At 55.4% G+C, this 66,054-nt stretch overlaps 5 protein-coding genes across 13 annotated transcripts; 3 read left to right on the forward strand and 2 right to left on the reverse strand.

Annotated features, from left to right (window-relative positions):
• Positions 1 to 245: 245 nt before the first annotated feature.
• On the reverse strand, positions 246 to 4,720 carry KCNA7 (potassium voltage-gated channel subfamily A member 7). Its single transcript, XM_047712017.1, has 2 exons — positions 4,059 to 4,720; positions 246 to 3,121 (listed from the first exon to the last, which is right to left on the reverse strand). The coding sequence occupies exons 1-2, from the start codon at positions 4,611 to 4,613 to the stop codon at positions 2,306 to 2,308; spliced, it is 1,371 nt and encodes a 456-aa protein (XP_047567973.1). The 5' UTR covers positions 4,614 to 4,720; the 3' UTR covers positions 246 to 2,305.
• Positions 4,721 to 12,943: 8,223 nt separating this feature from the next.
• SNRNP70 (small nuclear ribonucleoprotein U1 subunit 70) lies at positions 12,944 to 30,106 on the forward strand. 3 transcript variants are annotated; one of them, XM_047711026.1, is made up of 10 exons: positions 12,944 to 13,102; positions 13,848 to 14,004; positions 15,328 to 15,390; positions 15,504 to 15,558; positions 22,174 to 22,238; positions 22,402 to 22,464; positions 23,119 to 23,200; positions 26,421 to 26,522; positions 29,117 to 29,204; positions 29,287 to 30,106. In XM_047711026.1, exons 2-10 carry the CDS (start codon positions 13,858 to 13,860, stop codon positions 29,936 to 29,938), a joined length of 1,317 nt encoding a protein of 438 aa, XP_047566982.1. In that variant the 5' UTR covers positions 12,944 to 13,102; positions 13,848 to 13,857; the 3' UTR covers positions 29,939 to 30,106. The 3 variants fall into 3 exon arrangements, with proteins under 3 accessions (XP_047566982.1, XP_047566983.1, XP_047566984.1); XM_047711027.1 differs by having other exon boundaries at positions 29,314 to 30,106; XM_047711028.1 differs by lacking the exon at positions 12,944 to 13,102 and having other exon boundaries at positions 13,826 to 14,004.
• A 3,825-nt stretch (positions 30,107 to 33,931) lies between these two features.
• Positions 33,932 to 37,859, forward strand: LIN7B (lin-7 homolog B, crumbs cell polarity complex component). The gene is made up of 6 exons (XM_047709978.1): positions 33,932 to 34,039; positions 34,440 to 34,558; positions 34,834 to 34,905; positions 35,969 to 36,178; positions 37,242 to 37,405; positions 37,750 to 37,859. Exons 1-6 carry the CDS (start codon positions 34,003 to 34,005, stop codon positions 37,769 to 37,771), a joined length of 624 nt encoding a protein of 207 aa, XP_047565934.1. The 5' UTR covers positions 33,932 to 34,002; the 3' UTR covers positions 37,772 to 37,859.
• Positions 37,860 to 38,498: 639 nt separating this feature from the next.
• Positions 38,499 to 61,396, forward strand: PPFIA3 (PTPRF interacting protein alpha 3). 6 transcript variants are annotated; one of them, XM_047709972.1, is made up of 30 exons: positions 38,499 to 39,111; positions 43,297 to 43,551; positions 43,821 to 43,922; positions 44,298 to 44,462; positions 44,824 to 44,898; positions 45,232 to 45,306; positions 45,638 to 45,859; positions 47,910 to 48,056; positions 48,164 to 48,298; positions 48,706 to 48,789; positions 48,935 to 49,066; positions 49,699 to 49,761; positions 49,927 to 50,006; positions 50,264 to 50,408; positions 50,949 to 51,142; positions 52,415 to 52,637; positions 53,290 to 53,453; positions 53,585 to 53,712; positions 54,442 to 54,532; positions 54,867 to 54,948; positions 55,645 to 55,845; positions 57,067 to 57,129; positions 57,293 to 57,319; positions 58,400 to 58,575; positions 58,976 to 59,073; positions 59,273 to 59,448; positions 59,539 to 59,607; positions 59,840 to 60,011; positions 60,443 to 60,514; positions 60,603 to 61,396. In XM_047709972.1, the coding sequence occupies exons 2-29, from the start codon at positions 43,312 to 43,314 to the stop codon at positions 60,499 to 60,501; spliced, it is 3,588 nt and encodes a 1,195-aa protein (XP_047565928.1). In that variant the 5' UTR covers positions 38,499 to 39,111; positions 43,297 to 43,311; the 3' UTR covers positions 60,502 to 60,514; positions 60,603 to 61,396. The 6 variants fall into 6 exon arrangements, with proteins under 6 accessions (XP_047565928.1, XP_047565927.1, XP_047565931.1 ...); XM_047709971.1 differs by having other exon boundaries at positions 38,500 to 39,115; positions 54,439 to 54,532; XM_047709970.1 differs by having other exon boundaries at positions 38,501 to 39,111; positions 54,439 to 54,532.
• Positions 61,397 to 61,559: 163 nt separating this feature from the next.
• Positions 61,560 to 65,225, reverse strand: HRC (histidine rich calcium binding protein). 2 transcript variants are annotated; one of them, XR_007123753.1, is made up of 6 exons: positions 63,345 to 65,225; positions 63,199 to 63,269; positions 62,650 to 62,718; positions 62,352 to 62,406; positions 61,789 to 61,920; positions 61,560 to 61,699 (listed from the first exon to the last, which is right to left on the reverse strand). XR_007123753.1 is itself a non-coding variant. In XM_047709976.1 (6 exons), exons 1-6 carry the CDS (start codon positions 65,008 to 65,010, stop codon positions 61,663 to 61,665), a joined length of 1,935 nt encoding a protein of 644 aa, XP_047565932.1. In that variant the 5' UTR covers positions 65,011 to 65,224; the 3' UTR covers positions 61,560 to 61,662. The 2 variants fall into 2 exon arrangements, 1 of the variants encoding a protein (XP_047565932.1); XM_047709976.1 differs by having other exon boundaries at positions 61,884 to 61,920; positions 63,345 to 65,224.
• Between the last annotated feature and the right edge of the window lie 829 nt (positions 65,226 to 66,054).

Below are 66,054 nucleotides of genomic sequence, written 5' to 3' on the forward strand. Positions count from 1 at the left end.
CCTTGATCAAACTCTTCCCACCATCTGTCCCTTCTACCGTCACTCCGTATAAAAAAGGGAGTTGGATTAAATCACGGGTTTCCAGAATGAATTCCGTAGTTGCATTCTGAGTCACCAAGAAGGACTCCATGGACATGTGTGTCCCTCAGACCAGGTCCCCTCTGAGGAGCCACACCGCATCAAAGTAAGATTTCACTGGACCCAAAAAGGGAGGGGCCAATAGCTGAAAATAACAACACCACCACTCTGTAAACCACTGGTTTTAATAAATTAATACAAGTAAAGGACTTCAGATGATGTTTTGGCACATAGGAAGCCCTCTATGTGTTCGTGATTGAGGCATCCTCCTCTCCTCCTCCAAATGCCCTTTTGGTACTGAAAGCCCTCTGAAAACGTTTGGCTTCCTGCCTTGGATCCCACCCTCCCCTCTGAGCCTCAGTTTCTTGGTTCCAGAGAAACTTGGCTGGAGGACACCTGCAGGCTGATGGGACAGGGGGAGTCGGACAGCCTGCCATAAACCCCAGCTCCTGGGAAGTGCCATGGGACCCCAGGAAGCTACTCCCGTGCCCTAAGACTCTAGTTTCTCCCCTGGAAAATAGAGCTCCCAAGTTTACCTGACATTCTTCCAGAGCTGTGGGAGGATAGGGTGGGGTTCCCTGATTTGGGATCCCTTTGTGATTCTGTGGAAGAGAGACTCTGCGTCTCTCTTGGGTTCAGAGGCACTGATTTTTTTCTCTCTATTCCTTTTTTGGTTCTCTTTCTCGGGGGCGCCCTGGTTTGGCTCCAGCTCTGGTGCCTGTCCTTCTCCAGGTGTCTGACACACACCCCCATCTCCATGTCCCACTCTTGGTCTCTATCTCTCTTTCTCCTTGGAGTTTCTGACCCCCCTCCTCTGGGTCTCCATCTCCCTATCTCTTTGGGTCTTTGTCCTTGGTTCCTTCTCCCTAAATCTCTCTTCCTCCCTCTTTGGGTCTTTGCTCCCTCTCCTCTGGGTTTCTATCTCTCTTTCTCTGAGTCTTTATCACTTCCAGGTCTCTGTCCCCTCATTTGGGTTTCTGTCCCCTTCTCTCCCATCACGCCTGTACAAAGTACAGATTCTTCCCATTTCCCCTTCCCTTGTGGCTCTGATCTCCATGGTTAGAAGCAAAACTGTAGGGGAGGACAGATAGAGAGGGTATGAATGGCAAAATGAAGCAGGTGTAGAGTAAATGGAAGGACTGTCTACATCTTCCTAGCTCACCCGGAGGCCCTCTGCACAAACAACTGAATCTAGGGGTTCAGCACTCAGCCCCACCCCTTACAGTAAATGACACTGGGCAAGTCAGTTGTTTGTCTCGCAGAGTCCCTAATGCCACACTTTCTCCCTGATACATGATTCCTCCCCAGTGTTGTTATTCTTGGGTCCTGGTGCTACCACTAAATGCAAAACAAACTAACATGGCCCTATGGAGCCCATACGCACAGTCCAACTCAACCTAACATTCCTACAGGACTCACAATGACACAACCTGGGGTAATTCAACTCAGCATACCCCTACGAGGCTCACATGGTTATACAGTTTGATATGATTCATCTCAGTGTAGCCCCCCAAAACTTCCAGCTACATTACTCTACACAATTCAACCCAACAGAACCCTGAAAGACTCAGACCGTCATACATTCCAGCCCAGCTTAACCTAACATGACCTAGAAAGCTCACATTCAATCACTTGACTCTTTGTATTTCTATGTGACTCACAAGTTCACAGAACCTAAAATAACATAGCCCTAGAAGAATCACGAAGCCACACAATTTCCAACATGTCTCAACTCAACTCCACAACACCATGCATGAACACGCACTCAGTCCCAACAATGCCGTGGGTGACCACCTAACTTGATCCAAAATGGCCCTAGGGGACTCATAAAACTACAGAATCCTGCACAATGCAATTGGACAAGACTCACCCGACTCAACAACACAGCCCAACCCAATGAGGACCTAAAAAACAAAACTATGTGACCAAATCTGTCTCAACACTTACCACGAAAGGCTCCGTAAGTCTTGCACAACCCAATGTAGTACAAACCAAAGGAGCCTCCCCATCAACTCATTATAACTCATGGCCATTCACTGTCAACTAAGGAAGTACCCACGGGAGCTACCAAACCACAACTCAAGACCCAATAAGACTCAGTGTTCCCCAACTCATTACCACTTAACCTAGTTCTTCCTAAACCCAAACCCTTCCCCCTAACCTTCCCTTCTACCCCTCCCTCCCTCCCTCCAAGGAAACGTGAGGTCCTGCAGACCTCAACTGTCCCTCACACTTCGGTGACCAAGTGTTTCCCAGGGGGGGCCCAGAGTGGAGATGGTAGCTCAGGCATCTCTCCATCCATCAACCCCCCATTGACCTTGCCGTCCAGTGGGCCACACGGCTGCGTGTCCACATGGCTGTACATCCCAGCCTCTTCACCGTCTGTCTCCCGGTGGTAAAAGTAGCTGAAGTTGGAGACAATGACCGGCACGGGAAGGGAAATGGTCAACACTCCAGCGATGGCGCACAGGGAGCCCACTATTTTGCCGCCCACAGTGACGGGTGCCATGTCTCCATAGCCAACTGTGGTCATGGTGACCACCGCCCACCAAAAGGACTCGGGGATGCTGGTGAAATGGGAGTCTTCCCGGTCGACCTCAGCGAAGTAGACTGCGCTGGAGAAGAGGACCACACCGATGAAGAGGAAGAAGATGAGGAGACCCAGCTCACGCATGGAGGCCCGTAGTGTCTGGCCCAAGATCTGCAGGCCCTTTGAGTGCCGGGACAACTTGAAGATTCGGAAGACACGTACTAGACGGATGACTCGTAGGATCGCCAGGGACATGGCCGGCTGGCCTACACCCCGCTGCCTGGCTAGCTCGGTGCCTAGCGCCACAAAGTAGGGTAGGATGGCCACAAAATCGATGAGGTTCATCACGTTCTTGAAAAAGGCTGCCTTGCTCGGGCAGGCCACCAGGCGCACCAGTAGCTCAAAGGAGAACCAACAGATACACAACGTCTCCACCACAAAGAACGGGTCATCGAAGGGCATGCGAGACAGGGGTCCGGGCACTGGGCTGGAGCCATTCAGCCAAGCGGGCAACTGCAGGGAGGAAGGGGTTCAGAGAGGACCACACCAGGGCTGGGACACACAGGAACAGCCACATTTGTGATTTAAATGTGCAACTACTTCCGTACAAATTGGTCAGCAGTCATTGCCCCCCAGGCCTCCAGTGACCCAGCTGTCCTAGATCCCTTTCCAGAGCTCTAGGGATCATGCCTGTGCGGCTGACCTTATTATGGTCCCTGATCCTTCACTGGGGGGGGGGGGGGAGGTGCTCCTGAAAGTGAGGTCTCCTGAGTGAAGCTCCATCCAAAGCCCCACCCCCAGCTTTGATTTTCCAGATGGGGAGGGTCACCACCCAGGTCAGGCTTCCTTGTGCTCTGCCCTCCCTAACCAGCCCCTAGAAGCCCAGACTACAATGGCTAAACACCTTGTTTGCATACCAAGCCCTGGGGCCCTGGCTCTCAGGGCCCTCTCAGCCTGACTTTGTGACTGATTCCTCCCACCTCGGTCCTCTGTCTCCAGCTCCCTCAAGCTCCACTCTCACCACCTCCAGCCCATCTTTCAATGGGTTACTGTCAGCCCCACAGACCCCTGATTTTCGGTCTCTCAGCCCTCAGCTTCATTTCTTAACGTAGGGGTCTTCCTGCCCTCCCGCCCTTGTCTCAACCCTGCCCTGTGATTGGCAGGTTCGCCTGCTTAGATCCTCGGGCCCCGCCCCCATGAGTCTATCCCTTCCCGCCTCCAGCCCGCCTTTAAAAGGTAGATTGCCCTGGTCGGGCCCCGTCCCTGGGTTGCCCACCTCTCGAGCCCCTCGCCCCACCCATCACAGGCAGGTATCTTGACAAGCCCCTCGGTGCCCCGCCCCCCCAGAGCGGGGCCCCTCCTTCCCGAGAGGCCCCGCCTCCCCGTACCCTCACCCCGGCTCGGCTCCTCCCGAGCCCCGCCTCTCTCCACCCAGGCCCCGCCCCCTCACCGGGCCGGCAGCCGCTACCGCAGCGAGCCCCGGGTTGTAGCGGTCGTCGCGGAAGTCGGGCAGCGTCTCGAGGCAGAAGACGACGATGGAGACGAGAATGACGAGCACGGACACGACGGCGAGCACGCGCGCGGCCTGCGAACTCTCGGGGAACTCGAAGAGCAGCCAGAGCTGGCGCGCGAAGGCGCGGCGGGGCAGGGGGCGCTCTGGCGGCATAGGGCACCCCTCGTCCTCACGCAGGCGCGCCAGCGCCGCCGTGCCCAGCCCGTAAAAGGCCACCTCCTCCAGGAAGACGTCGAGCGGCACGTGCGCCGGCCGCCGCAGCCGCCCGCCCGACTGGTAATAGTAGAGCACGGCGTCGAAGCTGGGCCGGTGCCGGTCAAAGAAGTACTCGCGGCGCGCGCCGTCGTAGAAGCGGCCGCGGCGCGCCGGGTCCCCTAGCAGCGTGTCCGGGAAGCGGCTCAGGGTGCGTGCCCGCGTCTCGAAACGCATCCCGGCCACGTTGAGCACCACCCGCTCGCAGCAGCCGCACGGCGGCGGGCACCGCGGCTCCATGGCGCGCGCAGCCCCGGCGACCCGCGGACGGACGTGTGGCCCCGACGCCCGACCCGGCCCGGCCCGGCCCCGCCTCGGCCGCCGCCGCCGCCGCCCCAGTCTGGTGTCCGGTGTCCACGCGTAAAAATAGCCCGGCCGTCCGGCCAGGGCGCGGGGGAGGGGGCGCCTGACCCCGGCGGGGCAGAGGGCGGCCGCGCGCCCTCTGTCGGGGTGCCCTCCCCTTCCCCCCAGCCGCAGTTCCCCGCGCCCATCCGGCTCTCCAGTCCCCTTTCCTCGGCCCCGCGTCTCTCCGGGTTTCCCATGTGTCTCTCGTGTCTTTTTTTGTTTGTTTGTTTTTTAATTTTAAAAAAAAATTTTTTAAGATTTTTATTTATTTATTTTACAGAGAGAGATCACAAGTAGGCAGAGAGGCAGGCAGAGAGAGAGGAAGGGAAGCAGGCTCCCTGCTGAGCAGAGACCCCCCCCCCCCAACCATGCGGGGCTCGATCCCAGGACCCCGGGATCATGACCTGAGCCGAAGGCAGAGGCTTAACCCACTGAGCCACCCATGCGCCCCTCTCGTGTCTTTTTTACGAATATCTGAGCCCCTCTGTTGGAGTCACAAACTTCCACGTCTTTCTAGTCATCTTGTATGTCTCTGCGGCTGCCTGTGTCTTCATTTTGAGTCTCTGTCAAGGGCTGTTTCGCTGGGTATCTCTATGGGTCAGTTATCTCTGAGTTTTGCCATTCTAGAGGATTCTGTATTGGGGGGGGGGGGTCTCTATCAGTTGTCTGTGCCTTGGTCCCTGGATCTCCGCTTTTGACTCTTAGGGGCTTGTCTCAGTTTATCTGTCTCCCTTGGTCTCTATCTCTCCCCTCTGCCAGGATCTCTTCTCATTATCCCTTAGCACTCTGTGTCTCTGTCCCTGAGGGTCCCTGGGGCTCCCCTTGGGTCTCTTTCCCTGTATTCCTGAAGTATTGCGAGTTTCTGTCTCAGGGCGCTGGAAGACTCAGGGTCTCTCGAGTCGTATCTCTGGATCTCTTTCTGACTGTAACTGTAGGTTGGCTCTGCCACTGCCCTGGTGGTTGCCCCGTCCTGGAGACCCCCCCCCCCCAGCAGCTGCAAGCCATGATCATGTGTGCCCCACACCCCGTTTCCTCGCCAAGGTCCTGTCCACCTGTATTCTCGGTAAGAATTCGGAGACCCAGTGAAGCCTGAGCTAGAGCCCTGGGTAGCGGAGGAGGAGGCCGGGCCTGCCAGGAACAGGTGGGGGTGGGGTGGGCTGGGGAGATGACGCAGGGTCACTCGAAGGGACCAAAGGACAGACAGACGATGGCCTTCCAGCCACCGGTGTCCTATGACACCGCGCAAAAATAGCCCCATCTGATGGGCTTGGGGGGAAGTGGTGGGGATTAACGGTTACCGGGACTCGTAGGAATAGGGGGGAATCCCGAGCGCCCTCTGCTGGGCAAGTGCAGAGACACACGAAGGTTATGACTCCCTGTGAATGCTGGCACGTTCTCTTCTGTCTGCAATTTCTGGGAAGCTGTGTCACCATCCCTCTGGATTTCTGAGTCCCTTTCTCTGGGTCTCGCTCCTCCCTTTGTCAATGTCTATGTTTCTTTCATTCTCAGAGACCACAGAGAGACCCCTCTCCTTGTGGGTCTCTGAACTCTGTGTGAACTGGTCCCTCCTTCTTGCCGCCTTGTCTTACACCCTCCTATCTGCAATGGGTGCTCCTCCTTGCCATTTCCAGACCATCCATTCTTCCTCCCTTAGCAACTCTGATTTTTTTTTTTTTTTAAGTAAGCTCTACGCCCAAAGTTGCACGCTCTACGGAGCCAGCCAGGCGCCCCCTCCCTCAGCTCTTTTGAAGCTCAAGCTACCCATGCACACTTCCCATCCTTCCCTACTGAACTTAACCCTTTCCCTCTGGCCACTCCTGCTTTTTCATGGAAGATTTTTTAGATCCTGGCTCCCTATCCTTCATTCTAAAACTACTGTCCTAATCCCTAGTAATTTCTTTTTTCTTTTTTAAAATATTTTATTTATTCACCTGACAGAGATCACAAGCAGGCAGAGAGGTAGGCAGAGAGAGGAAGGGAAGCAGGCTCCCCGCCGAGCAGAGAGCCTGATGCGGGGCTCGATTCCAGGACCCCGAGACCATGACCCGAGCGGAAGGCAGAGGCTTTAACCCACTGAGCCACCCAGGTGCCCCAATCCCTAGTAATTTCAATATCCCCACAATTGATCCTACAAAAACCTAACTTGTAACTAGATTGTCTTTTCCAAAAACGCACCCCTTTCTTGTCCTACAAGATAAATCCTGAATCTTGCCACTCCCTAGCTCATGGAGACCATGTCCCCAGGTTTTGGTGACTCCCCCAACCAACTGACCACCTTGGGAGGAACACCACGTACTACTCTCAGCCCCACTCTTTTCCTTGGGACACTGGCACAGTGGGGCTCCCTGCTCAGCTGGGAGACTGCTTCTCCCTCTCCCAATGGTAGACCACTGGGTACCAGAACAGAATGAGAATACATATGCTTGGTTTCAAGCTACTAAATTTGTAGTAATTTTTTTTTAAGATTTTATCTATTCATTTGACAGACAGAGATCACAAGTAAGCAGAGAGGCAGGTGGGAGGTGGGCGGGAAGCAGGCTCCCCGCTGAGCAGGGAGCCTGATGTGGGACTCGATCCCAGGACCCTGGGATCATGACCCGAGCAGAAGGCAGAGGCTTTAACCCACTGAGCCACCCAGGCTCCCCTAAATTTGTAGTAATTTGTTACAGCAGCAACTGGAAACAGTTTCTCCCATTCCTCTGTATCATTCCCTTCATTCCCATGTTGTAACAGCATCTTCATTTGTTACTTTTTTAAAAAAAGTTCTTGGTGCACGCCTGTGTTGGGGCAAGGAGGGGCAGAGGGAAGGGAGAAGCTGACTCCGCACTGAGCAGGGAGACCAATGCGGGGCTCGATCCTAGGACCCCAGGATCATAACCTGAGCCAAAGGTACACGCTTAACTGTCTGAACCCCTCAGGCGCCTCACAACCTCAGCATTTTTGAAGAATACTGGTCATTTATGTTGTAGACCGCACCTCTGTTTATCTGGTGTTTTATCTTGACTACATAGAGATTATAGAGGGTTTTTTTGGAGTGGAGGATACCACAGAGGTGAAATTCCCTTCTCATCCTGTCATATCAGAGGCATGTGATATGTCTCACTGCAGGCGATGGAAACTTGGATCACTTGGTTAGGGTAGTGTCTGCTGGGTTTCTCCACTGTAGAGTTATTGTCTGCCTATAATTAATGAACATTTGGGGGAGCCGACTTTTTTGTTCTGTCATGTTTATTGAGCTTGAGTTGACACACAATAAAATTTACCCTTCATGGGGTACACTTCTGAGTTCTGGCCAACATCTACCTGGTCAAATCACTGGGAGTGCAAATCAAAACATAGGAAAGTTCTAGCAGTCCTTGAAAGTTGCCTCCTGCCCTTCGTAGTCAACTGCTTCCCTTCTTCCAGCTCCTGGAAACCACTGCTCTGTTTTCTACTCCCACCCCCGTCCCTGCAGTTTTGCTTTTCCTAAAATGTCAAATAAATGAAATCACCCAGTCCGGAGTCTGGGGAATCTGGCTTCTGTCACTTAGCATAATGCATCGAAGGTTCATTCTTATTGTGTTGGTACTATTCCAAGCCATGGACCGATGCTCATTTGTTGTTCCATTCATTTGAGTTCTTTTCGTTTTTTGGTGATTGTGAATAAAGCTGTAATAAAAATCCATGTACATGGTTTCGTATGAACATGTTTTCAGGTCTCCTAAATAATTAGCTAAGATTGGGCTTGCTGGGTTGTGTGATAAGTGGATGCTTAACTTTTTCCTTTTTTTTTTTTCCATCAGGAGACAATTGTGTCAGAAGACTCTTTATTTTAATATCTTTTTTTTTAAAGATTTTATTTATTTGGGGGCACCTGGGTGGCTCAGAGGGTTAAGTCTCTGCCTTCAGCTCAGGTCATGATCTCAGGGTCCTGGGATGGAGCCCGGGATCCGGCTCTCTGCTCAGCAGGGAGCCTGCTCCCCACCCCCCTTGCCTGCCTCTCTGCCTGCTTGTGATCTCTCTCTCTGTCAAATAAATAAATAAAATCTTTTTAAAAGACATTTTATTTATTTGACACAGAGAGAGCACAAGCAGAGGGAGCGGCAGGTAGAGAGAGAAACAGGCTCCCCACTGAGCAGGGAGCCTAATGCAGGACTGGATCCCAGGACCCCAGGATCATGACCTGAGCTGAAGGCAGACACTTAACTGACTGAGCCACCCAAGCATCCCTAGCAAAGCCATAAATTTGAATGTATCCGAATCTCCAGTTCATATACTCAGCAAGGTCACAAGCTGATTTGCATAATGTGGCTTTCTAGACAATCATCTCAAAAATATTTATTGAAACGGAGCCACTGTTCTTTATGGGGCCATAATTTTGACCAAATAACAAATAAGCAATTGTTTTCACAGGAGAACATTTTTTAAAAAGATTTTTATTTATTTATTTGACACAGAGATCACAAGTAGGCAGAGAGGCAGGCAGAGAGAGAGGAGGAAGCAGGCTCCCTGCTGAGCAGAGGGCCCGATGTGGGGCTCGATCCCAGGACCCTGAGTCCATGACCCGAGCCAAAGGCAGAGGATTTAACCCACTGAGCCACCCAGGTGCCCCCAGGAGAACATTTTTAAAGATTTTATTTATTCATATGAGAGAGAGAGACAGCACAAGCAGGGGGAGAGGCAGAGAGAGAGAAAGAGAAGCAGACTCCCCACTGAGCTGGGAGCCTGACTTGGGGCTCCATCCCAGGACCTGGAGATCGTGACCTGAGCCGAAGGCAGACACTTAACCGAATGAGCCACCCAGGCGCCCAAGTGTCTTTCTTTTTAACAACATTTTCTAATTCCAGTTATTGGCAAAGAGTTCTGGCACCAGTTAATGGCAGCAACACTGTGGCGAGCATCTACATTGTGCTGAGAGGTAGATTGGGACTTAATCCTTTATTTGATAATAAGCGAATGTTAAAATGTTCAAACGTGGCATTTTGAACCATTTTCAGACTTACAGAAAAGTTGCAAACATAGCAGAGAGTTCCCATATATCCTTCATAAAAATCTGCAAAAGTCTTTTTCCATAACCATAGTACCATTATTTGTTAGGAAATTAACACTGATACAATACTGTTAACCAATCGTTCCACAAACTTTACTTGAATTTCACAGATTTTCCACGACGGTTCTCTTTCTGCTTCATCGTCTAATCCAGGATCCCATGTTGCATTTATTTGTCTCCTTAATTTACTCTAGGAGTTTTTTGGTTTGGTTTCTTTTGTTTTTTTAAGTAAGCTGTATATCTAAGGTGGGCCTTGAACTCACCATCTGAAAATCAAGTCTCATCCTCTAGCAACTGAGTCAGCCCAGCGTCCCATCTGGGAGTTTTTTTTTTTTTTTAAGATTTTATTATTGGGGCGCCTGGGTGGCTCAGTAGGTTAAAGCCTCTGCCTTCGGCTCGGGTCGTGATCCCGGGGTCCTGGGATCGAGCCCCGCATCGGGTTCTCTGCTCGGCAGGGAGCCTGCCTCACCCTTTCTCTGTGCCTTCCTCTCTGCCTACTTGTGATTTCTGTCTGTGAAATAAATAAATAAAATCTTTAAAAAAAAAAAAGATTTTATTATTGGGGCGCCTGGGTGGCTCAGTGGGTTAAAGCCTCTGCCTTACGCTCAGGTCATGATCCCAGGGTGCTGGGATCGAGCCCCACATTGGGCTCTCTGCTCAGCAGGGAGCCTGCTTCCCTTCCTCTCTCTCTGCCTGCCTCTCTGCCTACTTGTGATCTCTCTCTGTCAAATAAATAAATAAATAAATAAATAAATAAATAAATATTTTTTTAAAAAGATTTTATTATTTATTTGAGAGAGAGAGAAAGGAGGGGAGGGGTGGGAGAGAGGGAGAGGAAGAGAGAAAGAATCAAGCTGACTGTGCTGAGCAGGGAGCCTGAGCCCAAACCAAGAGTCAGATGCTCAACTGACTGAGCCACCCAGGTGGCCCTAGGAGTTATTTTTACTGGGTGAGCTCCACCTTCACAATATATCCCTAATCCCAGCACTTCTTTCTACCCTGCTGTTACCATCTCGGTCCAAAACACCATCCCTTCCCTGGAAAATGCAGCCTCCTAACCATCTCCCTGTTTTTCTTCAGTCCTTTCCTTACATTCTTTCTGTCCATAGCCCATGAAGCGATCTCTTAAAAATCTTTTAAAAATGTATGTCCTCCTGATCTAAACCCTTTAATTACTTCCTCTTTCGTTTCTTTTTTTTTTTAAGATTTTATTTATTTATTTGACAGACAGAGATCACAAGTAGGCAGGGAGGCAGGCAGAGAGAGAGGAGGAAGCAGGCTTCCCGCTGTGCAGAGAGCCAGATGTGGGGCTCGATCCCAGGGTCCTGGGATCATGACCTGAGCCGGAGGCAGAGGCTTTAACCCACTGAGCCACCCAGGCGCCCCTCCTCTTTCATTTCAAATAAAATCTGCCCTCTCTCTCATGTAGTACTCTCTCTCATGAAATACTCAGCTGCAGGCCAGGATGACCAATGGCTAGTGAAACAGGCTGGGCAACAGAGTGTTTGCATGGTGGCAAAGTTTTACCACCCAGATTACCAAGGGGACGATGTACCCTTAGAAGGAGAGATCTGGTAGTTAGGTCCTTAACCAAGTGGCCAAACTCAGCATCGTAACAGTGGGATCATCTCATGTTTTGGACCTTCAAGTATGATGCAAGATAAAGTTCACCGTATTACTAGGGAAATGTTCTTGCTAAAAATGCTTAACTTCAACCTATTCAAAACTTCAGATTCAATTTCCATTTTACAGGTGAAACAGGGTTAGTGGAACAAACTAAACACCATGAGGAGACAATCAGACAAATCCAGAATGTGGGACATTCTACTGAAAACCAGTCCAGACTCTGGGAAAACCCAAGAACAACAAAAAAGGTGTCTGTGTGTATGTGTATGTCTGTGTGTGTGTGTATCCAATATTAAAAGAGAGCAATGCAAATATTCTTGGGTCATCTGGTAAAATCTGAATATGGGCTGGAAAATTTCCTAGGGGTTAAAATAATTTTGTGGTTATGCAGAAGATCCTTATTCTTAGGAGGCACCCACTGACGCATTCAGAGGTGATGTGCCACAGTAATTACTTGCGCATGGTACGGGGAAAAATACATAAAAATAAAGCAGGTTTAGCTTCATTTTCCTTAAACTTTTTGTTTTGAAATAATTTTAGAATCACAGAAAAGATCCAAAAATATGGCAGAGTTCCACATACGTACATAAATAAAACAAATGTCAAGATATTTTAAAAGTATGTGCTTTCATGTTACATGTTTCTTGAACCATAAAATTAGTTAAATTTTGTAATAACTGACGTAGTTTTATTAAACAGGCCATTGCATCTATCTGAAAAACTTCTACAACACTTAACTCTTTACAGGTCTAACTCTTTACAGGGTCCTAAGTAACACGGCTGCCAGCTCTCAGATCTCACACGCCAACAACTTGGGATTCCTGCCAACTGTCCCAAATCAGGGCCTTTGCACTTGCTGCTCATTCGTCTAGATCTCCCTTCCATCCGGATCGGATTTCACCTCTCCAGACGAACCTTCCACTATCCCCTTTCTAAAACAGTCCCACTCTCACTGCCCAAGTCCCTCTCCGAAATTTATTCCTTTTAAATGCCTTATCGTCTCCCCCAGTAAAATGTAAGCTCCAAGAGGAAAAAGACCGCCTTAGTCACGTACTACATCTGCACAGCCCAAACAGTGCCCAGCATACACTAGCTGCCGGAAGACCAGTTACTGATTTGGCAGGTTAGACTTCAAAGTAATGACACCATTCACATTGGGACTCTTTGCCAGGCGGCGGAGGGGTATTTTATCGTACAGGCGAACACAGACATGCGTACAAGATCCGGGAAGTGTGTTAGGAGAAAGGGGCGGAGCATCGAGGAGTCTCGCGCTAGAGGCGGTTGGAGCCGTGAGTACAAGATGGGACAGGGCTCCTGCTGGGTGCGCTACCCGCGTGCGCACTGCGGCCTGCAGCCGCCGCGGCACAGGAGTTTAAGGCGCCCGGGGGGGGGGGGGGGGGGGGGGGCGGGGAAGTGACCCGGCGCGTGCGCAGTGCCCGCGCCGGCGCCAGGTCCTTGTGTGTGGGTTGTGCTTAATCGAGCGGCGCGTGCGCAGCGCGGACGGCGGAGGGATTTGCGACTTGTTCCACCCCTTGCCCCTGTCGCCAGCCGAGGCCGCGCGGGCTCGTGAGCAGCGGCCTGGTGCGCGCGCTGGGTGGGCGACGGAGGCAGACGGACGCGGACGCCGCCGGAGTCGAAGCCAGAGCAGGAGTCCCTGCTGCTGAGGGGTCGCAGCAGCCGCCGCGAGCCCCCGGACCGTCGCCAGGCCGAGGAGGGCGCCGCGCGGCGGGTGAGTGTGACTGAGTGGCCTCCTCGGGTGCGGAGCCGCTACCCACAACCCCCTGCGGTGGGCCCCAGTCTTATCCCCGCGGCCGGGCCTCTTTCCCGCGCCCCCGCACCTCTCTGCACCCCTTACCCAGAGTCCTCTGGGCACCTGGGCCCTCTTCCCGCAGCTCTCCCGCGGCCTCTTACCCACAGGCCCTTGCGGCGTGTTGCCTTTTTCTTCCTCGCCGCCTCGGCGGCCTGGACCCTTACCCACAATTCCTTTCGTCTGTGGGGGGCCTGGATCTATTACCCACAAGCCCCTGGCTCGAGGGGCTTGTTGCTTCTGAGCCTCTTCCTTGAGGGACTTCCTGCGATTCCCGCCCCCATAACCTGTTCTCCAGGGTGGGGAGGGGATCCTCCCTTGTAAGGATCCTTGAGCCCCCCCGCCCCGGCACGCTCACAGGCAACCTCTCAGCCTCACGGCCCCTTGCTCGGGACTCTGACACTTACCTCCTCAGAAACTCTTTTTCAGTCTTTGTTTCCCTGAGCGGCTTTGCCCCGCCCTCACACAGTGCTCTCCACCGCCCCCCCCCCCCAACCTGGTTTCTTTTTCAGACTGAGCCTTAGGATCACTCCCGTGTTCTTACAAAACCTTTTTTCATACTGAGACCTTGCCCCTGGATCTCTCTTTTCTTGGGAGTCAGGGGACAGTAGGGGCCTCATGAGTACCCGGTCACCCTAACTTAAGCCTGTCCTGCTTCTGCTCTCAGACTTGGCAAGATGACCCAGTTCCTGCCACCCAACCTTCTGGCCCTCTTCGCTCCCCGTGACCCTATCCCATACCTGCCACCCTTGGAGAAACTGCCACATGAAAAACACCACAACCAACCTTACTGTGGCATTGCGCCCTACATTCGAGAGTTTGAGGTGAGTTCACTGAGCAGACTTGGAATGGTTTGGGTTCAGGGGGCTGCAGAGCTGGATTTGGGAGTCCGGTTTCTGGCCATTTTCTAGCCGTGCGATTTAGGCAGAGGACTCACTTTTTCCGATCCTGTCTTAAATAGGGTTGATACCATATTCCTTGTAGGGTTTTTGTTGTTGTTATTGTTGTTTTTGGAAAATTCGGGAACTAGCAATTGAGGATTCAGGCTTTGGAGTCAGGCCATCTTCGGCTCACACGATTTATCAGCTGTGTGACCTTGGGCGAGTGGTATGTTCAATTAGTTGATGTCTTCATTTTTAGCAAAGGGTAGTAGTATTTTTCTCACAGTATTGGCAGGGAATTAACTGCAAAACTTGGTACAGGGCTTGACATCAAGTTGTCAGCAACCATCAATGTTACCATGGTCACCAGTTTTATTATTAATAGGATGGTGTTCATATGGGCTTGAGATTTTCAGCTCTGCAGCTGCAGGGTAAACACACATACGTGGCTTGGGCTTTTGGGCCTCCCTCCGTCTTTTCATTTGTAAACTGCGGGTGACAACATCACAGGTGGGTCAGAGCACACCCGAGAAGGGCTGGCACACAGACAGAAGTCAGAGGAGGCCAGTTCTGGTATCAAGTAAGAAAGGGCCTCTGAAGGTAGAGGAGAGATAACAGGAGACTGGTTCTTCAGTAGGATTTGCCACCCTTGGTGAACCGGTCCTGGGGAAATGTTATTAGCTAATTAAACTAATTTAATGGCTGCAGGCCTGTGGCACCCTAGATGGCGTAGGTCATGTGGCAGAGTTTAATGAGCGGTTGGTGAGCCCTTCAAGAACTACCCTGACCATCAGAAGGTGTCCAGGTATTGCTTCTGGACTGCGCTGTCAGCTCCTTTTTCTTCGACCCTGGTCCTGATTGCCTTCTGTGATAAAGGACAAATCTTTTGCAGGGTGATGTTTATATGTATACAATGGAATGATTTTGATTTTCCTGTATCTTTGAAGAAAGACTACAGAATAAAAGATCAAATTTTTATTAAGCTCGGGGCGTGTAAAGCTGCTCTATCCGGTTGCTGTAGAAGTTTCTGAATTCTTCCAGTTTCTGTATTTCTCTTGTCACAGACCAGCAGAGGTTTGTGGATAGTATTTGTCCACAGACCCGTGTTTTTGATCTTTGCCACCCCCTCGCTTCCACTGGCCTGGAAACTGTCCTATGTTTGCTTGTGTTGGGGGGGCAGTGAGTGGCTGAGGTGTCTATTGTTTTCTGGATCGGTGTCCCTTGCAAACTCTGTCCCTCCCACCCTGTCACCTCTCTTGTTCCCAGGACCCTCGAGATGCTCCTCCCCCGACTCGAGCAGAAACTCGGGAGGAACGCATGGAGAGAAAGGTATGTCATTTTTGCCTGTTGGCCCCACATCTTTTTTTGCTACTTTCTCCAGGATGTTCCCTGATATCAGGGCACTTCTTTCTGCATTCAGTTGTCCCCCTTTCTCCTGACAGAGACGAGAAAAGATTGAGCGGCGACAGCAGGAAGTGGAGACAGAGCTAAAAATGTGTAAGTGTCTCTTCCTCTCCCATCTCTTCTTCAAACGCTCTTGCATTTGTCTCCCACTGATCCACCCCAGGACTCTAATATGGGAAGGTGGGATGGTTCACTTTTTTAGTTCACAAAGTTGGCCAAACACTGGTTTAGGATGGGGTCTGGGTTGGCAGGAAGGGAGCCTTGAGACCTTGGGCTGGGCCCCCTCGACTAGGGAGCGCACGTGGAGTGGCTGCCACAGCCCAGTTTGGTGTCACGGGCTGAAGCAGTGAGGCAGTTACAGCCCCACTTCTGGTCCTTGACCATGGGAGTTTTCCATCCCTTGCAGGTATAGGAGGAATTGGGACACAGAACCAGATACACTGTGGCCATTAACCAGACTTCACAAGAAGGGCATATCAGCCTCAGATGGTTCTATCAGAGAAGGGCTTTACAGTCAGAAGACTTGGGCTTTCCTTCTACACCTGTGAGGCTGGTGAAGCATGTCTCTTTGGACCTTATTTCCTTGAGGCATCTTTCCTCAGGGCAATTATGCAGATGCCTAACCTTTTTTTTTTTTTTTTTAAGATTTTGTTTATTTGGGGCACCTGGGTGGCTCAGTGGGTTAAGCCTCAGCCTTTGGCTCAAGTCATGATCTCAGGGTCCTAGGATCAAGCCCTGCATTGGGTTCTCTGCTCAGCAGGGAGCCTGCTTCCCCCTCTCTCTCTGCCTGACTCTCTATGATCTCTCTCTGTGTCCAAAAAAAGATTTTGTTTATTTTTCAGAGAGAGCATAAGCAGGGGGAGCAGCAGGCAGAGGAGGAAACAGGTTCCCTGCTGAGCAAGGAGCCATTGTGGGGCTCGATCCCAGGACTCTGGGATCATGACCTGAGCTAAAGGCAGACACTTAGCCAACTGAGCCACCCAGGCACCCCAACTTTTTTTTTTTTTTTTTTTTTTAAGATTTTATTTGTTAGACCGCGCACAAGCAGGCAGAGTGGCAGGGAGAGGCAGAGAGAGAGGCAGGCTCCTCGCTGAGCAAGGAGCCTGATGTGGGACTTGATCCTAGGACCTTAGGATCACAACCCAAGCCAAAGGGCAGCAGCTTAACCCACTGAGCCACCCAGTCGCCCATCCCCCAACTTTAAAAAAAAAAATATATATATATATATATTTTTTTTTATATATATATTTTTTTAAGATTTTATTTATTTATTTGACAGAGAGAGATCACAAGTAGACAGAGAGGCAGGCAGAGAGAGAGAGAGAGAGAGAGGGAGGGAAGCAGGCTCCCTGCCGAGCAGAGAGCCCGATGCGGGACTCGATCCCAGGACCCTGAGATCACGACCCGAGCCGAAGGCAGCGGCTCAACCCACTGAGCCACCCAGGCGCCCCCAAAATATATATTTTTAATTTCAGAGAGAGAGCGGGTGTGAACTGAGGGGAGGGGCAAAGGGAGAGAATTGAAAGCAGAACCCAGCTGAGCATGGAGCCTCACGCTGGCCTCGATTTCACGACCCCGAGATATGCCCTGAGCCGAAACCAAGAGTCGCACGCCTAACCGACTTAGCCCCCCGCCTAACCAACTGAGCCCCCCCAGAGTCCTAACATCTAAAGACATGGATATCGGCTGAGCACACTCTCTGAGCAGTGACTCACTGCAGTTCCTTTCTTGCCATTCTCAGATGCCTCAAAGGTATCTTTGGTATGCGTCCAAACCGCATTCAGATTTTCCTCCTCCCACCCACCTGGTCTCCTTGGATGTTTTCTTTTTTTTTTTTTTTTTTAAAGATTTTATTTATTTGTCAGGGACAGAGGGAGAGCGAGCGAGCGAGCACAGGCAGACAGAGAGGCAGGCAGAGGCAGAGGGAGAAGCAGGCTCCCTGCTGAGCAAGGAGCCCGATGTGGGACTCGATCCCAGGACCCTGGGATCATGACCTGAGCCGAAGGCAGCCGCTTAACCAACTGAGCCACCCAGGCGTCCCATCCTTGGATGTTTTCTTCAATGGAACATGGCTGTGTGGCCTTGCAAGTGATGATCTCTTTCGTGGGTCGCCCATTGCTTTTTTTTTTCTTTTTTTAAGATTTTGTTTATTTATTTATTTGACAGACAGAGATCACAAGTAGGCAGAGAGGCAGGCAGAGAGGAGGAAGCAGGCTCCCTGCCGAGCAGAGAGCCTGATGTGGGGCTCGATCCCAGGACCCTGGGATCACGACCCGAGCTGAAGGCAGAGGCTTTAACCCACTGAGCCACCTAGGCGCCCCTCGCCCATTGCTTTTAACATTTTTTTTTCCCTCCTTTTCCCAGCCTGTCACCGCAGCTTGTCCCTGTTGCTCTCTGTCTCACATCTGACCCTTCTCTCCATGTCTGCTACCACCCAAGTGCCCTCCTGTCCACACACCCAGTAACAGTCTAACTGGTTTCCCTACATCTCTGTCTCCACCAAGTTCTTTGGGTCTTTTAAGTATGACTCTACTTCTTTCTTTTCTTTTTTTAAGATTTTATTCATTTACAAAGAGACAGAGTGCAAGCACAAGCATGCAAAGTGGCAGGCAGAGGCAGAGGGAGAAGCAGGCTCCTTGCTGAGCAGGGATTCCCAGTGTGGAGCTCCATCCCAGGACGCTGGGATCATGACCTGAGCTGAAGGCAGTGGCTTAACCCACTGAGCCACCCAGGTGTCCCGATTCTACCCTTTTCTAACAGTTTCCTTTTGCTCTTGGCATAAAGACCAAAGTCTCTTTCCTGCCCACTGTTCCAGATACGTCGGGCACCATGCTCCCCTCGGCTCCAGCTGCAGCTGCCTCTTCTTATGCCTCATTCTTGCCAGAAGGTCTTCTGTCATTGGGCTTTTGCCCAGACTCTTCCCCCAGTCTGTGATGACACCTTTGTAGCAGCCCTTTGTATCCCCGTTCAGCTGTGACTTCCTTGCTCAGGTGGAGTCCCTTTGTGTGCTGAAAGCCCCGAGACCCACTGCAGGTTGGTCACTTCGGTCTGCGTGGGGGATTTGAAAGGGATCTCTCTGCACTGGAGTTTCCCGACTGCCCGGAGAGAGCAGGGTTCGGTTGGGATTTGCTCACTTTGATGGCCCCAGGCTAGCACAGGACCTGGCACGCGGAACCGTTGGCCCCAGTTAGCCTGGAGTCTGTTCGCTCGGTTGGTAAGGCACAGGCCTTGCTGTCTTACCCACTGCGCTTTAACCCCGATTCTGTCCATTGCAGCCAAGTGACCTTGGGTAAATCATTTGTCCCCCTCGAAGTTATTTCCCCCACTTTTAGGAATGGGGTCTTGTTGTGTTAAATGACAACCACCACCACAGAGGTGCAGTCAGCCAAATTCAGAATGTGTGAAATTATAGACAACAAACTTGTAACACAGTTTTCTTTAACCAGTTAAGTGACAAGGGAGGCTGGCAGGGAGCCAGACTGTATGGATTAAGGAATCAAAAGCTGTCAGCCACGTGGTGTGGGTGGAACTTGTTTGGATCCAGATTTAAATGAGCTAACTCTGAAAATCCAGTTTTGAAACAATTGGCATTTGAGTACTGGGTGTTCAGTTAAGGAAGTAATGTGTTAAGGTGCCATAACAGTGTGGTGGTTCTGGTTTCTTAAAAGTCTCTTTTAGGGGCGCCTGGGTGGCTCAGTGGGTTGGGCCGCTGCCTTCGGCTCAGGTCATGATCTCGGAGTCCTGGGATCGAGCCCCGCATCCGGCTCTCTGCTCTCTCGGGGAGCCTGCTTCCTCTTCTCTCTCTGCCTGCCTCTCTGCCTGCTTGTGATCTCTCTGTCCAAAAAAAAAAAAAAAAAAAAAAAAAAAGTCTCTTTTAGGGGCTGAAATGGTATAAAAGGGGTTTGATTTAAAATACTTCAGTGAGGGGCATCTGGGTGGCTCAGTAGGTTAAGCCTCTGCCTTTGGCTCAGGTCATGATCCCAGGGTCCTGGGATCAAGCCCCGCATCAGGCTCCCTGCTCGACAGGAAGCCTGCTTCCTCCTCTCCCGCTTCCCCTACTTGTGTTCCTTCTATTCCTGTGTCTCTGTCAAATGATAAATAAACCCTTTTTTAAAAAAATAAATACCTCAGTGGGATTGGGGTGCAGTTGAAACGGATGTGGCCAAGGTTGATAATTGAAGCAGTTTCTATAGGTTCGTTGTATTGTTTTCTGCAGTCCTACATGTTTGGACTTCTGCATAATTGAAAAGAAAAAAGAATGGATCAAGTACATTAGGGTTTTTATGCGTCTGTCCGAGAGTCTCTGTTCCCACTGCTGAAGCATGTCGTGCCTCATCGCAGTAAACGGCTGCCCTTCGAGGGGACCTTGTCCTTCCCAAAGCGATTGGTCTGCGTTCTGTGATTGATTTCTCACAGCTTCGAGGCATGGCAGGGGTTATTACTCATATTTTTAAGACAAGGAAAATCGAGGCTTGTTGAGGCCTAGTATGCTTACTGAGAGTTCTTTTTTTTTTTTTTTTAAGATTTTATTTGACAGAGATCGCAAGTAGGCAGAGAGAGAGGGGGAAGCAGGCTCCCCGCTGAGCAGAGAGCCCGATGCAGGACCCTGAGATCATGACCTGAGCTGAAGGCAGAGGCTTAACCCACTGGGCCACGCAGGCGCCCCCTACTGTAGTTCTGAGATACTTTACCCGCGACCCAAAAGTCTCATGAGGTTTCCCCACCACCCAGGACGGTCCTTTGAGCCCCTGCCCTGGGTTCTGCCTCCATCAGCCCTTTAGCCAAGGATTTCCCAAAGGCAGAATTTCTCTGCCAGCATGACGGAGCGCTCACTGGTGACCTGCCGACCGGCTCTAGTTCTCTGCTGCGGTCATTGTGCTGACGTGTTCTTTTTTCAGGTACAGGGTGCTCTTGGCTGGCCACGCTAGCTTTGGCTTTTAGTCACACTCATGGGCCCCTCGCGGAAGCAGGAACCACAGAGCCCGCCGCAGTGTACCTGCGGGCTGCTGGGCACCTCCACGCTGCCCACCGGGCATCCACTCCCCCAGGCAGCAGTCCCACTGCTGCATTCCTGCTGCACCTGTTCGACCACCTACTGCCTGGTGTTGGCAGATGCATTTCCTGTTGCTGCCCTGAGATTTCCGGGTCTTCGGTCAGATGCCCTCATCCCACTGAGGTCTTTCCTGACCTTCCACTTACAGCTCTCCTGCCTGGGTCTGTCACTGTCTGATAGAACTAAACGGTTTCCTTACCTTGTTGACGGCCAGCCTTCCTGCATTTGTGTCTGATCTCCAAGAGGGCACAGCTCTCTTCTGGTCCGGTTTGCTGTGAAATCCTGGACACTTAACGACGGCTCCAGGCACTCGCTAGTCCTTAATGGGTACCTGTGAAATGAGTGGATGAGAGCGGCCTGGCACAGACCTAGAGACCAGGGCACAGAAAATGACAGCGCGGAGGGGTGACATAGGGTGAGCGGCTTAAGGGGGCAGGCGGAAAGATGGGGTTGTCTTCAAAGGCTGCCATCAGTTTCCAGGTAGTTATTCCTTTAGATGTGGGCTCGGTCTGCTGGTTTTTAGTAAATTCTCTGAAGTCACCTTGCACTTTGCAGTGCAGCCCCTCACAGGAAACAGATCTGGAACTTTATTTCGCTGGCTTTTTGCAACACCTGGACTATCTTCCTGGGAAGCCGGTGCCTGGACGTTCAGCGTGGAGCCTGGTAGTTAGAACCCCCGGCCCGTGAGGTCAGGCTGGGGTGTGAAGCCGGGCTTGGCCTCTTCGCTCCTCTGATGCTTCTTCCTCTTCCACGCTTCAGGGGTTGGCTTTGTTTCCATTTGCGAGATGACAAATCCTCAGCATCCAGCACAGCGTCGGGACCTGATTATATGTGCGATGAATTATTAACGTTCCTTTTCTCCTGTTCCCCTACAACACGGCAGGTCGTTCCTGAGGGCGGCACTGTGTCATGGAGGAACCGCCTCCGCTGGGCACTGGGCAGGGTGCCTCTGGGGCCCTGGCGGGAGTCGAGGGCCATCGTGTGGGGTTGGGTCACCATAGTCTGAGAAGGACTTCTTCCTGGGTCTGAGCCTTCAGAATCCCTTCCGAAATGGGTTCTGTAGTAGATTTTGGCTCCTGTCTGCAGAGATGGTTATTCCTCAGTGGCCTTGTGGGCGGAGAATCTGATCAGCATCTTGTGCCCTGGCTTTCTCCCTGAGGCACAGAGGCCAAAGCACATAGGGAAGAAAACAAGGCTCTGCTTCTCTGGGGCCCTCTCCCAGCCTTTGAGCTAAGGTTTTCCCACGGGCTGTGTTGCAGGCTGTGCCATTGGGTGGCAGTGCGGCCCTGCAGGTGAGGGAGGAAAGCCCCCAGCCCCACCCCACACCAGTGGTGATCTGGCTGCCTCCACAGAGGTGCCCAGTCTTCCCCCCGAAGGGACTGGAGCCTTCACATGTATAGGTCTGAATGGCATTGAGGGTGGTCCCGCCCAGTCAGCTTGAGGTCAGCCTCCCCCCTTCCCCTGTCAGCCTAAGCTGACTACTCATAGAAGGGCCACTGTGCTCTAGGGCAGCTGGAGAGAGGAGCATGCCCAAGGTCTCCAGGTCACCAGCGGTTTTCTTCTATCTAACAGGCCTCTGCCCGTCTGTGTGTGTCTGTCTTGCTGGGTGAGGCTGTGGACACTCAGTCCTTACACACTGTGTTCTTCTCGTGCAGGGGACCCTCACAATGATCCCAATGCTCAGGGTGATGCCTTTAAGACTCTCTTCGTGGCTAGAGTGGTGAGTCCCCAGCTCCCCACCCCTGGAGCGCCAGAGGAGCCTAGATCCCTGGGCTGCTAAGAGCTTGAGTGTGGGACAAAGGACAATAGGCTAAGTCCTGGAATGCTAAGGGCTTTGGGATGGCTCACTTCTCCATCTTAATGTTGCGTCTGTCTCCTGATAGAACTATGACACGACAGAATCGAAGCTCCGGAGAGAGTTTGAGGTGTACGGACCCATCAAAAGAGTGAGTGAACTGGGGCTTTGGCTACTCGAATTGGGGTGCGATGCAGGGAGGGAGAAGGCTGGCTCCCGGCCCCAAGGATGCGCCCCGTCATTTTGGGGCTTCAGAGTCCGTGGCCTGCGTTCACATTCTGAGTGCACTAACACGCAGCTGGCTTTAGGTAGCAGGGAGGGCGGCTTTCTGTTGATTTAGGGTACGAGTAGGCAAACTGCAAACTTGCTGTTTGTAAATATGGGCTCGTCGGTGCCCGGCCGAGCCCCTTTATTCACTGTTGTCTGTAGCAGCTGTTTCTGAAGGCAGAGTCAGGTAGTCAGACCCTGAGGCCTTCAGCTGGAAGTACCTGCCGTCTGGCCTCTTCCGAGAAAAAGCGTAAATGTGTGTGCGGACTCCTGTTTCAGAGGAAGGCTTCATGTTTAAGCAACATGTCTTAAATTCACTGAAAAGTCCCGTGAGCGCTCTGGCCGAGGGCTGGGGACTATTACGCTGCCGACGCGGCGCTGTGAGAGCCGTGGTCATTCTGGGCTCCTGAGGACGGGGAGAGGGTCTGCGGCCTCTGTCGCTGGCAGCGCCCAGCCGGGGGCCTTGCGCACAGGCTGGTGCTTGAAGGGGTGGGATTTCCTAGTCGGAGAACTGATCTCTGCCTGCCACCCCGCCCAGATACACATGGTCTACAGCAAGCGGTCAGGAAAGCCCCGAGGCTACGCCTTCATTGAGTACGAGCATGAGCGAGACATGCACTGTGAGTACCTCCCGGCCTGAGCCCTGTGCGCTGGCCCTCTCTCTCCTCTGCTGCCCGGCCCCTTCCCGTCGTCTGTCCCCACCCCCACCCTGCCAAACCTGACATTAGCGATGTCTCTCCTCCTCCTCCCTCTGTTTCTGATATATCTTTTTTTTTTTTATATATACGTGTTTTTTAAAAAACAAAAACCAAAACCCCCCACAACGTGTGTGTGTGTGTGAACCTGGGGAGGTAAGTGTCACACGTTGAACCTCAGGGGCAAGGAGGGAACTGGGTGGGGGCTGGGGCCAGCTGGAGGTGGGGGAGGGGTCGGATGTTTGGGGAGCCTCTCCCCATTCCCCCCACCAGCATTGGGGGCGGCCAGGATGGAATGAGGACTGGCCTTTGAACCTGCCCTCTCTTTCCCTCAGCAGCGCTGGGGCTGGGCCACCCGACCCTCCGCCTCCCCACCCTCAGCCCCCCACCCTGTTCCTCAGCGGGCAGTGGGTTGGTAGGCGTGCTTAGCGCCTGCCCCCACCTCTGCAAAGCCCCCCTTGAGGCTGCGGCGGCGTCCACACGGGCAGGGACGGGTGGGGGGGGGCGGGCAGGGCTGCGGCGTGTCCAGGGGCCGCCGTATTAATTGACTGTTCTTATTGTCACTGCAGCCACCACGCAGCTGGCTTGCAGCTGATGCTTACGCTCCCCTTACAACACCTCAGTGTATGGTTGGTATAAGGGTTTGTATCATGGGTAAGATCACGCAGCCCCGCACACCAGCCCAGCTTAGCCAGGCAGCTCAGGAGCAGCGAGGCATCCCTCCTCCCATTCCCAGTCGCCCCTCAGCCTCCCCGCACCCAGAACCCTTGCCTTGTTTGGGTGCCCTTTGTCCCTCCTGCCAACCCTTTCCCCAGTCCATATATGCTGATAGTCTTGCTGATCCCAGGAAGGGAAGGATCAGCCCTGACGGGAAAGGCAGCTAGCCTCTCTGGTCGGGCTCCACTCAACCCCTGACTTAACCTGGCTTCATGGCGTCAGCGGCAGGGTGACGGGAATACCGCAGACAGGGCGCACTAGGGTGAGGGCTCCATGGGGAACCCTTCAACCCTTTGCTCCTGGCGCCCGTGCTTTTGTGGGGCTGTCACTGTGGTGGCCCTGGAGAATCTTTTTGGTTGCTAGACTCAGGGTGCTGTGCCCCTTTTCTGTCTGCCTTATCATGGTTGAGGCCTGCCAAAGGGCTGTGGTGGCCAGCGGCTCTGCAGAGTGCATGGAATTGGGGGTTGGGGTGTGGGAGGGACTGAGTGCCAGGCCGCAAGCAGCTGAAGGTGTTGTAGATTTTACTTAAGACCCTTCCACTGTCTAGAGACCTAAGAGAGGGAGAGAAAGAGAAGCCTAGAAGTACACATGTCACATGGTTTCTTTGTTGGTACTCTTGGGTTGGGCCTCTTCTGGGGTTTGGGATACTGAACCAGAGCAGGGTTCCTTTGCTTGACTGTGTTCCCGGTCCTTAAATCCCTTCTCCCCCACTACCCTCCTCTGGGTTTGGGGGCCAAATGGCCCCTCCTCCTCAAATCACAGGCAGCACTCCATCTCCTGGACCCCCCAGGCTGTCTCCTTGTGTGCCAGCCTTTTGAGTGGCAGGTGGTGGGAGGGAGTGTGGAATTCGAGGTGGAAAAGTCCTTCTATGTGCTGCGAGGGGGTGGGGCGTGTGCTTAGTTTAGTGTGGACTTTACTGGGAAAGGTAAGGGTGGACAGGTTCGCTAAGGTCTCCCCAGCCTTCTTTTTAAAAATTCAACAAGCTAGTCCCTGGGCTTTACCAGCTCCTAGACTTGACGTTAACCCTTGTCTCCCCCCGTCTTTCAAGGCCTCCATGAGGTTTCTTTGGGGTCCACCACTTCCTCTGCCTGTCTCCAGGTGGTGCAGGAGATGTGGTTCCTCTCACTCTCTGTGGCTCCCTAGAACCCCCAACTTACCTTCCCTGTAGCTTTAGCTGACCCCATGGTGGTGGGTGTGGGGTCTGTGCGCGTGCTCAGGTAAGCTTGGGGGCTCCAGGTAAGCGGTCCCGTGTCCCCCCCCCGGGAAGCCCGCCTCCTCGCCAGGCCCCCAGGAGTTGCCGAGCCCCCCCCATCCCGCTCGGTTTGGACACCCGCAAGGCCGGCATCGGTAAATGGCACCTTTTTCTCTTCCTCTGGTTGTTATTTGGGGGGGAGAGGGCTGGGGCGGGGCAGGGTATTGTGGTTGGTTGAGGACAACCCCCTAGGCCAGGGCTGGGGGTGGGAAAGAGACCTTTTTGGCCTTCCCGACGCCCCGTGTAAGACAGACCCGGGATCAGGCCTGCCCATCACTGTGCCCTGCCCAAGAGCAGGAACTTGCCTCTCCCTGAATCTCCCCCTCTACTCCTCACCCATCCCGAGAGGCTCCGGCTGGGGTTGGCCTCCCAGCATGTGTTGAGCTGGGGGTGTGGAGGGAGAGATGGGATGGGGGCTGGGATTGGGTGGCAGTCAGTCGGCTCAGGTAAGGCAGGAATTGTCGGTAGCACCGCACGCCTCCCATGCCTCCCTCCACTTTCCCTCTCCCCCAGCTGCTGTAGGGGGCCCCTCCAGGCCCCCTGGGAGCACCATAACCCACCCTTCTGCTCCCTGCCATCTCCTAAAGATTTCTCCCACCCTTTTCTGGTTCATTTTCTGTTCTGATGTCTGTTCCCCCCACGCTCACCTCCCCCCCCCCAAAAAAAAAACACAAAAAAACAAAAAGGAAAACCGGTGTGAACTGGGGTGCAGAGCGGCCCAGCTGGGCCTCCTGCCCCAGCATGATGGTTTAGGGTGCATGCCTTGGGTTGTGGAGGAGCCCTCCCCCACAGCAGAGTCCAGCCTTAAGTTAACCTCCGGTTTCTTTGCAGCAACTTTGGCCGCCTGGGCAGGAGGGGGCTGCTCTGTCAAATGGGAGTAGGAAGGGCCTGGGTGCCCAGGGGCGTGGTGGTTGGGGTGGTCTTGCTCCCCCCCAGTAGCAATTGGGGGGGTGATAAACAGGTGCCAAGATGGAGCAGGCCCCTCCTGGTTTGGGAGAGGGTTGGTCTGGCTGTCAGTTGCCTGGCTGTCTGGTGGGCGTGTGCGTGTGTGTGCGCGTGCGCACAGAGTGCATTGATGGGGACGTGCGGTTGGGGATGCCACAGAGCTGGGCCCTGTCCTGACTAGAGGACCCTCTGGGGACTCCTCCCCCTCCCCCCTCCCCACGTCTGTTGCAGCCGCTTACAAGCACGCAGACGGCAAGAAGATTGATGGCAGGAGAGTCCTTGTGGATGTGGAGAGGGGCCGAACTGTGAAGGGCTGGCGGCCCCGGCGGCTAGGTGAGCACTTCCTGCCGGGACTGCGCCCCGGTGGGCCTGACCCCCTTCTGCATCCCTCTGCTGCTTCCTGTCTCCCCTTCCTCTTTCGCCTTGCCTGGCTGCTCATCATACCCTCCCTCCCTCCAGCTTCTCTTGTCACATCATCCTTCCTGGTGGCTGGCTTCTCATTCTGGGTCACCGATGAGCGGGAGCCCCGGCTTGGAGAGGCGAGTCTGGGACCAGATGGCAGCTTGTGCACTTACTAGTTGGTGCATTTGCTCCTCTTCCTGCCTCATTTCCCTTGATCCTGGAAAGTCGGGGTAACTACAGAGTTCACTGAGCTCAGCCCAGGATGCCCAGCTTGGCAAGTGGCACACGGTAGGGCTCATGAAGATCTCGCTGTCACCCATATAGTCTTAGCTCTCGCTCCTTTGTTTATTCATCGGTTACCAGCTGTGTACTGTGCTTTCAGTCAGGAGCAAGACATGGACAGCCTCTGTCTGTCTCTGATTGTTACTCAGCCTGTCAGTCAAGGTCAGTTTGGTTGCAAGTACTAAGAGCACATTTGAGGTTTTTAAAGCACAAAGGAGCCTTGTTGGGAAAGAATCCTGGGAGTCCCTTGGAGCCCAGACATGTGTGATGGGCCTCCCGTGCACCGGGCAGCTGGGCCTTAGAGCTGCCCAGAGCTGCCCCTGGCGTCCCTGCAGCCCACGTCCACCTTGCCTGCTCTCCCCGCAGACTGGTCTCTTCTGTGCTTCCCTGCACAGGCCCCGTGCCACTTCCACTTTACTCCTAGTCCTGGGTGTGTCTCTGTGCTCTGCGGTGCTTGGATCTCAGGGGCTCAGTATGGGGCCTGGACCTGGGGCTGCGGTCCTGCCATCCTCTCAGGCCTATGAAGGACCTGCTCCTGCGAGGGTGAGTGACGGCTCTCCGAGAGAGGCGGTCCTACGCTGGCCGACACCTCAGGCGGGTGCAGGACTGCTGCTCTTCTCCCGCCTCCCCGTCACTCTTCTCACCCTGGCCTGGCCTGGGTGGCCCAGACCACATGTGCACCTGCTGAGCCTCAGACAGGAGAGCGCTCCTTACCTCCCCTTGTTTCTCTGGGGTGGCGTGAGTTTTTCAGAGTGTGCTGTTTGCAGTTGTAGGATTCTGGAATCTCAGAGTCTTCTAGTTCAGCTGGCATTCGGGCTTAGTGATAGCAGTACATCCTGACCCAGTATATATCTGGAAAAATAGCATCCAGAACAAAAGTTCTGTGAACAATAATTATCTTTTTTACAGGGAATGTGTACTAGTATTTTATGTTCTGTTGTTTTATTTTGTTTTTTTAATATATTGGTTGCAAGTCATCCGATAGATGATGGGATCCACAGCTGGATCGTGACCTGAAAAGGGGAGACAGCCCGTGCTACGCCCTGCCTGTGATGTTCCAGATGCCTGGCAGTGGCCTCTCCCGGCTAGAATGTTTGCTCTCCAAACGGTCTTTCTCCTTTTTCACTGGCATTGCTAGAAGCCGTTTCCTTATATGGAACTCGGGCCTGCCTCACTGAATCTTTCTTCCAGTCCGAGTGGTGCAGAGAGGGGCACGAGAGGGGAAGTTCTGGAGTCGGCTGGGAGCCTGAGCCCGGTTCTGCACCTTCGTAGCCAAGGCCCTGTGCAAGTGACTTTGTTTTCCCATCTGCAGAAGGCGCGCTCCTGCTCCTTGGAGTCGTTGGGTCAGTCACCCGACTCTAGCACTAGACTTTCATCCTTTGGCTGCTGTACCACGTGCTGGTTACGGCGAGCAGGGCCAGTCAGTCCTGACCTTGACGGTGCTGAGAGTCTGCCGGGAAAGGCAGGCGCCCCTCAACTCGCACGGGTGTGTAAATGTGAGATCCCGCAAGTTTCAGGAGGCGCGTGCGGTCTGTGAGTGTATGGTGGAGGGCGGCCGAGTCCAGTAGGTCAGGGCAGGCCTGAGGAAGTGCCGCTCCGGCTAAGATGGGAAGGGTGAGTACGTTCGCTCCCCAGGGAGGGTGAGATTCTAGGGAGAGAGGAGTGATCGCAGACGGGGGCAGAAGGGAGATGGAGGCTGCGAGGAGATTGAGACCACCCAGAACGTAAAGAACCGGGGGCCACCCGTTGAAAGGTGGGCAGTGCGAAGCCAGTGGAGGCTTTGAGGCAGGTCAGTTCCGAGGGTCACTGGCTTGGGGCTCTTGGATGGCTCAGTTGGTTAAGTGTCTGCTTTGACTTAGGGCGTGATCTCTGCGTCCTGGGGTTGAGCCCCTTCCCTGCTCAGCGGGGAGTCTTATTTCTCCCTCTCTCTGCCCCACCCCCACTCATGCTCTCTATCAAATAATTAAATCTTTTTTTAAAAAAAGTTACCGGCTTAGGGCGGTGTGAGGCGGCCGCTGCGTGGGAAGGGTGTGCGAGGCTCTGCGGTATCTGGAGGCTGGGGCATGCGCTTTGGAGTCTGAGTGCAGGTGTTTCCCAGCTGGCACCTTGTGAAAGTCCTCACGTGTCTGTAAGGCGTGGCTCTCCTAGTGTGGCTGCAGTCCTTCCTTTCGCTCTTCGGTGCCCATTTCCCTTCCCTCAGCGCTCTGCCCAGACTGACGCGCTCTCGCCTGTTCTCACCCTAGGAGGTGGCCTCGGTGGGACCAGAAGAGGCGGGGCCGACGTGAACATCCGGCATTCCGGCCGGGACGATACTTCCCGCTATGATGAGAGGTAAGATTGGGCAGCTGGTGTCCTGGGATGGGGGTGGTCACGTGGGGGAGCCCTGCCACAAACCTCTGCCCACCTCATCCAGGCCCGGCCCCTCCCCGCTGCCCCACAGGGACCGGGACCGGGACCGCGAGCGGGAGCGCAGGGAACGAAGCCGCGAGCGAGACAAGGAGCGAGAACGGCGACGCTCCCGCTCTCGGGACCGGCGGCGGCGCTCACGGAGTCGCGACAAGGAGGAGCGGAGGCGCTCTAGGGAGCGTAGCAAGGACAAGGACCGGGAACGGAAGCGGCGAAGTAGCCGGAGCCGGGAGCGGGCACGACGGGAGCGGGAGCGCAAGGAGGAGCTGCGTGGTGGCGGAGGTGGTGGTGACATGGCAGAGCCCTCTGAGGCCGGCGATGCGCCTCCTGACGATGGGCCTCCTGGGGAGCTGGGTCCTGACGGCCCTGATGGTCCAGAGGAGAAGGGCCGGGATCGTGACCGGGAACGACGACGGAGCCACCGGAGCGAGCGGGAGCGGCGTCGGGACCGAGACCGAGACCGGGATCGCGAGCACAAGCGGGGGGAGCGGGGTGGCGAACGGGGCAGGGATGAGGCCCGAGGTGGGGGTGGTGGCGGCCAGGACAACGGGCTGGAGGGTCTGGGCAACGAAAGCCGAGACATGTACATGGAATCTGAGGGAGGCGATGGGTATCTTGCTCCAGAGAACGGGTATTTGATGGAGGCCGCACCAGAGTGATGAGGGCCTTCCCCTGTTTTGTTTTGGACGTGTTCCTGCCCACCCCCTGCTGTCATCCTCTCCCCTGACCTTGGCCACCACCCAAGTTTGCCAGCCAAGGGTAGGAGTCTCCTTATTGTTCAGGCCCCTCAGATTTAAAAATAAAATTAATTTCCTGTTGATAACGAGCACCTTGGTTTCCTCACTGCTCTTCCTGTATTTCCCCCACCAGGGTCGTCACCTGACTGTTGATAGTCCCACTTTGGTTTGTGTCCCAGGGCCTGCCAAGGGCCTGGGCTTTATGACGACCTAAGGCTGGACCTACCCACACTACACCAGACCTGCTTAAAATGGGATAAGGAGGTGTTCTCTAAGGGTTCCCTCCATTAGGATTTTTGGTCCCTTTGTGATTTCCTTCCTCTTTTTTTAATGTCTGCCACACGTTCCCTGTGGGGCCATCCCTGCCCTTGTCTTGGTGGCCAGGTGGGGCTCCAGACACTATTGCTCAGTGAGAGCCGCAGGTTTGTGTGAAAGGGAAGCTGTTGCCGGAGTTGGGAGAGCAGGGAAAGGCTGAGGAGATGAATCAGGAGCACAAGCTGCAGAGGGACAAGATGGGGTGCCACAGAGCAGCTGCACAAGGTGGGGAGTGCAAAGGGCCTGTGGTTAATGATAGCAAGTTCATGAGTATTTTTACTTCTGGCTGCCAGTGTCAGTGGAGGGTTAACGAGACCCGGAGAGCTTCCATCAGCAATTGAGATTCCGGCCATTTCCGGAGGGTGAGGACACATCAGGCTGGTGACCCCTTGAGAAGGAAGCCAGTGAGCCTCACAGAACCCCAGAGGGGCTCGAGACCACAGCTGCAAGTACAAGTGTAGCAAACTCCAGAATCGCTGCCTGGAATGGCTGTCCTCCGTTTCAGCCCTCGGGATGCCTAGGAGCTGGGCATTTTCTGCATAGGCAAATACAGGACCTATTTTTGTGTCTGAGGATTTTCTCAGTCTATAGGTAAACTTGGTCTGGTAACCCAGAGGCAGCCTGTCCGCTAAATCTGACTGACACAAGGATTATGGTTTTTAACTGCCTCATTCTACCTAACCGTGCAAAAATGACAGCCAATGGAGAAAATCCTGCAGCAGGAGACCACAACCTAAATGAAAAAACTGGTTCTGGAAGGAAGAATTTAGGGACTAAAAGAGAACTCCGTGCCTCTAGTTAGTATATGCTCATAGATATACCAGATACTGCACCTGCGCTTCTGGAATTGGCCGTGAAGAGCAGGGTTTGGGGCTAGCGTGGCACGGCATGTTACACGAAGCCCGGACAAAATCCGCAGAAGGTACTGGGGAGCTTGGCTGGAGGGTGATGCCTAAGAAAAGGAAAGCACACAGGTGAACCTGTTAGCCCTCCCCTGTTCCCCGAGGGCATTTGCCACTTGAGTCTAGGGGAATAGACTCAGAAAATGGCAGTCCGCTGAGTTGAATTCACACAGGTTAGACCGCACAGGTTGGACTTAAGGGTAGAATTTCCAGATGGGCCGCTGAGCCCCCAGTTCCATGGGCAGCCTTCCCTCAAAACATTTGCTGCTAAACTGCTTGCTGTCCGTGTAAGACCTGCCCACAAAGGGCTCATCAGAAAGCAGTAGCTGGATGCTAGTGAGCTGAGCAGAGGTGGCAGCAGCCACTTGCACACTTGCACTTGCGGTCGCCGTGCGGGAGATCTCCGTGGAGATCTGAAACTCGACCCATCGGGATTACAGGTGATGTCCTTGCTGGGAGAGGACTTAGCCCTCCGCAGGAAGATCTAATTCAAGAGCCTCTGTGATTTCTAGTACACAGTGCTCAGCATTTACTCAAAAACCATTAGGTATTCTAGAAAGAAGACTTGAGTTGCTGAAAACCAAGGGAAAAGTAGCTAACAGACCCAGGCATTCTGCTGTTGGGAGTTACCGGAGAGTGAAGTAACCACAGGTTCACGAAACAAGGAAAGGATGGAGAGCTTTGAAGAGATCTGCCATCTTTAAAAGAAAAAAAATTTTTTTTCAAACTTTAGAACTGAAGATAAATTAAGAATTTAGGTGCATTTTGCAGTTCATATACTACATAACCCAAAATGTTTCTGTTAACAACAGATTAGAAGTTCTAATGGGGAAAAGAGACAAACTTTCTCAAAAGTTAAGAGGAACCTCACAATCTCTTAAGGAAGTTAAAGATACATGTCACCAAAACAAGGAGTTTACAGGAGAGGAAACAGAATCCATTTCAGAGCAGCGAGGGGAAAAAAACCCGGGATGGCAGTTTCTAGAGAGCGGTTAGTCCAGGCTGGAGTCAGGGCTCTGACTCAGGTTCCCAAGGACTTTCAGAATAAAGAAGGTTCAGTCGCCGAATGGATGGCATTTATCATTTCACGAGGTACATAAACCAAGCCATCGTGCTGTACGCACCCCTTAACCTGCTGCAGTGATGCACGCCAATTACTCCTCCGTAAACCTGGCTAAAAAGGACTGAATAAAATATGTTGTGATTGAAAGTTTGAAAAGTTGGGAATGTCACGGAAGAAAAGCAGACTGAAGTTGCAGGAATAAAGCTGTTCAGGAAAGGAAATGTAATCACAGAACACTCCTAGGCCCTCTAGTAAACAGTACTTACCATGTGAGCACTTTATTGATTGTCCTAAAAACTGGTAGCATAAAACTACCGTGGGAAGAGAGCGGAAAGGTTGTAAGAGCAGAAAATCAATACATAATATATTACCAACACCTAGAATTGAGAAACAGGTTACTTAGATATATAAGCAAAACATCTCTAAGTTGTTGCCTCTTGCAGCGGGGAGACTTCGGACATTCGATATTAGCCCTTCTGTGTTTGATTTTGTTTTCATTAAACTTGTTAAAACGAGAGAAAGATACTACGGAGAGGGATAGACATACCTGCTCTAGTCCTCTCACTTGGCCAAAGTCCTTTTCAGGATTCCATTTCCCCATCCAGCTAATCCTGCTGATGGGCAACAGTCAGCCTTCTCCACAATCTTCTCCACCTTCCTACATTTCTCTGGCCTCTCTAGCGTATGTGATACCACTGCCCACTTCTTTTTTGAAAGCACTCTCTTAACAGTTCCTCCCACCCGGTTTCCCTCCCACTTTCCTGCCATTCTTTGTCTTTTTCCTAACTTCGAAACGGTAGAAGTTTCAGGAACTCAGCCCTAGGTCCTCTTTGTTGTATATTACCTTGCCGCCAGCTAATGAACACAGCCGATCACTAAGACAGGGCCAGACATTTCCAAATCTGTCCAGCTGTCCTTCCTGTCTCCTGACCTCCTCCAAGCCATCACAGGATTGCTGGGGGAGCCTTACTCGCTGGTCCCCCTGCTTCCTCTGTTGCTGCCATCCAATCCAGTCCCCACACTCTGGCTACACGGATCTTAAAATACGCATTTGAATATCACATTTAACTTTTAGGGGTTACCATGAAGTCCAAGGTCGTCATGTGTATGCTAAAACCAAGGTCGTGTATAACCTGGATCCTGCCTACCTTCTCACCCTCACAAGCCACTCTAGTTTTTACTTCGTGGGCTCTTTCTGCTGGAAAATGATTCGCGCCCCACCTCCCGATGATCTTCCCTCCAAGGACTAGGTCAGTGGCCCTAGAACACCTCCTCACTCCTGATTTCTCATCACAGCCGTAGTTGGTAGTCTACCTCCCCTCCTCATAGACTAAATTCCTTAAGGGAAGTGGGCTTGTCTGCCCTGCTCACCATTGTGTCCAGATGTTTAACAACGTTTGTTCGAGGAACGTGGTACAAAGAGAAAGCGGAGAGACAGGTGTGGCGGGCAGGGCAGTGAAACGGAAGGAGGTACACACAAGCTGCAAGAGGAGGGGTCGCAAAGCGGACAGACGGTTGGCGACCGTGGGCTGGGCCGCCAGACAGGCGTGGCAGCAGGTGAGGCGACCGCGGCGCCGGGATCCAAGCGCACGTTGGGCCGCGCCCCCGCAGGGGGCGCCCGCCGTCCGGGGCGTGGCCTCGAGCAGCCCCGCCCCCCTCGCCGGAGACCGGGCAGGCGGGCGGCTCGCGGCGGCGGCGGCGCAGACATGGCTGCGCTGGTGGAGCCGCTGGGGCTGGAGCGGGGTAAGGGCGCCAGGGGGCCCTGCCCACCGGCCGCGGCCCGTGTCCGGGACCCCGGTCCCCGCCCCTCCACGGCGAAGCCCCGGCGGGTGGGCGGGCAGATCGAGCGGGGGTGGGCGGGGCGGGGGCGCCGCGGTTTGTGGGTGTGGGAGGGTCCGTGGGCTTAGCGGGCCCAGGAGCGGCGCCCACCGCACAGCCCTTCCTGTGTGCGTTCGGGGATCCGGGGGCGCAGGGCTGCGGCCGCAGTCTCTTTTGCCCCCGACGACTCTGCGGGTGTCCTACTGGGACTCGGCTGTCTTTCCCGGGATCTGTCAGCGCTCGCCCTTATTCGGTTTCTGGCCGCAGCGCTCCGTGCTTATCCGAGTCTCTGACTCTGTCTCTGCGCCCCGCCCCCGCCCCGCAGACGTGTCCCGGGCGGTGGAGCTCCTCGAGCGGCTCCAGCGCAGCGGGGAGCTGCCCCCGCAGAAGCTGCAGGCCCTCCAGAGAGTCCTGCAGAGCCGCTTCTGCTCTGCCATCCGGGAGGTGAGAACAGCGCGGCGCCGGACACAAGCGGGCGGCCGCGGTCCCAGTAGTTGCCCAGAGCCCAGGGACTACGCCTCCCAGCAGCGGCTGGGCCGGCCCGCCTTGGGGTGCCCGCGCTTCAGCCCGGGGTTCTTCGGGAGTTGTAGTTTCCTTGGGCTCCGGGTTGCGGGGGGCGGGGCCGATCCTTGGGTGGGAGGATCCGCCGGTCTGGACTCTGCTGAAGGGAGAAGGGGAGCCCCCCTGGTGGTTCTCTGACGCTACGGCGTCTTCACCAGGTGTATGAGCAGCTCTACGACACGTTGGACATCACGGGCAGTGCTGAGATCCGGGCCCACGCCACAGCCAAGGTAGGTGCCCCCTACGCCATCACTCATGGTATCCACCGAACTGCCTGGTCTAGCTTAGTAACTTCCTAAAGTCAGTCATGCCTGTTTCTTCCTACATGATTTTTGCCAAAGCTATGTACCAGCTTTTGTTACTATTATTTACTGATATTATAATCTCTTAAGTTGTACTTAAATGTCATTTAAAGGCATCTTTAGCAACTTCAAATGGAAACTAGTGCCGCATACCTGACATGAAGATACCTTTTTTTTTTTTTTTAAGATTTTATTTATTTGACAGAGATCACAAGTAGGCAGAGAGGCAGGTAGAGAGAGAGGAAGGGAAGCAGGCTTCCCGCTGAGCAGAGAGCCCGATGCGGGGCTCGATCCCAGGACCCTGAGATCATGACCTGAGCCGAAGGCAGAGGCTTTAACCCACTGAGCCACCCAGGTGCCCCTGAAGATACCTTTTAACACCTACATAATGAAATAGCATGAAACACTGAAATCTTATCAAACTAGTTGTATGCTGTTTCTTGCTGCTTCATGGAGGCTCTCAGCTTCTTCCAGCCCTTGTTTTTCTCTATTAAAAATTGAGATTGGTAAGAATTGACTACTGAAGGGGCGCCCGGGTGGCTCAGTTGGTTGGGCGGCTGCCTTCGGCTCAGGTCATGGTCCCAGTGTCCTGGGATCGAGTCCCACATCGGGCTCCTTGATCATCGGGGAGCCTGCTTCTCCCTCTGCCTCTGCCTGCCATTCTGTCTGCCTGTGCTTGCTCTCTCTCCCTCTCTCTCTCTGACAAATAAATAAATAAAATCTTTAAAAAAAAAAAAAAAAAGAATTGACTACTGAAGGTGCACTCACACCAAATGGAGACATCCTCTTAGACATGTCTCAAGCATCCAGACTGAAGTAAGAGAGACTCATTACAGTGCAAGCTTGTTTGAACTGTGGCAGGTATCCCCTGCGTGGGGAAAGCAATCTGATCCAAATTGCTCTCCCTGGCCCAGATCCTCCCCCCGCCTGCCCCCCCCCCTGCCCCCAGCCATGGAATGGCCCTCATCTCCCAATGCTTTCTCTCCCCCAGGCCACAGTGGCTGCCTTCACAGCCAGCGAGGGCCACGCACATCCCAGGGTAGTGGAGCTGCCCAAAACAGATGAGGGCCTGGGCTTCAACATCATGGGGGGCAAGGAGCAGAACTCCCCCATCTACATTTCCCGTGTCATCCCTGGAGGTGTGGCTGACCGCCATGGAGGCCTCAAGCGTGGGGACCAGCTGCTGTCAGTGAATGGTGTGGTGAGTGGGGACTGAGGCTGGGCTCACAGTCTGTTCCAGGTAGCACAGTCCCTGCTTTTCACATTCATTCAACATGCAACGATAGAGTACTGCGTGCTGGGTGCCACTACAGATCCTGAAAGAAGTTTGCCTCAGCTCCTATGTCCAAGGACTCCCTTCTTGGTGAGGGGAATTGACTGGAATAGTCCTAATCTGGGGAGATCATAATGAGGAAGCACAAACCAGTGCAGAAGCCCAAATGTGGCTCTCACCAGACCAGTGTAGATGAGGGAAGTTTTTGCAGGGAAAGGAACATTTGAGTTGGGTTTTGAAGGATGAGGAGGAGTTCTCCAGGCAAATAAGGTAGAGAAGTGTATTAGCAGCTAAGGGTGTTGTAGGTAGGGGCTGGGACTCTGCACTCCTCTGAGCTGAACAGAAAGGGCTTAGGTCTAGTGGAGGAGTGGAGCACGTGGTTAATTAAACTCACTGCAGTTGGAAGTAGACACAGCACAGATGGATCGGTAGTGGGGGTCGGCTACGCAGGGCCCGAGGGCCAGCCTGAGAAGCTGGGACTTTGTCTCAAGGGTTCTGGGGAGCCTTGGGAAGGCTGTGAAGAGGAGATGGATAGGCTCAGCTTGGAGGTGTAGAAGGATCCCTTTGGGACTCTACAGGGGACGGATTGAAGGTAGAGACTGGAGGCCAGAAAGTTCCAGGGAGAAGGCTAGGTAAAAGTCGACCAGGGAGAGGAGGAGGCCTGAGCTGGGCCAGGGTGGTGGGGACAAAGAGGAGGGAATCAGCAAGAGGGAGAGGGCTAGGATTAGCAGGCTTTGGGGACGGAGGGGGATAAAGATGGACCTAGAGTTCTGGCTTAGTGAGGGAGGGCAGATAGGGCTTGTCCCCGACATGAACTTGGAAGGTTTTGAGAGAGGACACTGAGCCAAGAATAATTACTCTCCCCTGAGGCCACGAGGCCTTGACCTCTTGGGCTGGTACCAGGCTCACCAACAGTAGGTCCCATTTCCAGGGTTGGGGCTGGGGGAGGGTGGTAGGCCCCAGGCCCAGGTGTCTGTGCACTGCCCTGCAGAGCGTTGAGGGTGAGCAGCATGAGAAGGCAGTGGAGCTGCTGAAGGCAGCCCAGGGCTCGGTGAAGCTGGTGGTGCGTTACACACCTCGAGTACTGGAGGAGATGGAGGCCCGCTTCGAGAAGATGCGCTCTGCCCGCCGGCGCCAGCAGCACCAGAGCTACTCGTGAGCCCTTTGCCACCACACCCCTGGGGCCTCTGTTGCCTCCTTTATCCCGAGTCCCAAGCCAGGCCAGTGATTTCTGGGACCTTCATGGCTACCCCCAGCCCTGGCTCCTCTCCCTGGGGTTCTGACCCTTGACCCTGACCCAGGCTCTCACAAGCCCTTCTGGCTACATCCCATGGGGACTCCCAGCTCATTGTCAATTCGAGATCTGCAGCCTACTCTCTGGAATCCCTCAGTCCACTTCCCTGGGTCCTTGGCTCTGGAACCCCAGGCCTGGTTCTCTCCCAAGCCTCCCCAGGTCCCCTCCCCTGAGCTTGGCTCCCATCTCTTCACCCTCTTTGCAGGTCCTTGGAGTCTCGAGGCTGAAACCACAGTGTTTGGACCCTCACCCTGCCCCCTCCCCTGTACAGTATTTATTGTCACCGGCTCCTTATTTAAAGATCTTTGACCCTCACTGAGTGTCTGTGCGTCTGTCCTGCATCCTGGGGTTAGAGTGTCTTGGGATGTGGGGGAGGGAGAGAAGCTGAAGTCTAGAGCAGGCCCGGAAGAAACGCTTTTCAGAGTCTGAGAGCAGAGGTAGAGGCTTTCCCCCAAGGTCTGAAGCGGGAGGCTGGCCGGCTTCCTAGGCATAAGTCCAAGGCGGAGGCTGGGACCCTGTTTGGGTCCCAGTGCGGGATCACAACCGAAGACAACGCCCCCTGGCCTTGAAGAGAGACTGAGGGCGAAGGCCAAGCGCCTTCTGTAGTTGGTCTGACAGAGGAGTCCTGAGAAGCTGCAGAGCCGGTGGGCGGCCTCTGTGTGGGCGGGGCGGAGCGAACCATTAGCTTCGTTCGGAAGGGGAGCCCTGCAGGCCGTACTATCATCAGCGTGCGGGATGGGGGTGCCGTGTGCAGTTCCCGAGGTGGACGCAGGGGGTGCAGAAAAAGGTGCACCCGCCGACCCGGCATTCACCCCACCTTCTAGCCTGAGCGCGTGGCTCCGGGAGCCGCCCCCGCCTTAAAATCCAACCTTTACTCCCACCTCACCGGCGGTCCAGCCCTCGCGTCCCGTGCGGCGCTAGGGCCGGCGCACGCCACCTCCGGGATCTGGGGTCGCAACTCGCATTCCACGCCGCGCGCCACTAGCTCCAGGTGACATCATCCCCTGCCGGGCTCCGCCTCCCACCCCAGCCGCCTCACGCCGCGCACTTATTGGCCGGCGCTCCTTGAGCTCCGCCTTCCGCTCTCCGCCCGCGCGACCCCTCCCAGTCCATGCGAAGGCGGGGTTTAGCCGCCGGCCGGCTCCGACTACGTCTCCCATTGGCCATTCAGAGCCGTCTGTCAGTCTCCTGTTAAAGGGGCCACGACCGCACGGGAGTTGTTGGGGGGGGAGGGAGGAGGAATTTTTTTGGGGGGGAGGTGGGATTTGGGGGGCGCTGGTGGGCACCCCTGGATCTGGCGGCTGCGGCCTCGCGGGGGGGGGGAGGCTGAACGGTGATAGGGGCAGGGGGCTATTTTAGGGTAGAGGGCTGTGAGACCGTGAGGGGGAGGGGGGGTCCCCAGCGCCCAAGCCGGAGCCAGAGACGCGGAGCCCGCGCGAGCGGCGGAGACAGGGCTCCGGAGCCACAGATCCGGGCCCCGGCCGCCGCCAGGGGCCCCGCCCGGTCCCCCCACCCCACCCCACGTCCCTCCTTCAGCCCAGCTCCGCCCGCAACCGCCGCGGACCAGGTAGGTAAGAGCCCGGCCCAGCCCGCTTGGCAGCGCCCACCCCGGGGACCCCTCGCCGAGCCTCCCTCTCCTTCCCGAGATCCTGGACTGCCTTCTTTATCCCCGGGGGCTCTGGAGCCCAGATTTCACAGCTCAACCCCAGGGACTCAGGCGTGCCCCTCCCGGCTCTCAGAGTCCCCAACCGAACCCTAGAATCCCAGGCGTACTGCCGCCTGGCGCCTCGTCCAGGGCCCAGGAGCTTGGATTTCCCAGTTCAGCCCGGCAGCCCCCTCTGGACCTACATCCTCCTCCTCGGCCCATTCCCGGGAGCTCCAGACACCTGCTGTGGCTGTGTCAGACCCCCAGCCAGGGCCAGCTGCCCCCCGTCGGGTGTGCATAGTCCCCTATTCGTGCACCCGGTCTGCCCATCTCCAGCCTCCGGCTTGAACAGCCAGCCTCCTCCCTCGGTCCAGGCCGGCTCAGCAGCCGCCCTGGACACAGGCCCGCTCTGGAGCTGTCCATGGTCAGCGCACTCGGCAGCCTCACCTCCCCCACCTCCTGCTGCTCCTGCTGCCGGGGAGGGGGCGCCTGCGGCGCCGTGGGGAATACCCCCCCGCCGCGCCTTTGACCCGGAGATACCCGGGGCCTCTCCAACCCGGGCGCCCGAGCCTCATGGTTCCGCTGGCGAGCCTCCCGGCCGGTCCTCAGTGCCCCAGGTTTCTGGGACCCCAGCTGCTTCTTGAGGAGTCGGGGATTCTGAATGTTCCTTCCTCGTCCACCTTAGGGACCTTGGCATCCAGGGATCTAGCTCCCACCTGTCTCTGGAAGCCCTGCTGGTGCTCATTCCATCTAGCTGAAGGCCCCAGCTGGTAACCCCCACCTGCTCAGGACCTGGGAATCCAGTTCACCCAGCTCTTGCCCCCTTTAGAGACCCAGTTCAACGGCCACTGTGCCCCTCAGGCAAATATACCCAGCCTCCCCACATCCCAGTATCTGCCTGGTTAGGGATTCAGGCACCATGACACTCTCCCTTTCGGGGGCTTGGAATGCAATTTTTTAATGCAATTCTCTGGCTTCTGCCCACCTTCCCCTTTGGAGACCTAGATGCTTTGTCCCTGGTCCTGCATCCCCTCAGGGACCAAGGAGTTCAGAACCCAGCTTCTGTATTGCCCACCAAAGCCATCTGCCACAACCCTCCTTCCCAACAAGGACTCAGGCTCCAAGCTTTCACTGTCCTTTATCTCCACAACGATTCAGGACTCCAGGCCCCCACCAAGTATCAGCCCATTAGCTCTTACTCTTAGGGAACCAGGTCCCCCATCAACTTGACAACTTTAGTGTCCTTAACAAATCCCTGCCTCATCCCCATATCATCTCAGGCACTGTGCTCCCTGGGCTTTGTCTTCTCTATTCCCAGATATTCTCTCTTCTTGAGATGTTTCGAGCACCCTACCATGATATTTGTGTCATGATGTCCCATCCTCTGTGTATACCTTCTCAGGCTGATGAACCAAACATACACGCTTTCCTCTAGATGTGTTCTGTGACCTAGGTTCATTAGATGACCCAGAACCTACCTATTGTCTTCTGTATTTTCAGTTAAACTGTGCCCTTGCAATGTTCTAGGTTCTTTCTAAATCTCAGAATGCTCTCAGTCAATATCTTCTGTTTTCGCCCACGGTATGTTCTCAATTCTAGGTTAGATGCTAAATTCTAGGCATGCATTTCCCCAGGGGAATTCAAATGTCTTGATAATGTTCCCAAACCAAATTCTGATCCCACCTTCTCTTCACATGTGTTCTGAATTTTTAGAAACCAGCACTTGCTTATTCTCTGCTAAAATTCTATTTTAGGTGTGTTCTAGGTTCCAGCCACATCCTTGGCATTGTTCTAGATTCCGTTCTCCTCCCAGGGGCAGTCTCCATTCTAGAATATGTGTGTTCCAATTATATGCTCTAGCCTTTCTCCACATTGTGCTATCAGGTTTAAAATGCACTTTCCTATTTTAGGTTCCATCCACGTCTACTGTCTTAAATCTAAAGGATTCTCACTGAAATGTTGTACATCTTCCCTTTTCAGGTACTCGGTGTTAGGCTCATCCATTCTGACCTTTTCTGTCCGTCTTTTCCCTAACGTGACCTTCGTTTAGAACTTATCTCCTGGAGGACTGTGGGCTTCCTCCTCCATCTGCCACTTTAGCATTCTAAGCATGCTCTAGGCTCATCTCCTCTTTTGGAGTCTTCAGCTAGAAATGTCCTCATTTCCAGAACATCTCTCCCCCTTTCCTTTGCCAGCTCAGTCCTTATGCCAGTAAATTCTCAATTCCCAGCATGCTTCTGAATCTTCCCCCAAGCACTTGTAAGTTCCGGGCAAACTCCTTGTGACTTTCTAGGGTTTTTTTCCCCCACGCCCAGGGCATATTCTGAATTCTAGAGTCTATCTTTCACCTCTGTCTGTCATCTAGACACATGATAACACTGAGAGTGTGACCCCCTGCTATATTTTTTGTTACACCTGCCTCCCTGATGGGTTCTGAGTTCTAGATGTCTCCTGACTAGGTTTGTCATACATCACGTTAGGTGTGTTTTTAGGTATCATTATGCTCCCCTCTGTGTTTGGGGTTTTTCGGTGACCCAGACCACTCTTTAATTTATTGGATTGCTTTTGACTGGTTCAGGTTCCAGACCTGGGTTCTAGACTATGCCCCTCTACTTGGCCCTATGTAAGGAATTACCCCAAGCACACTGTACATGTGGATACATATGTCCTTTCTGCACTCTGTACTGTCTTCATGCCAATGGCCTTCTAGATCCTACACCCAGCCTTGCTAAGTTCTATTCCTTCTCAGTGAATTGGAAGTTCTAGAGTGGCTTCTTGGAAACAGCCTGTGTTGCACCTCTCAAGTAGGTTCTGGGTTTAGATACCATTTGGTTTGACTTGTCTCCTTATAAATATTGTCTTAAATCTGGCCTCTAAGTGCTGACATGCTGGTGTCTAGATTCCTAGGGGCACCTCTTCAAAGATCCAAGGCTACAGGCAACTAGCTGCCTTCACTCCCAGTTTCCAGGGCCCTCCATCCCCTCCTCTTCTCAATGAACTCCAAGACCCCAGTTCCAGGTTTTGGACACAGTCTGCATGCTGGGTGGGGCTGGGAACTATCCACTGTCAGAACCGGTTATGCCGCTGCCTGGAGGGAGAGAAAGAAAGGAGGGAATGGAGTGAAAGTCCCTCCTGCTTTCGACCAGGCCAGCTGGACCCGTCTGACCTGATGTGTGTAGAGGGAGCGGCTCAGGAGACCTCCCTTCATCTCCGCCCACGGCTAATACAGGCAGATTCCTGGGGCCTGGGGGCCTGGACTCCTGGGTTCTGGGCTGGGGCGGGGGGGGCGCGGAGGAGTGGTCTGCAGGCCGGGATTTCTGGGTCTGAGGATGGAGGTGGAAAGCTCGGATTCTTGTGTCCCTGTTTGACCCCCAGGATTGGGGAAGAGGCGGCTGGAGGCTTAGACTCCAGGGTCTAGGGGAGAGAAGGGAGTTGGGGACCTAGCCTCCTGTGACTTGAGGTAGGAGGGAGCTGGATCTTGGACTCCTGGGTTGTGGGAGATGGCTAGCAAGTGGAGTGTTTTTTAGATTCTTTCTAGGAGAAAGAATTTTTTTTAGATATCTGGAGCTGGGGTCCCGATATCTGGGAAATTGGCGGCAGGAGTTGGGCTGGATAGGTGAGGGCCATCCCTGTGACCCTGTACTTGTACCACTGACCTAATTCTGTGGCCCCAGTTCTTTGACCTCCTGAAGGCATGGTTCTCAGCTGGGCTTGTCTTCTCACTCATGTAGTGGGTTCATGGGTATTCCCAGTAGGGTCAGAACAGGTGGACTGATTTTCCCACATTGACTGAGGCAATGGGTCACCTGGCTTTGGCTTCTCTGACGAGAGTGGTCTTAGATTTGCTGCCAGTGCCTGATGGAGTATGACCTCGGTTTCCCCAGATTCTCTCACCCACGTAGCTGGGCCTGATTTCCTGAGAGCAATGGGTTTCAGTTTATCTTGCGCCATGGTCAGAACGGATGGACCCCAGTTTCTTCTATACAATGCCTGGGTTGCCCCACCTCAGTTTCCGCTATGGAGTATCCCAGGGGCCGTGCCTCAGTTTCTCTGCCAGTGCCTCGACAAGGCCGGTCTCTGTTCCCTGCTCCCTCCCCACTCCCGCAGGCCAGCACCGCCGCCATGATGTGCGAGGTGATGCCCACCATCAGCGAGGATGGCCGGCGGGGCTCGGCCCTGGGCCCGGACGAGGCGGGCGGCGAGCTGGAGCGCCTTATGGTCACGATGCTAACGGAGCGCGAGCGCCTGCTGGAGACGCTCCGCGAGGCGCAGGACGGGCTGGCTACGGCGCAGTTGCGACTGCGCGAGCTGGGCCACGAGAAGGACTCGCTGCAGCGCCAGCTCAGCATCGCTCTGCCTCAGGTCTGGGCGGGACCGGGGCGGGGCCTGCGGGAGGCGGGACCTCGACCACAGAAGGCGCGGAGGGGGCGGTCCGGAAGGGGCGGGACTTGGTGCATGGAAGGGAGGAGTACATGGTGGGGGCCCTTGCCGGTGATGGGCGTGGCCTGAGCCGCTGGAAGGGGCGGGATTTAGCAGGGAGGGGCGGGGCCTTCACATTTCCAGGCCCGTGTAATGAGGGATATGGGGAAAGGATTGATCTAATTGTCCCGATCCTACCCACATCTGGACAGGAGTTTGCGGCTCTGACGAAAGAACTGAACTTATGTCGGGAGCAGCTGCTGGAGCGGGAGGAAGAGATTGCAGAGCTGAAGGCGGAGCGCAACAACACGCGGGTGAGGGGCGTGGGGGCGGGGCCTAAATGGGGTGGGCGGGGCCACAAAGGTGTTGCTGCCTAACCCGTCTTTTTTTTTACCCATCTTGCCTTCCTGTCTTCTCCCTACTCCGACTTCCTGGCTGGTCTCCTCTGGTCCCTCTTTCCCTCACATCTCCTCCCTTACCTCCATAATTGTTCTTTTCCTGCACCACTCCTTCCTGGACCATACCTCTACCTCTCATATCCCTCTTTTATCCTGACTACTCTCCTTACCTCTTTGCTTGGCTCCCCTCTTACTCCGTGTGTGTGCCCCATCTGTCTGGACTACTCTTGTCCTCGAACCTGCCTCTCTTCCCTTGCCTCTTTTCCTTGGCCCGGTGACCTAACCCTGTAGCTTCTCCTTGAACATCTGGAATGCCTGGTGTCCAGGCACGAGAGGTCACTGCGCATGACCGTGGTAAAGCGCCAGGCCCAGTCCCCGGGTGGGGTCTCTTCCGAGGTGGAGGTGCTCAAGGCTCTAAAATCCCTCTTCGAGCACCACAAGGCCCTGGATGAGAAGGTATGAGAATCGGAAGAGCCTGGATGCAGAACTTAAGCCCATGGTCGGCTGGGGCTGTCCTGGATAGGAGAGATTCCAGCTGTGATTGATTGGGGATATCCTAAGTGGGAAGAATTTTAACTGAGATCGATTGGGACGGGCGACTCAGAATGGGACCCGACTGCTTGAAAACTGAATTTCAGTGGGGGCTACCGGTGGGTGGGGCTGCCTTGGTAACTGGTTGGAGCTGCACAACCATTATAGGTAGAGGAATGCTAATGTTGCCCTATCAGGCCATCCCAGGGGTGTTCGGCCTCACAGTCAAATGTCTGAGTCAAATGTGTCTGATCCCCATTTCACTCTGTCCTGCCCTCATCCCCAGGTCCGGGAGCGACTGCGGATGGCGCTGGAGCGGGTGGCGGTGCTAGAGGAGGAGTTGGAGCTGAGCAATCAGGAGGTGTGGGCGTGGCCAAGGAGGAGGAGGGACTAAGGGAGCTACCAATGGGGTGGAGCTGATTGAGTGGGTTGGGGCTAAGGGAAAGAAGGGACTATGAAGGAAATAGTTGGATGGGGGGAAATTAGGGATATAGAGGACAGCGCCACAAGGAGGCTAGGGGGAAGAGTAACAGTGGACTTCTTCAGGCTGAGCAGCTAAGGAGATATATAATGAAGGCACAGGGTTTAAAGACGGACCGTGGGATGGGGTGGCTCCAGCAGGACCAGTGCCAGTGGGAAGTAGAGCTGCTGGCTCTAGGACTCCCTTCGTCCTGATCTCCGTTTCCTGTTCCAGACCCTGAGCCTTCGAGAGCAGCTGTCTAGGCGCCGGTCGGGGCTGGAGGAGCCCGGCAAAGATGGGGATGGGCAGGTGAGAGGCGGTAGTCCTTCGCTCCCCTGGCTCTTCAAGGATCCCCATCCCTGTGACCTCCACTCAGCCCTCTGATTTTGTGATTGTCTTTTTAATGTTTGGTGTGATCCTCACTGGCTCTATGACACCTGAAGTCATAAGACCCTTACTGGTCTTTGACCTCTGATTCAGGTCACCTAGCTAACTTCTGCTACCTCTAGACTGACCTTTGACTACCGCCCCCCCCCCCCCCCCCCCGTCCCCTGCATCAACTTTATCCTCGTATTCTCTCTATATCTCTGTGTTCCCAATCTGGGTTCTGTTCCTTCTTCTCTCACTGTTTCCACTCCAGCCCCTGGCCAATGGCCTTGGTCCTGGCGGGGATTCGAACCGGAGGACCGCAGAGCTGGAGGAGGCCCTGGAGCGGCAGCGTGCGGAGGTGTGCCAGCTGCGAGAGCGCCTGGCGGTGTTGTGCCGCCAGATGAGCCAGCTGGAGGAGGAGCTGGGCACCGCCCACCGCGAGCTGGGTAAGGCCGAGGAAGCTAACGCCAAGCTCCAGCGCGACCTCAAGGAGGTGAGGCCGGAGCCCCTGGTGGGCTGCCCTCTGTCCCTCCCTCCCCCTAACCCTCCCCGTCCCCCTTTGCCCAGAGTCACAGAGCTCATGAATGGTGGAACCTGGAATGACCGATTCCACAAGCTATGTGGACTCTCCTCCTCTCTGAGCCTCAGTTTGCTCACTGGTAGAATGGGATTTATGACCCTTGCCAGGGGGTTGGCACATGACACCTACATGGTAGGCATTCAATAACTGGTCTGAGTTAGGTTATCACTGGGAAATTCTTTTGCGGGTTTTTTTTTTTTTTTTGTCTTTTTTTTTGTTTTGTTTTGCTTTTAAGATTTTATTTATTGGGCACCTGGGTGGCTCAGCAGTGAAGCGTCTGCCTTCGGCTCAGGTCATGATCTCAGGTCCTGGGATTCAGTCCCATATCGGACTCCCTGCTCAGTGGAGAGCCTGCTTCTCTCCCTCTCCCTCTGTTCCTCCCCCTGCTCGTGCTCTCTCGCTCTATCTCGAATAAATACATACAATATTTATTTATTTATTTATTTTTAAAGATTTTATTTATTTATTTGACAGAGCGAGAGAGAGCACAAGTAGGCAGAGTGGCAGGCAGAGGGAGAGGGAGAAGCAGACTCCCCGCTGAGCAGAGAGCCCCACGCAGGGCTCCGTCCCAGGACCCTGAGATCATGACCCAAGCTGAAGGCAGATGCCCAACTGACTGAGCCACACAGGCGCCTCCATACAATCTTTTTTTTTTTAAATAAGATTTTATTTATTTATTTGAGAAAGAGTGTGAACAGGGAGGAGTCTGGGGGAAGGGCCATCCCACAACCCCTGGGATCACGGCCTGAGCCCAAAGCAGACACTTAACCGACTGAGCCACCCAGGCACCCCACTCTTGTGCTTCTAGGTTGAACTCTTCTGTCTGCGTTTCACCCCATCGTGTCTTAGGCCCCTTGATCCTAACTCCTGTGTCCCTGGGACTGCTGGGAGATGTAGGGTATGGATTCTGGAAGTCAGTGGATGAGAAAGAAGAGTGAGCACTTTGTTTTTCAACTTCAGATTTTAAGCCTGGATGGTCCTGTTGGGGCTCCCAGACAGAAGTCCATCTTCCATGAGACCCTGGAGTCCTGACTTAGGTTTTTCTGAGCCTGTGCTAACATGGGCCTCTTGGGAAATGTTTCCTCGCACGTGGAGGGGACTTGTGTTTTTCATGAGACCCTAGGACACTTGCTCTGTAATTCTAAAGCTGGGCTGTGCTAGAAGTTGCTGAAAAATCTGGCCTGGATTTATTTATTTATTTATTTATTTATTTATTTATTTATATGTTTCTTTCTTTCTTATTAGCTCAAGAGGTAGAATTTAGTGATTCATCAGTTGAATGTAACTAAAATTTTTTAAAGGTAGTTTATTATTATTATTATTTAAAGATTTTATTTGTTTTATTTGACAGAGATCACTAGTAGGCAGCGAGGCAGGCAGAGAGAGAGGAGGAAGTAGGCTCCCCACGGAGCAAAGAGCCTGATGTGGGGCCTGATCCCAGGATCCTGGGATCATGACCTGAGCTGAAGGCAGAGGCTTTAACCCACTGAGCCACCCAGGCGCCCCAGTTTATTATTATTTTGAAGTAAACTCTACTGCTAAGGTGGGGCTTGAACTCAGCACCCCAAGATCGAGAGTCACAGAGCTCTATTGACTGAGCCAGCCAGGCGCCCCTAAGGCCTGGATTTTTGAGGGGAGTGGGCCAAGGAGACTGGAGATTTCCGATCCCATGGGCTTCAGGTCATCCATATGGGGAGGGTCTAAGACAGTACACCCTAGACGCTCGTGGGAGGTGTGGTACCACCGTTGAACTCTTGGGTGGTCGGGGTCCTTAAGTTTGGCTATTCCAGTTCTTGGAAGGTGTACTTCTGCCATTCTGACGCCCAGATAGCGGGAGACTTCATTTCCCAGGATACCCTGGGGTGCCTGGTCTGGGGTTCTAAGCCTACATTACCCCCACCCCACCCCCACCCCGGGGCTTGCTGGGAGCTGTCGTCCACATGACCTTCTGCGGCTTCTGCAGGCGCTTGCGCAGCGGGAGGATATGGAGGAGCGGATCACCACCCTGGAGAAGCGCTACTTGAGTGCCCAGCGAGAGGCCACGTCTCTGCACGATGCCAATGACAAGCTGGAGAACGAGTTGGCCAGCAAGGAGTCGCTGTACCGGCAGGTGGGGGCACGGCCAGGGAGGGGCCATGGGGGCGAGGCCGCGGCCTTTGCGACCTGCTTCCTGTCCTTCCCCCTTCACCCCCCACCCCCATGTCTGCCCTCCCTCAGAGTGAGGAGAAGAGCCGTCAGCTGGCGGAGTGGTTGGACGACGCCAAGCAGAAGCTTCAGCAGACACTGCAGAAGGCGGAGACCTTGCCCGAGATAGAGGCCCAGCTGGCCCAGCGCGTGGCGGCGCTCAACAAAGTGAGGAGAGGCGTGGGGCGGGAGGGCGGGGGTGTGGGGTAGAGGGATGAGCCTGGGCCTTTGGTTTGGAGGGGTAGGAGACTTGCCTCATGGATTCTGGGGAAACGGGCGGGGCCGGGGGTCTAGGAAAGGGAGGGAACTTGGAACGGGGGCAGGACCTGAAGGTTTGTGACGGGTTGGGGGTTCTCTAGTCCTGACTGACAGGATGGCCTGGAACACAAAAGGGACAGAACAGACCCCCGAGGAAGGGGCAAGGTGCGAATCCTACTGCGGGTCTGGAGTCTCTCAGGGGAGGAGCCTGGGGCTTGGGGGGCGGAGCCTGGCCCCCAGCCTTGGAAGAGGCGGGGCCTGAGGCTGCCAGGGTCCTAGTGGGGCAAAGTCAGAGGCCCTGGCTTCCTGTCCACTAGGCTGAGGAACGTCACGGGAATTTTGAGGAGCGGCTTCGGCAGCTGGAGGCCCAGCTGGAGGAGAAGAACCAGGAGCTGCAGCGGGTGAGGGGGCGGACAGGGGGCTGAAGACTGCAGAGGGGCTGGGGCTTTGAAGCTGGGCCTGGAGCTTAGATGAGGGGGTGGAGTTGGGGGCGGGGCTCCGGGCCTGGTGGGCTAGAGGGTCCCTGTCTTGCTGTCCTTGGGGCAGGCACGGCAACGGGAGAAGATGAATGATGACCACAATAAGCGGCTGTCAGAGACGGTAGACAAATTGCTGAGCGAGTCCAACGAGCGGTTACAGCTGCACCTCAAGGAGCGCATGGGGGCTCTCGAGGAGAAGGTGTGCCCGGGACTTCAGTAACCTGCAATCCTAGACAGCCTCCTGCCACCATCCCGGGGCCCCAGACCTTTCCCCAAACCCTTAGCTGAAATGTCAAATCTGGGCATCCGGAATTTGAATTCAACAGACTTCTCGGGTCTGTACCTGGTCTAAACACCCCACCAGCTGGGTGCACCCACCCCCTGAGTTCTTGGCTTTTCCCCAAGCCTCTGACCCTTTGGACCCTCACACTTTGAAGATTATTTATTTATTTATTTTAGAGAGCGGGAGCAGGGGGCGGGGGCAGTGGGGGAGGAAGAGGGAGAGAATGGAGGGGAGGTTGATTTCAGGACCCTGAGATCATGACCCCAGCTGAAACCAAGAGTCCGACGCTCAAGGGACTGAGCTAGCCAGGCACCCATGGACCCTCAGACTTTGTATCTTTATTACACAGGATGCTGGATTCTGGGGCTCCCAGGCATTCCCCTCCCCAGATGCATCTTTGGCCCCATAAGCCCCGTGCCCTCCAGCTCACCACTTATGCCCACCTCATTCCCCTGGGGTCACCTTCGACCAGTCTCTGGACTCTTAGAGCCCCAGGTCATGCCCCTTCCAGGCTCCAGCCCCTCACTGCCCCCCACTGTCCTCCGCAGAATTCACTGAGCGAGGAGATAGCCAACATGAAGAAGCTTCAGGATGAACTCCTGCTCAACAAGGTAAGGAGGGCTCTGGAGGAGAGCATATGGGGGCCTAGGACCGTGGACATGGAGCAGACATTGCTGGCGGGGTTGGGGGGGTGTTGGCATCAGCCAGGCTGGGAGGGGCAATTCCTCAGGGATGGGGTGGATTCTGACCTCATACCTTCAACTTCCTGCCACCAGGAGCAGCTCTTGGCAGAGATGGAGCGGATGCAGATGGAGATCGACCAGCTTCGGGGGAGGCCACCGTCCTCCTACTCCAGGTGACACTAGTCCTTCTGCCTCACCCCTGCCCATAGGAGCCCCCTTGGCCAAGCTCATCCTTTCTGATCTCCAGGTCTTCCCCACCCCTACTCCCTCTCCTCCCATGGCTTTCACTGACTCCTGTTACACCTGATTTCATGGCCTCTGCCTTCTGACTTCAGATCCCTTTCCCAGTCCTCTGACCCCAGGGCTTTTCCCATGATGCCTGACCTCTCTGCCCTTTTCCTGAGCCCTTGGTCTCTCTTCATGCCCACAGGTCTCTCCCAGGCAGTGCCCTGGAGCTCCGATACTCCCAGGCACCCACACTACCTTCTGGTGCCCATCTGGACCCCTATGGGGCTGGCAGTGGCCGGGCAGGCAAGAGGAGCCGCTGGTCAGGGGTCAAGGATGAGCCCTCCAAGGTCAGCAGCCACTTTTGGGGCCCAGACTGAATAGGGGGTGGGTGGGCAACAGTAGGAAAGAGAGTCTAATAGGCAGGGCTCTGGAAGGGGGCTGGGCTGAGAAGCAGGGTTTCCTGGACCCACGTTGTTCTTTTTCTCCTGCAACTCCATCCTCTCCACTTGCCCGATGTCTCCACGTGGATATCCTGCTACCTGGTGAGAACCTTAGCGGAATGATGAGGTGGGGAGAGGGGCGGTGAGTGTGGGATGGGCACGGTGTAGAATCCTAGAATGGGGATGCAGGACAAAAAAAGAAAGTGGCCTGAGTCAAGGGAAAAGGGAAATGGTGGAATCAGGAGACGAGGTAGAATCCTGGTTGGGGCAGTTGGTCAAGGAAAGGGACTTGTCAAGAGACAAAACTGGACTGGGAAAAGTGTGTGGGCTGGATCATAAGGTGAGGCCAATCCTTATCAAGGGACACAGACAAGGTCATGGAGGGTGGACAAGGTCAGTAGAGGTGAGGGAAGCCCCAACACCTGACATCCTTCTGTCCCCACACAGAGACAGGAGTGGGAGCGGTCTGCCCCTGCGGGGTCCATGCCACCCCCATTCCCTGGGGAGCTGGATGGCTCAGATGAGGAGGAGGCTGAGGGGATGTTTGGGGCTGAGCTGCTCTCCCCCAGCGGACAAGCCGATGTGCAGACACTCGCCATTATGCTTCAGGAGCAGCTGGAAGCCATCAACAAGGAGATCAAGTGAGCGCTGGCCTAGTCCTCCTCCACCCTGCCCGAGCTGACCCTGTAGCTCCTCTGAAAGCCTGAGCGCATCTCCTCTCTTACTATCCTCAAGGAACTCCCCCACCCCAACACTCCCTCTGGAAACTAGGAATCCCTCAGGATATACCCAGCAGCCTCCTCTCTGCTTCCTGTCTATCTGTCCTCTCTCCAGTATTCATAATTTCCCAGCACAGCAAAGACTGCATTCCCAATACCCAGGTTCGCAAGCCAGTACAGCAAGAATCCTTCAGCACACCCTCGATGTCATGGCTGCACACAACTAGTAGCCAGGGCCTCCCACTGCCTCAGTAATCTCAGCACAACACAAGGTCCCCAATCTCAAACACCAAGAGTCTTACCCTAACACTTCAAGAACCTCAATTCAAGATACCAAGAACTTTTACTTAATAGAACAAGAATCCTTGATAAATCATGAATCCCCAGGTAGACATAAAGTCTACCCTGGTTTCCCAGAAATTGCCCTACTTGGCAGTCCTCTAACAGTGCACTCTCCATGGGCCCCTGTAAATACACAAACTGGACCACCACTTTCCATCCAAAGTCATTGTGAGTTGAGGCATTGACTCTGATGACTCCATGAACTTCTCAGATCCTAGGTTGACCTCAGAGTCCCTGATCTCCCCCGATCTTATTATGATATTGCTCTTTTTTTCCTCCTTAGAATTGGGCCTCTTTCCCTTGTGATTTTTTTTTGTTGTTTGTTTTGTTTTGTTTTTTTTTGTTGTGTGTTTTTTTTTTAAAGATTTTATTTATTTATTTGATAGAGATTACAAGTAGTCAGAGAGGCAGGCAGGGAGAGAGGAGGAAGCAGGCTCCCCACTGAGGAGAGAGCCGATGCGGGGCTCGATCCCAGGACCCTGAGACCATGACCTGAGCCGAAGGCAAAGGTTTAACCCACTGAGCCATCCAGGTGCCCCCCTTAGTGATTTTTTTTTATTTTTATAGAACCATGTGTTTATCATCATGGAAGACTTGATGCAGACCCTGATATTCCTGTTGTCCCTTATCCCTCCATGACCTTCTGAGCCTCTCATGACCCCTTGACTGCCCTTGAACCTACGAGGCCATGATGAATGCACCAAGACCCTCTGACCTCATTATGCTTTCCTCAGAAATCTTTTCCCCACTACCCCCAAGCCTTCCTGGCCTTTTGAAATCCCCAATTGCTTGCCTCTGTCCCCATTGCTTGCTTCTGTTCTCTCACCCAGTCTGTCCCCTTTTCCTCCTCAGGCTTATCCAAGAGGAGAAGGAGACAACGGAACAAAGGGCAGAGGAGCTAGAGAGCCGGGTGTCTGGCTCTGGCCTTGACTCCCTGGGCCGCTACCGCAGTAGCTGCTCACTGCCCCCCTCCCTCACTACCTCTACCCTTGCCAGCCCCTCCCCTCCCAGCTCTGGCCACTCAACGCCCCGTCTGGCACCACCTAGCCCTGCCCGTGAGGGCACCGACAAAGCCGTGAGTGTTCTGAAGTCTCATTTTGGTGGGGTGGTCGGGGGGTGGTGAGATCGGAGACAAAGCTCCCCAACCAACAGCAGCAAAAAGCCCGCACACCAGTGATTTCTCAAAAGCAGCCTTCACTTTCCTTACAAGATCCAACTTAGAGGATGTAGTGGGGAGGCTGAGCCATGGGGTTTCTGAACCCTAACTAGTACTTTAGTCAGATCTGGCCTGCTTTTACCTGTTTTTTAGCAGTACATTTCTTCTTTTTTTTTTAAGGTTTCCATGACTAAACATACATTTGAGAGCTAATATTAGATCCTCAGAATGGATCTTTGAGGAGGAATAGGACATATTAGTCCCACTTCATTGCCTTGCACCCAGTTTTCTGACTTCCAGAATGTGTAACTCATTAGCTTTCCTTGAGCCTGAGCAGATCCCACTCCTGACACCAGAAGTTGGGATACCTCAAAACCGGCTGGTCAAGCTCCAGGCCAACTCATTGCCTTTATGTTTCTGCAGCTCACCCCACCTGATCTAGGCTGCTTTAAGAAATGGTACCCCAAACCAGGGGCATCCCGGACACCCCCTCGCAGACATCCCAACTAATGAAGAGCCCCCGGCATGACTCCTCTAATTTATTTCAGCCTCTCTGCCTTTCCGTCCGCAGAATCATGTCCCCAAGGAGGAAGCTGGGGCTCCACGAGGGGAGGGGCCAGCCATCCCAGGAGACACCCCACCTCCCACTCCCCGTTCTGCCCGCCTTGAGAGAATGACACAGGCCTTGGCACTGCAGGCGGGATCCCTGGAGGATGGTGGGCCCTCGCGGGGAAGGTCAGCAGGGACAGTGGATGGGATGAGGGAGGGGCTTGCTTGGGAGGGTGTGTTGGGGGAAGGGGCAAGGACTTGGCAGGGGAGGAGACATCCCAGAGGGGGTGTGCCCTCACTCTGTCCTGTTCACCCAGTGAGGGCACGCCAGATTCCCTGCACAAAGCCCCCAAGAAGAAGAGCATCAAGTCATCCATAGGTCGTCTCTTTGGCAAGAAGGAGAAGGGGCGAATGGGACCCCCAGGCCGGGACAGCTCTTCTCTGGGTGAGGACCCTGATGCCAACCCTGTCTCCTTTCCTCTCTCCCTTCTTTCCTCCTTCTCTTCCTTCCTTCTTCCTTTTCACAAATTCACTTGACATTCATCTGAGAGTCTTCATTCATTTGGTAGTTCATAGGATGTGAAAGGGTCAGGACTCGGCAGAGGTAAAGGGAAGGAAGAGGGACAAGGACAGGGCTCTCTGAGGCCTGCCTGGGTGACTGGAGGTGGGGAGCTAAATGAATTTTATTATTGCATTTACCTATTTTTTTAAATAGAGAAAGAGAGAGGACCACCGAAAGGCAGGGCAGACAGTGTGCTGGAACCTGCTTGTACTGGCTTGTGAAAGCCAAGAGTTTAATTTTCAGGAGTTTTATGGGCTTGCCTGACCTTACATCAGTAGCCTGAAATTGGTGGGATTCTTTACATCATGGAAATCGGCGGACACCACAAATCGGGGCATATGCCCTCCCTCCCTCCCCCCCAGGCAGAGAGTGGTGAAACAGTTACCAGCATCCCTCTGCCCCTTACCAAGGCCAGCCCAGTGAACCCAGCCCTGTGCGGGGCACGTCTCCAGCCCCCCACCCCCACCCCGGGAGGTCGAATCACTTCTTGTTTGGCATTATCACTGCCCGGGGACCTCTGCTTCACTGGCCTCCTTCTCAGCACCCTGACCTCAGAGAGTCTCTTTCCTACTTGAGACTCTCCAAACTCTGGTCTCTCCCTGCTTTCAGCAGGAACGCCCTCGGACGAGACACTGGCCACAGACCCTCTGGGGTTAGCCAAGCTGACGGGCCCAGGGGACAAAGACCGACGGAACAAGAGGAAGTGAGTGTGTGTGTGTAGGGTGGGCTGGGGGTTAGGGGAGGCCACTTACAGAGAGTCACTTTTTTTTTTTTTGCCCTGTAAACCATCCAAGTTTTCTACCTTTCATAAAAAGTGCTTTGGGAGCTCAGTTTGGCAGCCGCTGTACTAACAGTGGAACGATCCAGAGATTAGCATGGTCTCTGCACCAGGATGCCAGGCAAATTCATGAAGCATCCCATTGAGAGATAGAACTGTGCTTTGGAGGGGGTTTGTGGGGAAGGGCCCCATCCAGGACAGCTGGGGGGGGGGGTCTCTGTCCCTGAGAGCTCCTACCCTACTAGGCCTCTGTCCCCAGGCACGAACTTCTGGAAGAGGCCTGCCGCCAGGGCCTGCCCTTTGCTGCTTGGGATGGGCCCACCGTGGTCTCCTGGCTGGAGGTACTGGGACCCAGAAATACCCCGACTCTTGATCCCCAACTCCTGTGACAGCCCTGCCACTCAGAGTCACCACGGGCCGCCCAGCATCCTCCTCCTGGCCCAGGGCGGGTGGGTGCAGGGGGATGAGGCCCTGAGAGACGTCAGCCTTCCTGTTGATCTGAACACCTTCCTCCTCCTTGTCCCCCTCCCCCTGTGCCTTTGTCCGTGCCCCACTCGGTCCTGCTGTCCTGTTGGCTTTCTCTGTTTTTGTCTCCCCACATCTCTCTCTCACTGTATGGGATTCTCTGGGCCTGTCTCCCCATCTCTGTGTTACTGTCCTTCCCCGCACTTCTTCCCACGTCTCTGCGTCTTTCCGCGTGTCTCTCCCAATGTCTTCGCTCCCTTCCCTCCCCATCCCTCCTTCCCTTCTTTCCCACCCCCATCCGGTGACGGTGACTCTGGCGTTACCCTCCGACTCCCCCGCCTCACCCCCCCATTCCCCGTGTCTCCCTTTGACTCCCTCTCTTCTTGTTTGCCTTGCCCCATCTCCATCGCTTCTCACTGCCCACTTTCCCGCCTCTCCCATCTCCCTCCTTTGCTTTCTGTATCTTTCCTGTCTCTCTGGTGTACCCCCTCCCCCCTGCCCCATATTGTCTTTGTCTCTCGGTGTGTGTCTCTTCCTTCCCTCTCCCCGCCTCCCGCCCTCCTCCTGTCCAGCTGTGGGTAGGCATGCCTGCATGGTATGTGGCCGCCTGCCGGGCCAACGTCAAGAGCGGGGCCATCATGGCCAACCTGTCGGACACGGAGATCCAGCGGGAGATCGGCATCAGCAACCCGCTGCACCGGCTCAAGCTGCGCCTGGCCATCCAGGAGATGGTCTCCCTCACCTCGCCCTCAGCGCCCGCCTCCTCCCGCACGGTGAGCGTCCGCGGGCCAATCCCACCCCTTGCCGCCTCGGGGCCCCGCCTCTTGCCCTCAGACCAGCCAATCCTGGGCTCCGGCACTTCGGCCCTGTCTCTCAGACCCTCACCCCCTTGTGTCTCAGCGGGATTGGATTATCTTCGTGGGGCGGCGGCCCCTTCTCAGGTCTCCCTGCCTCCCCTCTACCTCGGTCTGTCTTACACAGACAGGACCCCATCCCCATCTGGGGGAGAAATCCAAAATCATATGATTCCTTACAAAGTCCTTGATGAGCGCCCCCCCACCCCCATCCTCGAGGTCTCAGCTCAAACGTCACCGCCTTCAGGAAGCCTCCCTGACTCAACGATTAAACTAGTCACTTGCCCCATCACCCCAGTACATTAACACCTAATTTCCCCCCCTAGTGTTTATGGCCTTCTAACAGTTTATCCTTTTGTTCCGTGCCCAAACTTCTGCGTGCCATGCCCAATCTGGCAATTGTTAACTCCTTGCCCTAGTTGCTGTTTGCGTGCGCGCGCCTGCGCACGTGTGTGTATCTGAGACCCTCCAGTGTAATTTGTGGACACCATTACCGGTTAGCCCGCAAAAATTACTTCATCGGGTCATCTTCCAGCAGTAAGAATGTTCTCCCCCGCAGCCACCGCGCCCTTATACCTAAGAACGTGACCATTATTGTCAGTTTCATCTTTTCAGTCCATTTTCAAATTTCCCCGCCTGTGTCCCAGACCCTACAACCGTGCCTGGCTCCCATGAGGAGCTACAGAGGCGTCTGAATCCATGTGTGAAATCCGAACTCATGGGGCTGTTGGGGGCAGGTGCTCAGTAAATGCGAATACACAGCCCCTTTACCACCCTCCAAACTTTTGTCCCACCCCACTGCTGTATCTGCCCCCTCCTTCTGAAAGTCACTTTACACACACCTGCGAGAGGTCAGAGAGGTGATGTGCCCAGGGCCACACAGCAAAACACCCGGGCAGGCCCTCAATTCAAACCTGAACTGGCCAGACCTCAAAGCCCATGCTCTTTTGCCTGGTACACAGCAGGTGCTCAATAAATGACCATTCCGTTTCTCTTTCACTGCCTGGCCCACAGCAGTGACGGGCCTTTCTGAGGCAGAAAGCAGAATGTATGTAAGCGGACCGGGTCTGGGCCTCTGGGAACATCTCTCCCCCACCCAGAAGCTTTCTCTCAATCCCCATAACACCCCTCGCCCCTCAGTCCACAGGAAACGTGTGGATGACACACGAGGAGATGGAGTCCCTGACGGCCACGACCAAGCCTGTGAGTGACCCCTGCCGGTGGCTTTGGGGGTGGCATTGACTCTCCTGGGGAGGAGTGGGGCGGGGGGCGAATCTCCGTCTGTTCGTCAGTCTGTTCGTTCCACCCGCCCTCCGCCGGCCCCTTAACCCACCCCTTCTCTCCCCTCTTCCTACTAACGGGTCAGGAGACCAAGGAGATCAGCTGGGAGCAGGTAGGGGGCGCGGGGTGGGACGTGGACGCATGAACAGGCTGTGCACGCTGCATGCGCGCCCCTCTTTCCCCAAGCCCCGCCCCCTCGCCGGAGCGTTCCATCATCACCGCGGGGGGGCCGCTGCGTGGAGCCGGGCTCTGGATTGTCTCACTGTGGCTTGGTGGGGGTCGGTGGAGAAGCCTGGACTAGTCTATCGTTAGCGTGGGGCTCGGGCCATTCCATTATCGTGGGTTGCGGGGGCTCCAGGGGCTGTTCCAGTGCTGTAACTAGGGGAGACCTTTTCTCTCTGATCGAGGGGGAGTGGGGCTGTTCCAGTGTCCTGAGGCAAAAGGGGGGAAGCATCTTGGGGAGGGTCCGCGCAGGTCAGGCTGAGAAGTTGGCGGGGAAGGAAGAGCTACACTTTGTTCTCAAGAAAGGAGAGGCATGAACTCCCCTGAGGTAGCTGAGCTAGGTTGGACCTGGGTCTTCCTTTCCAGTGGGGCGGGGAGCGCGGGGGCTGGTGGGGGAAGGTGTTGATTGCTTCCTTGCGCTAAACGGAGTGAAGGACTTTGGGCCAATCCAGAATACTGTCCTGGGATAGCTATAGCATGAGACTGGTATTTTTGGACAGTGCAAGAGTGACGGATGGATCCATTATCGTGTGTTGTGGGGACAGCTACATTGAAAGAATCGGTTGTCCCGACTGGGGGAGAGCGATGTTGGGCTGATGCATTGTTCGGAGCTGGGACTAGCGCTTCTCCCCGCTGACCGCTCCGGTAGCCTGAGGCTCTGGTGGGCGAGCAGCTTCTGCTTCCCAGCAGGGGGAGGGTCTGAGATGCTGCAGTGCAGGCAGGTGCACAGGTGATGGTGATCCTGTGGGTCCCGGCCCCACACTCCCAGGAGACAAGGGTCTGCTCTGTTATTAGGAAGGTGTAGGAGACCACTGGATGGGTCCATCGTCCTGAGCAGAGGTTGACCGATGTCCCTAAGGTGGGGTGGAGAAAGAACGACCTTGGGTCAGGGGGTTGGAGCGCACCCTCCTACGGACATGGGAAGGGGTCAGAGGGCCTGACCCCTCCCCCCACCTGCCCATGGCCCCAGATCCTGGCATATGGTGACATGAACCACGAGTGGGTGGGGAACGACTGGCTGCCCAGCCTGGGGCTGCCCCAGTACCGCAGCTACTTCATGGAGTCGCTGGTGGACGCCCGCATGTTAGATCATCTTAACAAGAAGGAGCTCCGGGGCCAGCTCAAGATGGTGGACAGCTTCCACAGGTGGGGGCTGCCTGGCCAAGGGGGACAGTCCGAGGGGAGGCCTAGCTCCTAGAGAGTCGTTGGCCGGTGGGACTGGTGACGGGAACTATCTGTGGCCCTTTCACCCGGATTCTCAGGAAATCCCGAGTTCTGTGTCCTTTCCGCCAATAAGGCGGCCTGCTAGGAAAAGTTCACGTCCTCAGACAGCTTGGCTCGTTGACCCCACATCCTGTCCAGGTTATCCAGTAGGAACTGCCTGTTGGAAATACCCCAAGTCTGGGAGGGTCAGCGATCCCAAAACTGACCCAGTAGAACAACTCCCCAACCTTTCCCAGAAGACCACAGCCAGTGGGGAGGGAAGCAGCAGCCGCCGCAGGAGTTGTGAAGGCTCCTCTGTGACCCCGCTTTCCCTACTGCCCAGGGTGAGTCTGCATTATGGGATCATGTGCCTGAAACGGCTCAATTATGACCGGAAGGACTTGGAGCGGAGGCGGGAAGAGAGTCAGACCCAGATCCGGGGTGAGTAGAAGCATAGGCGTCTCCTCCCCCCCACTCCCCAGGCCAGGTGGAGGAGTTTCGGGCAGGTGGGGAGGAGGTGTGATTAAGGGAGGGGGAGGGGCGGGGCCAGAGTAGGGGGCCGGGGTCCGGAAAAGGGAAATGGAGGAGACCTGGGGCTTAAATTGGACCGGCGGGCCACTGAGAGCCCCTTCTGTCCCAGACGTGATGGTGTGGTCCAACGAGCGGGTCATGGGTTGGGTGTCCGGGCTGGGACTGAAGGAATTCGCCACGAACCTCACGGAGAGTGGGGTGCACGGGGCGCTGCTCGCCCTGGACGAGACCTTCGACTACTCCGACCTGGCCTTGCTCCTGCAGATCCCCACACAGAATGCGCAGGTGAGCGGCCGCTCGGCCCCGGGGCACATGGGGCACCCCCCCACCTCGCAGACTGCACGCTGCCACCCTTCTTCCATCTCTCATCCCCAGGCCCGGCAGCTCCTGGAGAAGGAGTTCAGCAACCTCATCTCCTTGGGCACCGACAGGAGGCTGGACGAGGTGGGCGCAGCTGCAGTCCCGAGGCTCAGACCCCGTGAAGGCTCAGCGGCTAGCGACACCTGTGGGGCCTGAGCTGAGGGATGGGGCTTGACCGCACCAGCCGGAGGCGGCTGGAGGCGGGGCTAGGGCAGGGGCGGGGCTAAGGGAGAGGTGCTACCCGAGCGGGGCGGAGTCAAAAGAAGGGGCTGAACTGGTCCGCGTTGCTCATCGCCGGCCCGGCCCCTATACCTAGGATAGCGCCAAGTCCTTCAGCCGCTCCCCGTCCTGGAGGAAGATGTTTCGAGAGAAGGACCTCCGAGGCGTAACCCCCGACTCAGCTGAGATGTTGCCCCCCAACTTTCGTTCGGCCGCAGCGGGGGCCCTGGGATCTCCCGGGCTTCCTCTCCGCAAGCTGCAGCCCGAAGGTGGGCGGCTCCCCAGGGCGACTGCCCCTCCTCCCTTCCCCTTGCTCGGGGTGGGAAAAGGACCAACCCTACATTCCAGAAGCCTCCCTCCAGGTTCTGTGAAATGGCCTAGTCCTTTTCTCCCCGACGCGTGACGAATGGATTGCTCAGTCTGCCAATTCCCCCCTCCGGGTGTGGAGTGGATTAACCCCCACCCCTCTCCGAAGTGGGAAATGAGTCCGCCCACAGTCACCTGGGGCACCTTAGATGAATCCGCAGCTGCGGGAAGGGGAGGGAAACCGGCTTGGAGCCGGGTGTTCGTTGTCATCGCAGGAAGGGAAATCGAAGAGAGGACGCTTCGGGTTGAGGATCAGAGAAACCCTACCGTGTGTGTGGGGGGGGGGGACACGCGCGTGCGCACCAGACCAAACCATTGCTCGCTCTCCCTTTAGGCCAGACTTCTGGGAGCTCCCGGGCAGACGGCGTTTCGGTCCGGACCTACTCCTGCTAGTGTAGGCCTCCAGGTGAGGACTGTCCTGGGCGATCTTGGGGGGTCGGGGCGGCACTATGGATCTTCACGGCTCCACGTACTGCCCCCCGGCGTCAATGCAGGTGACCTCACTCGGATGGAAGAATCTTCCAGACGCTGGGCTGTTCCCCCTCCTGCCCAGAGTATGGTCTCGCCCGGGAGAGCGGGCGGGGGAGCTCGCGCCGCGGACTCGACCATCTGTACAGACGAGCGGGGAGTGCGAGTCCCAGCCTCACAAAAGGACTGGGCCTGGACCAAACCACACGAACTGGACTGAGAGGGGGAACGAAGAGGGCAGGAAGAAATCCCGCCCCAAACTTCCGCCTCCCTTTTCTCTACTTTGTAATTTATTGATCAGTTTCCGATGGGAGATGGGTGCCCTTTCCCCGCGGGAAGGGAGCGGGGCTTCCCTCCCGGGCCGCATGCTAGGAGAGGCTGCCCGCTCCCCTTTCTCCTCCCCAGTCGCGGGGCCCAAGTCTTCCTTCTTCGTCCGAAAGGAGGGGAGGGGGACTCGCTGCTACAAGCCTCGCCCCATGTGCCACTCATCCCCGCCCCGCCGCGTCAGGTCGCGGGTGCCTGGGGTCAGCTGCGGGTGGAGTCCCTTCTTCCTCCCCAGTGTCTCGTGTCCCCGGGGCCTCTCCGCCCCCCGTGCTGTGGCCGTGTCCGTGCCCCGGGGGTAGGGGGTGCAGAACTGCGCTCCCGGTTCCCCTCCGGCTCCGGGGTTTGCATGGGAGAATCCTCTTTCCACGATGCCACTGGGCGACGTGGCGTGGGGGGCGGGAGGACGGTGGGGGAGCCCTCGCCCGAGACTCTTGGTCGGCCTCCCTGCCCCAGGCGTCACTCAGTGATCACGGGTAAAGAGAACTGTTTCAAAAAGCTCCCGTGTTGCCTGATTTATTTGTCAGGACCTTAGGAAAACCGACCTCCTCAGGAAACCGGGAGGCCAGATCGCCCCTCCCTCCCACTCATGAGTCTAAGTCCCAAATCCCCACCCGCTCCTTCCCTGGTGCCCCGAGAATCCGGACCCCACGCCTGACGACGAGGTTTCGGGGAGCATGTTTATTCATACTGCAATTCAATAAATATGGCTCATGGGAAGGGGACGGAGGGCCAGGCAGGTGCGTGTGCACCGCAGCCCCATGGTCAGGGTTCCGGAGTTTCCAGCATGTCCGCCAGGGCTCTGGAGAGGAGGACGCGAGGTTAGACAGCCCAAGTGCCCAAAGCTCGCCCCAGGCGCTTCGATGGGGATGTTAACCTGCCCATTTTTACCGACAGGGCAATGGAGTCCCAGGGTCGTCCAGTCACTCAGCGGGACTGCGCCTCTCTAAACAGGGCCCTCAAACTGCCCCCCTCCACACACTTACTGGTACAGGGAGGAGGAGAAATAGTCGACGTAGCTTCCTGTGGGAGAAAAGAGGCTTGAGTGGTACACCACAGGCGAAATGAGAGGAACCTGGAATCCAGACTAGCTCTGCCCCCGCCCCCCCCCTTGTCCTAATTCCTTCCCTAAACTGAATTCCTTCTGTTAGCACTCCTTTCAAGGTCCTGCGCCTCTCTCCGTGCTCCTGGTGTTCCCATTCTCCTGAAACCCCCCTTTTTCCAATTCTACCTGCTTCAGCAGGCCCATCCTTCAACCTGCCATCCCTGGCCTAAGTAGGCCTCAGTATCTAGCCCCACCCCTCCCTCGGCCCAGGCCCCGCCTCTCCGTGCGCGCTCCGCCCCGCCCGCAGACTCCCAGCCTTGGCCACGCCTCCGCGCCTAGCCACGCCCTGCAGCCTCCCAGGCCCGCCTGTCGGATTGGGCTCTGCCTCCACGGAGTTTGTCTGGCTTACCCGGCGTGCAGACCGTTTCGCAGACCAGCGGGCAGAGGTAGCAGAACTGGCAGTGCTGGGGGTGGGGATGGGGAGAGGCACAAGTGTAAGACTTGATGGGGGCGGGTGCCGGCCAGGGGCCCTAGTCGGAGGTTAAGGTTAGAGGCGGGATCGAGTGTGGAGTCAAGGTAGCACCAGGGATGGGGATAGAGGGTTGGGTCAGTCTGAAGGCAGCGGCCAGGATTTGGGACTGTGGGTGTCCAGGGGGCCCCCGGCCGTCCTGGAGCCTGGTGGAACCTGGGTCTCGGGAAAGTGTCACCTGGCACTGGTCGCAGTGCTCCCCCATGTTCTCCTCATCGCAGTGACAGTTCTCACATTCAGTGCATTTCTGGGGACAGGAGGATTCAGGTTTGGGGATACCATTTAAGAGCCAACCGCCAGCCCTTCACCCTGCCCCCTGGACATTTCCCCAGTTCCCCACGCTCATTACCTCCCACACCGAGCTCAGCAGCTTCCCCCTTGTTCCCCTCTTGCGAGGTCCCCCTGTCGCTGTGGGTTGGACCTGTGGGTGTTCTCTTCATGCCTTCTCCCTGTTCTCCCCACAGCCTGCCAGGCCCCAGTCCCATTCCACCCACCCTCGACTCCGCCACAGACCCTCCCCTCCATCCCTGAGTTGGCGAGTACAGCTCAGGCCCCACTTCCTCCCGGACCCTTGCCCCGGCCTCCTTCTCAGCTTCCCAGCCTCCAGTCTGCCTGCTGCATGGCCCCAGAAGCATCCTTCTTCACCTGGCACTGCCCCCAGGCACCTTAGAACCCTGGGACAAATTCCAGGAACAGCCTGGAAGATGGACCTGGGCTGGGCACTCACATTGCAGAAGGAGCAGTAGCCGCACAGGGACCCAGGCTGGTAGTTGCTGTACTCCTGGGCCCCCTGCAGATCTGTGGGGACAGGAGAGCAGCAGTGAAGCGTGCTGACTCTGCTCCTCCCTGCCCCCACCTGGCCAGACCACTTACCCGTGTCCTCGCCACTCTGCTCCTCACTGGAGCCACCCTCGGCCACCTCCCTCCTGGCCATCGGGTTAGGGATGATGGTGAAGGGGAGCTCCTCTTCCTCCAGCCCGTCCTCCTCCTCTTCCCCCTCTCGGTGGTCTTGGCTCAGTGGGGTCTGAACCTCAGCCCTCCCCTCCCTCTTCTCTTCCTCCTCCTCTTCCTCCTCCTCCTCCTGGCTCAGGCTCAGGCCATGACCTTCCTCCTCATCTTCTTCATCCTGCTCATCTAGGCTGCCATGGCGGGTGCCGCCTTCTCCCTGTTCTGAGCTTTCATCGTCTTCCTCGTGGGAGCTCCGGTCTTCCTCCTTCTCTCCCTCCTCAGAATCTCTCTCCCTCAAATGGCTTCTATCCTTGACCCCTGTGTGTTCCAGGGGCTGGTGGCTACTCTCATCTTCCGCAGACCCTCTGTGGCCAGGCCCTTCCTCTTGGTGGCCTTGTTGCCTGTGGCTGGGAGCCTGGTGACCAAGCTTGTCAGAGATGTCCTCGTCTTCGTCCTTGGGGACTCCATGGGCAGGGGCTACTGACTTATATTCATCTGGAAAGTCGTCCTCCTCCGTGCTCTCGGGGCCCGGGTGTTGGGAGCTTGCAACGTGGTGGCTGAACGTGACTGTGACCTCCTCTTCCTCTTCCTCCTCATCTCCAAGGTGAGTATGTCTGGGAATCTGGTGCCAGTGTTCGGTAGACTCATCCTCATCCCCATCTTCATCTCCATGGCCTCGGTGTCCATGGCTGGGGATATGGTGATGGTGTTCATCTGAGATGTCTTCATCCTCTTCCCTCCCATGGCCTCGGTGCCAGTGGGCCTGGTATCCATCCTCAGTGGATGTGTCCTCTTCCTCATCTTCTCTGTGGCTTCGGTGTTCGTGACTGGGGCTATGATCGTGGTGTTCATCTGAGAGGTCTTCATCCTCTTCCTTCCTGTGGCCTCGGTGCCTGTGGGCCTGGTGTCCGTATTCAGTGGAGATGACATCATCATCATCATCACCACCTTCTTCTCCAAGGCCTCCGTGCCCGTGGCTGGGGACATGATGGGGATGTTCATCTGAGAGGTCTTCATCCTCTTCCCTCTCGTGGCCTTGGTGCCTGTGGGCCTGGTGTCCATACTCAGTGGAGACCACCCCTTCCTCCTCATCTTCATTGTCCTCTTCTCCGTGGCCTCCATGGATGTGCCTGATGGTATGATGGTGATCCTTGCTGGATCCTTCCTCATCCTCGTCTTGGTGGCCCTGGCTTCTGTGGCTGGGGAGGTGGGGTCCGGGCTCGTCTGAATCATCCACATCTTCGTTCCCATGGCCTCTGTGCCCGTGAGCCTGCCGAGCATGTTCGGTGAAGACCTCCTCATCCGGGATATTCTCTTCTCTGACCTTGTGGACTTGGTACCTGTGGTCTCCGTGACTGTACTCCCTGGAGACATCCTCGTTCTCATCTCTGTGGCCTCTGTGGCTGTGCATGGGGTGGCCAAAGTCACCAGACACGTCCTCTGAGGGCCCCACGACTCCCGCATTGTTGTTCCAGTTGCTGGGGCCCAGCCCAGCCCCTCTCAGCTGCTGGGTCATGGCAGGGGGGAGGAGCAGACTGGCCACGGCCACCCAGAGGAGAGAAGTGTGTAGCCATGGCCCCCGGTGGCCCATGGGGACAGACAGGCAGCAGAGCTTCTCCCAGGGCTGGCTCCAGCTGCCTCTGTGGCTCTGTGGAGAGTGTTGCGTACTTGCCCCTTTTTGGGTCCTTCTGGTTCTTTCTGCTTGTGTCTTTCCTTTGCTATGTCCCCTGTTGCCTCTGCTGTCTGCCTTCCTCCCGGCCCTCACTGCTGGACCCCCCTCGGAGGCTGTCTCAGGAGCCCCCTCACCCCCCTCTCAGGCCCTCCCTCCCCACCTCCCAGCCAATAGGGTCTCTCTCCTCCCCTCTCTGTGGCTAAATTTACTTTCTGCCCTGAGTTATTCTGGGTTAGTCCCCGCCTGCCCCTCCCCTCCTACTCCTCCTCCTCCCAGAGCTGGGGAAGGGGCAGGTGAAGGGGTCTCAGCCTGGCCAGGACTGGGGACGAAGGGCTTGACTTGGTTGCCAACAAGTTCATGTTTTGTAGCAGCAAAGATAATGGGTAGACTTTTAGTGGGCCAAGTTCGGGGGAGCCTAAGACAACTGTGGGGGCTGGAGGGACCCATCTGAGAGGAGAGACCTCTGCCACGGAAGGATTGGGGATTGGATTCTGGGGAGTTTCTGGCCAGAGCGGGGAGCCTTTGCCGAGAGTGTGGATGACAGTATGGAGGCCCTGGACAGGGGTGGAAGGAGCTCGCTCCAGCACACACACCTGTGACCTGCTGTCCCTGGAGCCAAGGGCAGGAGACCAGGCCAGGCCAGGGCTATAAATACAGCGAGGGGGGGGTGGGGGGCTCAGGTTACCCAGCTAGGCCGCAGCTGTCCCTGTCAGAGCTGGCAGGAGACATGTGGCCCTGCCTGTCTGTGGGTCACTATCTCCCACTCCTCACCCTGTCACTATTGCCCTGGCCCTCTGGATCCCCAGCCCTCTTTATGGGACTCCCTCTCTCATTTCTGCCACCCACTGATCCCCAGCCACAGGATTCTACTATCTTCCTGTCACTCGGAGTGTCTGCTCTCCACCCAACTCTTCGTATTTCTCTCTCTGAGACAGTGTACCCCCCCAAATCTCTGTTCACCCC

This window comes from Lutra lutra, chromosome 17 (genome assembly GCF_902655055.1).
Source record: "Lutra lutra chromosome 17, mLutLut1.2, whole genome shotgun sequence".
In the NCBI taxonomy this organism is placed as follows: Eukaryota; Metazoa; Chordata; class Mammalia; order Carnivora; family Mustelidae; genus Lutra; species Lutra lutra.

Bases quoted from the DNA above. Each gene is read 5' to 3' on its own strand.
- LIN7B (XM_047709978.1), top strand. From the start codon at position 34,003: ATGGCTGCGCTGGTGGAGCCGCTGGGGCTGGAGCGGG. The intron at 34,040-34,439 runs GTAAGGGCGCCA...CCCGCCCCGCAG, and splicing joins GCCGCTGGGGCTGGAGCGGG to ACGTGTCCCGGGCGGTGGAG. The intron at 36,179-37,241 runs GTGAGTGGGGAC...ACTGCCCTGCAG, and splicing joins TGCTGTCAGTGAATGGTGTG to AGCGTTGAGGGTGAGCAGCA.
- PPFIA3 (XM_047709971.1), top strand. From the start codon at position 43,312: ATGATGTGCGAGGTGATGCCCACCATCAGCGAGGATGGCCGGCGGGGC. The intron at 51,143-52,414 runs GTGAGCGCTGGC...TTTCCTCCTCAG, and splicing joins GCCATCAACAAGGAGATCAA to GCTTATCCAAGAGGAGAAGG. The intron at 53,713-54,438 runs GTGAGGACCCTG...CCCTGCTTTCAG, and splicing joins CCGGGACAGCTCTTCTCTGG to CAGGAACGCCCTCGGACGAG.
- SNRNP70 (XM_047711026.1), top strand. From the start codon at position 13,858: ATGACCCAGTTCCTGCCACCCAACCTTCTGGCCCTCTTCGCTCCCCGT. The intron at 15,559-22,173 runs GTAAGTGTCTCT...CTTCTCGTGCAG, and splicing joins GGAGACAGAGCTAAAAATGT to GGGACCCTCACAATGATCCC. The intron at 23,201-26,420 runs GTGAGTACCTCC...CGTCTGTTGCAG, and splicing joins GCATGAGCGAGACATGCACT to CCGCTTACAAGCACGCAGAC.
- HRC (XM_047709976.1), bottom strand. From the start codon at position 65,010: ATGGGCCACCGGGGGCCATGGCTACACACTTCTCTCCTCTGGGTGGCC. The intron at 62,407-62,649 runs GTGACACTTTCC...CCCCACCCCCAG, and splicing joins AGCACTGCGACCAGTGCCAG to CACTGCCAGTTCTGCTACCT. The intron at 61,921-62,351 runs GTAAGCCAGACA...TTTCTCCCACAG, and splicing joins CGAAACGGTCTGCACGCCGG to GAAGCTACGTCGACTATTTC.
- KCNA7 (XM_047712017.1), bottom strand. From the start codon at position 4,613: ATGGAGCCGCGGTGCCCGCCGCCGTGCGGCTGCTGCGAGCGGGTGGTG. The intron at 3,122-4,058 runs GTGAGGGGGCGG...TCCTCCCTGCAG, and splicing joins CGGTAGCGGCTGCCGGCCCG to TTGCCCGCTTGGCTGAATGG.